At 42.5% G+C, this 72,089-nt stretch overlaps 2 protein-coding genes across 7 annotated transcripts; one reads left to right on the top strand and one right to left on the bottom strand.

The window, feature by feature from the left end:
• The first annotated feature begins 21,434 nt into the window (after positions 1-21,434).
• LOC140650458 (protein fem-1 homolog C-like) lies at positions 21,435-49,918 on the top strand. 6 transcript variants are annotated; one of them, XR_012042000.1, is made up of 4 exons: positions 21,526-21,659; positions 22,543-23,260; positions 41,138-48,112; positions 48,235-49,918. XR_012042000.1 is itself a non-coding variant. In XM_072858709.1 (3 exons), exons 2-3 carry the CDS (start codon positions 22,717-22,719, stop codon positions 42,445-42,447), a joined length of 1,854 nt encoding a protein of 617 aa, XP_072714810.1. In that variant the 5' UTR covers positions 21,435-21,510; positions 22,543-22,716; the 3' UTR covers positions 42,448-49,918. The 6 variants fall into 6 exon arrangements, 5 of the variants coding, with proteins under 5 accessions (XP_072714810.1, XP_072714807.1, XP_072714806.1 ...); XM_072858709.1 differs by lacking the exon at positions 21,526-21,659 and adding an exon at positions 21,435-21,510 and having other exon boundaries at positions 41,138-49,918; XM_072858706.1 differs by having other exon boundaries at positions 21,526-21,563; positions 41,138-49,918.
• On the bottom strand, positions 35,139-36,720 carry LOC140650707 (uncharacterized). The gene is given in 2 exon segments (XM_072859412.1): positions 35,139-35,720; positions 35,722-36,720. Coding segments are annotated over 2 exon segments (1,581 nt in total).
• Positions 49,919-72,089: the final 22,171 nt, after the last annotated feature.

Here is a 72,089-nt window from a genome sequence, read left to right as displayed (position 1 = left end):
TCCTCCTCCTTTCTCTTAGCTTTTATTGCTGAGCACGATATCATATGGTAGGAAATAGCCCTTTGGTCAGTTTGGGTCAGCTGTCCTGGCTATGTCCCCTCCCAACCTCTTGCCCACCCCCAGCCTACTGGCTTTTGGAGGTGGGGGCAGGGGGTGGTGGTTTGGAGAGACAGCCTTGATGCTGTGTGATCATTGCTCAGCAATATCCAAAACATTGGTGTGTTATCAACACCTTTCTAGCTACAAATACAAAGCACAGCACTATATGGGCTGCTATGGGGAAAATTAACTCCATCCCAGCCAGACCCAGTACAATAACATTGCAGACTTATGTCCAAATTTCTATCCATTAACTTTCATGGGTCTTTTCTGAGTTTATGTACTTGTATTCCTTTCCTTATTCTGTCTTATTAAAGCAGTTATCTTATTAAGCCATTTGTTGTCAGCCCTTTCTTACTGAGATCCAGAAAGAATCCTGCACCATTTCTCTCACTCACCCCTCCTCCCCACTTTCGCAGTGCAGAACTCTCGTGTCCACTCTCTGATACCACAGGGATCCTCAAAACCTCACAAACCTCAAAACCAATATCCTGAAGCCTAGAAGTACCTGCTGTCCCTTGGCAAGAGGGCAGGCATCCTTGCAGCACCCAAGACTGACACTTTCCAGCCCCGAGGAACCCTATTTCCCCCTTATCCCGGAGGTTTTTCCAGCAGAGCAGCTTTTTGCTGCCACCTCGCCTGCAGGACTTTGCCCAGCAGCTGATTTCAGGCAGTTCCCAGTTTGCACAAGACAACCAGGAAGATGTGGGGCCACCTCCCTCCTCCCTCCCATTTCACAGGCTAGAGGGAGCAAGTATGGGGGGCCGACAACCCTGCCTGCTCAGGGATTTTGTCCCAAGTGACAGGGACACCCTGCTAAAGCAAAGTTACAGAGGGATAGCTTGAGCTGTGAGTCTCCCGACAAAGCCATTGATTTTGTCCTGCTGCCTGTTCCTTGGAGAGGGACCAGGAATTTGTGTCTCCCCCAGGCGCATTCATCACCAGGCCTCCTCCTCTGCCAAAGAGCCTGGCGGCACACCAAGGGGCCTCACCGGGAAAGACTGGGAGGTACCGAAAGCTAAAAGTACCTTAATGGTCATGGCAATGACTTGTGAGACCTGGTGTGAGTATCAGTCCTGAAGGGGTCCACAGCAGAGAGGTTTGAACCTTGTGGCCCAGAGGAGTGCCCTGCCCATTGCACTGCCCTAAATATGCTCATGCATGAGAAAGGAGAAACATTTCTGTAAAACAAAACATTCTGTCTAGCACAGTACTTTTATCCACAAAACTATCTTGACCCATCTAATTTTAAGGTAACTTGCTGTCAGCAGTGCCACAGGTGTTTTTATTTTATGTAAATATACAAATTCCCTTTATCACTTTTAATTTATTTCACTTGAGCATTTAATTGCTGTTCTTTTATCATTGTCCCTTTTAGACTGAGTGATGGGTTATTATTCGGGAACTCACTGTTACATTCCCATCAGATGGAAGAGTTGGGTATTTCCACCCTACGCATTTCCAAACTCTTCTCTCCCAGATCATGCTAAGACTTGCCAGCGGGAGATGGCTTCCTAATGGGACCTCCATGTGTCCCCTTGCCAACCACATTGCTCCAAAACACCCCATTTTCCTGGCTTTTGCCCTGTGGTGGAGGCTGTTATGAAAATTCCCTTCCCTAACTATCATATCAACCAGTCTTTATAGTATGAAAGTGTATTAACTTTGTTAATATATATATTAGTTCGCGTTATACACTGTAATGTAATGAGGTAGTGGAATTTTACTGGTGATGTGTACCAAACGTGGCCACAGTCTGGTTCTTTTGATGATATTAAGCTGAGCTATTTATGCCAGCATTTGGAGGATTGGTTCCCATCACAAATGGACTATTGGTATATCTGGGATAATTACTGGACTATTGGTATCAAAACATATTTTCCTCTCTGGAACAGAGAATAAGTAACGATCTCTGAATGAACAGGGAAAAAAAAGAGCTCTTTACATTCTGGAATTTATAAATGTCAGAGAGAAGTTTCCCCTTTGGGCCGGAAATTAAATAAAATCTCCAGCCAAACAGGAAAATCAGGGACATTCCACATTCATCTCTACCTGTCTATCCTACTGCTCTTTTTTTCTGCTTTTACTCTGGTTTCTGCTCCAGCTATTGCTACTGCTTCTGGTTTGCAAGAACCTCTCTGACAAAAATTATAAGGCCAGGACTGGAACATGGCCAGCTTTCTGTGGGAACAGTCTACATGCCATTTGCACCCACTGATTTGGTTTTGGGGCAACAACAAATGCCCAGACTGTGAGATGATCCAGAGAAGGTGATACAAACTATATGCGGCATCTTCCGCGTTTATAACCCTATGTGAGCTGACGTGCAGCAACTATTTGAGACTGTCTTTACTCCTGATGAAAGAATTAAAATCTGGGAAACAAATCACAGATCAGCCGGGTAAGCACAGGGCAGAACCCCATGGCCAGCCAATGACCCAGATCGGTCCCCCAAATTTACCAGCAGATAGAAGTATGCTGCAAAGAGTGAGAGGGGGATTGTTAGAATCCTTAGAACTGGCAGGAAGGAAGACTGTAAATTGGGCTAAGGTCCGAGAATGCCAGCAAGAAAATGCTGAACATACCTCTGAATATTACGCCCGATTGGTTAAACAAGTGAGAATGTTCGAAGGGATCAACCTTAAAAATGAGGAAATTCAGACTCTAATGGTATCTTTCTTTGTAGATCAGTCAGCCCCAGATATTAAGAAATGTTTTTCTAAACATATGCCTGGATGACAGGGCAAAGGATTGGATGAAATAGTCAGCATTGCTATGTTTGTGTTTAATGAAAGTGATGAAGAAAAAAAAAAAAGAAAAGAACAGGAACAGAAAGCCAGTCTATTTGCAGCAGCATTAAATAATAATCCTAGATTAAGGGGACGAGGATGTGGAGATTTCCAAGGTAGGGGCAGAGAAGAAAATTTTAGAAGCAATGGATCTCAAAGAAGAGGAGACTGTTGCAATTATTGTGGACAACAAGGCCACCATTGGAAATGGGAGTGCCCAGTATGACAAAAAAAAGAAAAAAAGAAAAAAAAGAAAAAGCCTCCCAAAAGGACCTCTCAATCCTATGGTGCAGTCTTGCCCTGCTCTATGCAACAGGGGCAGCTAGATTTCACCCAGGATTGACAGTTAGCAGGGATCTATTGTGCAGTCACTACAGGAGCCTCTGAATACAAAATATTTTCTCCTTCTTCTTATGAGAATCTGGTCTTAAACCTTTTAATTAATGAACATAATTACCCCTGTCTAATACATACATGGGCAACTTTTTCATCCGGACTCTCAATACCTTTTTGCATTTACTTGCGGAAAGATACAGCTAACATAGACAAGGCTCCCTCAGGGCTTCACTGGGTCCTCCAATATTTTTCTAAAATTTTAGTAAAAGATTTTCAGGATGATGTGTTTAAAAAAATTGATCTGTTTTTGATACAATATGTTGATGATTTATTAATAGCCAAGGAATTTTGTATAGCTGACACCCATGCCTTACTGTTTGCCTTAGCTCAGAAGGGCCATAGGGCTTCTCCACATAAGTTACAATTTTTATAAGAGAAGTGTAAAATATCAGGGTTACATTCTCCAGCAAGAGGAGTGGCGTTTATCTGAAAACCATATTAAAGCCATTCAAAATCTTCCCCGACCAGTTACTAAAAACAAACGCGAGCCTTTCTAGGAGCTGTAGGATTCTGCCAATCCTGGATAGCTGCTTTCGAGGAAATGACAAAACCACTGATACAGATTACTGCTCAAGATGCTGGAGAACCCATTCACTGGACAACAGAGAAGGTAAAGACATTCAAGCTTTTGAAGCAAGCTGCACCTGCTCTGGGATTGCCAGACTACGGTAAGCCATATACCTTGTTGTACATGAAAGGAAAGGAATAGCCTCGGGGATGTTAACTAATACGCTGAACCCTGCTACTCTGTTCCCTTTACCTGGGGAAGGAACTCCACACCACAGCTGTGTAGTAACAACCCGTGAAGCTGAAAAGACTTGAGAAGATTTAACAGATGTGCCATTTCTAGATCCCAATCTGGAACTATTTGTTGACGGAACCTCATATTATCTGAACAGCAACTGGGTTATGGGTTATTCAATAACTACTGTGAATGAAGTAGTGGAGGCTTCACCACTCAGTCCGAAGCTGAGTGCACAGGCAGCAGAATTAACTGCATTAACAAAGGCCTGTCAGCTGGCCAAAGAAAAGACTGTAAATATTTATACTGATTCTCGATATGCATTTGGAGTATGCCACGCTACTGGGCATTTATGGAAGCTGCATGGGTTTATAACTTCTAGTGGAAGTAAAATATCAAATGCTCCGCAAATTACTGAACTATTAAAAGCTATACAATTGCCAGAGAAACTTGATGTCATTCATCAGCCAGCCCATGCTGGCGGAAGGACAAAAGAAGAGATAAGAAATAGTCTAACAGATATTGCCACTAAAGCCACAGCATGACAGCGGTACGAACCACTGGGCTTACAAGCAGTCCAACAGTCTGACCTGGTGTTGCCCGCTCCTGAAAAGATATGTTTGACTGTTCCTGCTGAAGAAATTGACTCTTGGAAGAGGTATGAGGTGATCAAAGACTCCCAGGGAATATGGAGAGCAGGTATGGAAAACCTTCCTATTTTACCTAAGCAACACCTTATTCCTATAGCAAATATGCATCACCATCTAGGGCATTTTGGGACTGCTGCACTAGCCCAGACAGTGCTGAAGGATTGGTTTGTGCCAGGAAATTATGCTACAGCCAAATAAGTAACCGTGTCTTGCACACACTACTTTTAGCCTTCATGAATATTTAGATTCGAAAGACTGATGCAACTCCCCGGAACTTATGTACCTGCTCGTGTAAGTTTATTAGCGGGAAATTAAAATGTGACCCAGTATATTTTACAGGTTCAGAAATTTTTAAAATACAGTTAGGCTCAGGCACAGCTAGTACAACCAGTACCTCTAGAAGGGGCTCTGCACCCCTTCAATCTAGGAAATTACAGAATCACAGAATCACAGAATCACAGAATCGTATAGGTTGGAAAAGACCTTTAAGATCATCAAGTCCAACCGTAAACCTAACACTACCAAGACCACCACTATACCATGTCCATAAGCACCTCATCCAAACGTCTTTTAAATACCTCCAGGGATGGCAACTCAATCACTTCCCTGGGCAGCCTTTTCCAATGCTTGATAACCCTTTCAGTGAAGTAAAATTTCCTAATATCCAGTCTAAACCTCCCCTGGTGCAACTTGAGGCCATTTCCTCTTGTCCTATCACTTGTTACTTGGGAGAAGAGACCGACCCCCACCTCTCTAACCTCTCTACAACCTCCTTTCAGGTAGTTGTAGAGAGCAATAAGGTCTCCCCTCAGCCTCCTTTTCTCCAGGCTTGTCCTGGTTTCAGCTGGGATAGAGTTGATTTCCTTCCTAGTCGCTGGTGTAGTACTGTGTTTTGGGTTTTAGTATGAGAATAATATTGACAACACGCTGATGTTTTGGCTGTTGCTGAGTGGTATTTACACTGGTCAAGGACTTTTTTCAGCTCCCCATGCTCTGCCAGGTGCACAAGAAGCTGGGAGGGGACACAGCCAGGATTGTTGATCCAAACTGACCAAAGGGCTATTCCATACCACATGACGTCATGCTCAGTATATAAAGCTGGGGAAGAAGAAGGAAGGGGGGGACATTCGGAGTGATGGCGTTCGTCTTCCCAAGCAACCATTACACGTGAGGGAGTCCTGCTTTCCTGGAGATGGCTGAACACCTGCCTGCCCATGGGAAGGAGGGAATGAATTCCTTGCTTTGCTTTGCTCGCACGCGCGGCTTTTGCTTTCCCTATTAAACTGTCCTTATCTCAACCCACGAGTGTTCTCACTTTTACTCTTCCGATTCTCTTCCCCATCCCACCACAAGGGCGGGGGGGTGGAGTGAGCAAGCGGCTGCGTGGTGCTTAGTTGCCGTCTGGGGCTAAACCACGACAGTTCTTTTTGGCGCCCAACGTGGGGCACGAAGGGTTTGAGATAACGGCAGATTTGATTGGAATGTGCTAGATGATAGAATTTATAGCTGTTATTGCTGTTTAGCTATTAATCAGCAGGCTTCTGTGCTTGTCATAAGGCTTGCTTTCCTTACTGTATATTAGAGTCTAGGGCTCGTTAGTGGCTGCTTTTTGCTTTCGCTGCTTGCCGTGCTGCTGTGCTGCTTATCACCTTATTCTGCTGTGCCTGGGAACATTTTGATAACAGCAATGGCCATGCGCCTCGGCTGGCAGATGGCCAGGACATCGCTGCTGTTTCTGTGCTCTGCTTTAATTGGTGATGTTTTGCCTGTGAAATTTGTTATTAAAACAGTGATCTTGGATTTATTTTGGTATTATCTAAGTGCTGTACTGAAACCGTTATTGTATGTCGGGTATTACCTTATGGAGGAAATGCAGAATTGTACCTTCACTACTTTCTTCTACAATGCTTCCTCCTTCATTACAATAACTTTTCAGTATCTTGAACATCCTTGGGTAGTTAAGATACTTCTATTGGTATTGCTTGGGAATATTGTTTCGATCTTGTCCAAGGTTAGTAAGCAATTTAAGAATATCATCCAGAGATCTGCCCCAAGGCTGGATAGTTATGAGTGGCAGGGTGTGTGGAATAGCATGGGCAAATGCCTAGGACGGTGGGCACCTCCAGTGTTTTGGAACTTCACCCCTGAACAAGTGCAGAATCCTGAAAAATTAGTGGAATATTTGGAAAAAGTATGCTGTCACCCTGGCAATTCTAGGGAGACACAAATCACTGCAATGTGCTGGGGTCTGGCCCATGCCTACCGAACCCGGTTCAACACTATTCAGAACCCTCAAGGATCTGGTGACAAAGTGACAGGCACTGAGGCTGCTCCAATTACCCCTGCAACAGGCACTGCGGCTGTTCCGATTACCCCTGCAACAGGCACTGCAGTTGCAGCTGCTCCGGACAACTCCGTTACAAGCATTGCGGTTCAGACAGGGAACCAACCCGTGTCAGTATCAGTCACCCCTATACATAAAAAGAAATCCTGGAAGCGAAAGTCAGCTCGTTTAGAAAGGGAAGATGAAGGAGCAGGGCCATCACAGAGAGAGGAAGAGGAAGAACTCGTAAATGAGACGGAAACCACCCGATCCCTATCCCTGAGTGAGCTGCGAGATATGCGAAAAGATTTCAGCTGTCGTCCAGGGGAGCACATTGTCACCTGGCTGCTCCAATGCTGGGATAGTGGGGCCAGTAGCCTGGAATTAGAGGCTAAGGAAGCCAAGCAGCTGGGATCCCTTTCTAGGGAAGGGGGCATTGACAAAGCGATTGGAAAAGGGGAACCAGCCCGCAGCCTCTGGAGGCGACTCCTGTCAGCTATAAAGGAAAGGTATCCCTTCAAGGAAGATGTTGTATACGGCCCCGGGAAATGGACCACCATAGAGAGAGGTATCCAGTACCTGAGGGAATTAGGCATGCTGGAGGTGATTTATGGTGATCTGGACGACGTGCGGTCACCCACAGATCCAGATGAGGTCCAGTGCACAAGACCTATGTGGCGGAAGTTGTTATGAAACGCACCACCGTCGTGTGCCAACTCATTGGCAATACTGACCTGGAGAGACGGAGATGGTCCAACAGTGAATGAAGCTGCTAGTAACCTCCGGGAATATGAAGAAAGTATCTCTTCCTCCCTTGTCTCAGCTGTGGAGAAACTGTCCCAGAAGGTCCAGCGACTCGAAGAAGATATGTCCTACTCCCCAACTATACGGACCAGTATCTCAGCTATTAGGAGTCAGCGTTCCTCTGCTCAAGGGAGAGGATATAGAGGGTACACACCACGGGGCACCCTATGGTTTTACTTGCGTGACCATGGAGAGGACATGAGGAAGTGGGATGGAAAACCTACCTCAACCCTAGAGGCATGGATACGTGAGTTGCAAGGAAAAACAATCACACAAGGGGGTTCTTCCAGGAAAATTGCTGCTCCGGTTTCCAGTGGGCAGTTCCCCAGGCAGAGTAAAAGGGCTGATCTTACTCCTGATTTTAATGAAGAAACTCCTGACTCGTATATACAAGAAATGGGTAATGAATATTGTGACCAGGATTAGGGGGGCCCTGCCTCCAGCCAGGTGGAGGAAAGGGACAACCGGGTTTACTGGACTGTATGGATTCGATGGCCTGGCACATCAGACCCACAGGAGTATAAAGCTCTTGTAGACACCGGTGCACAGTGTACCCTAATGCCATCAAGCTATATAGGGGCAGAACCCATCCGTATTTCTGGGGTGACAGGGGGATCCCAACAGCTGACTGTACTGGAGGCCGAAGTAAGCCTAACTGGGAATGAGTGGCAAAAGCACCCCATTATGACTGGCCCTGAGGCTCCGTGCATCCTTGGCATAGACTACCTCAGGAGAGGGTACTTCAAGGACCCAAAAGGGTACTGGTGGGCTTTTGGTATAGCTGCCTTGGAGACGGAGGAAATTAAACAGTTGTCCACCTTGCCCGGTCTCTCAGAGGACCCTTCTGTTGTGGGGTTGCTGAGGGTCAAAGAACAACAGGTGCCAATTGCTACCACAACGGTGCACCGGAGGCAATATCGCACCAACCGAGACTCCCTGATTCCTATCCATAAACTGATTCCTTGACTGGAGAGCCAAGGAGTGATCAGTAAGACTCGTTCACCTTTTAACAGTTCCATATGGCCAGTGCAAAAGTCTAATGGAGAGTGGAGACTAACAGTAGACTATCGTGGCTTGAATGAAGTCACGCCGCCCCTGAGTGCTGCCGTGCCGGACATGCTAGAACTTCAGTACGAACTGGAGTCAAAAGCAGCCAAATGGTATGCTACAATTGATATTGCTAATGCATTCTTCTCAATCCCTTTGGCAGCAGAGTGCAGGCCACAGTTTGCTTTCACTTGGAGGGGCGTTCAGTACACCTGGAATCGACTGCCCCAGGGGTGGAAACACAGCCCCACCATTTGCCATGGACTGATTCAGACTGCACTGGAACAGGGTGAAGCTCCAGAACATCTGCGATACATTGATGACATCATCGTATGGGGCAATACAGCAGAGGAAGTTTTTTAGAAAGGGAGAAAAATAGTCCAGATCCTCCTGAAAGCTGGTTTTGCCATAAAACAAAGTAAGGTCAAGGGACCTGCACAGGAGATCCAGTTTTTAGGAATAAAATGGCAAGATGGATGTCGTCAGATCCCAATGGATGTGATTAACAAAATAACAGCCATGTCTCCACCAACTAGCAAAAAGGAAACACAAGCTTTCTTAGGCGTTGTGGGTTTTTGGAGAATGCACATTCCAAATTACAGTTTGATCGTAAGTCCTCTCTATCAAGTGACCCGGAAGAAGAACGATTTCAAATGGGGCCCTGAGCAACGACAAGCCTTTGACCAAATTAAACAGGAGATAGTTCATGCAGTAGCCCTTGGGCCAGTCTGGGCAGGGCAAGACATAAAAAATGTGCTCTACACTGCAGCCAGGGAGAATAACCCTACCTGGAGCCTCTGGCAGAAAGCACCAGGGGAGACTCGAGGTCGACCCCTAGGGTTTTGGAGTCGGGGATACAGAGGATCTGAGGCCCGCTATACTCCAACTGAAAATGAGATATTGGCAGCATATGAAGGGGTTTGAGCTGCTTTGGAAGTGGTTGGTACTGAAGCACAGCTCCTCCTGGCACCCCGACTGCCGGTGCTGGGCTGGATGTTGAAAGGGAGGGTCCCCTCCACACATCATGCAACTGATGCTATGTGGAGTAAGTGGGTGGCACTGATCACACAACGGGCTCGGATAGGAAACCCCAATCGCCCAGGAATCTTGGAAGTAATTATGGACTGGCCAGAAGGCAAAGATTTCGGAATATCACCAGAGGAGGAGGTGACACGTGCTGAGGAGTCCCCACTGTACAATAAACTACCAGAAAATGAGAAGCAATATGCCCTGTTCACTGATGGGTCCTGTCGTATTGTAGGAAAGCATTGGAGATGGAAAGCTGCTGTATGGAGTCCTATATGACAAGTCGCAGAAACTGCTGAAGGAGATGGTGAATCGAGCCAATTTGCAGAAGTAAAAGCCATTCAGTTGGCTTTAGACATTGCTGAACGAGAAAAGTGGCCAGTGCTCTATCTCTATGCTGACTCATGGATGGTGGCAAATGCCCTGTGGGGGTGGTTACAGCAATGGAAACAGAACAATTGGCAGCGCAGAGGCAAACCCATCTGGGCTGCAGCATTGTGGCAAGATATTGCTGCCCGGGTAGAGAACCTGGTTGTAAAAGTACGTCACGTAGATGCTCACATACCCAAGAGTCGGGCCACTGAGGAACATCAAAACAACCAGCAGGTGGATCAGGCTGCTAAGATTGAAGTGGCCCAGGTGGATCTGGACTGGCAACATAAGGGTGAATTATTTATAGCTCGGTGGGCCCATGATCCCTCAGGCCATCAAGGAAGAGATGCAACATATAGATGGGCTCGTGATCGAAGGGTGGACTTGACCATGGACACTATTGCACAGGTTATCCATGAATGTGAAACATGCGCTGCAATCAAACAAGCCACGTGGTTAAAGCCTCTGTGGTATGGAGGGCGATGGCTGAAATATCAATATGGGGAGGCCTGGCAGATCTATTATATCACGCTCCCACAAACCCGCCAAGGCAAGTGCCATGTGTTTACAATGGTGGAAGCAACCACCGGATGGCTGGAAACATATCCTGTGCCCCATGCCACTGCCCGGAACACTCTCCTGGGCCTTGAAAAACAAGTCTTGTGGCGACATGGCACCCCAGAAAGCATTGAGTCAGACAACGGGACTCATTTTCGAAACAACCTCATAGACACGTGGGCCAAAGAGCATGGCATTGAGTGGGTATATCACATCCCCTATCATGCACCAGCCTCTGGGAAAATTGAGCGATACATTGGGCTGTTAAAGACTACACTGAGAGCAATGGGTGGTGGGACATTCGAACACTGGGATACACATTTAGCAAAGGCCACCTGGTTAGTCAACACTAGGGGATCTGCCAATCGAGCTGGCCCTGCCCAATCAAAACTTTTACACACTGTAGAAGGGGATAAGGTCCCTGTAGTACACATAAAAAACATGCTTGGGAAGACGGTCTGGGTTACTCCTGCCTCAGGCAAAGGCAAGCCCATTCGTGGGATTGCTTTTGCTCAAGGACCTGGGTGCATTTGGTGGGTAATGTGAGAGGATGGGGAAGTCCGCTGTGTACCTCAAGGGGATTTGATTTTGGGTGAGAATAGCCAATGAACTAAATGGTATAATGTCAGTTGCTATATAATACTGTGTGCCATCACTTTTTCAATAAGGATCACCCAGATTTATGAAGAATGAACTTCAATGAAAGCCAGCAAAGTGCAGCGGTGATGGAACCAGAACTGGCTTCAACATGCAACAATCCAACACCACAGACCATGTCTTCTGCCCTGAAGGACTATTATGACGGATGGAGCCCAAAGCCATGGACTAAATGAACTTAATTGTATTAGAAGGGGTAGAACCTGGGCATGACGTAAATGGTATAGAATAAGGGGTGGATACTGTTCTGGTTTCGGCTGGGATAGAGTTGATTTCCTTCCTAGTGGCTGGTGTAGTACTGTGTTTTGGGTTTTAGTATGAGAATAATATTGACAACACGCTGATGTTTTGGCTGTTGCTGAGCGGTATTTACACTGGTCAAGGACTTTTTTCAGCTCCCCATGCTCTGCCAGGTGCACAAGAAGCTGGGAGGGGGCACAGCCAGGATTGTTGATCCAAACTGACCAAAGGGCTATTCCATACCATATGACGTCATGCTCAGTATATAAAGCTGGGGAAGAAGAAGGAAGGGGGGGACATTCGGAGTGATGGCATTTGTCTTCCCAAGCAACCATTACGCGTGAGGGAGCCCTGCTTTCCTGGAGGTGGCTGAACACCTGCCTGCCCATGGGAAGTAGCGAAGGAATTCCTTGCTTCGCTTTGCTCGCGCGCACGGCTTTTGCTTTACCTATTAAACTGTCCTTATCTCAACCCACGAGTGTTCTCACTTTTACTCTTCCGATTCTCTTCCCCATCCCACCACGAGGGTGGGGGGGGGGAGTGAGTGAGCGGCTGTGTGGTGCTTAGTTGCCGTCTGGGGCTAAACCACGACAAGGCTAAACAACCCCAGTTCCCTCAGCCACTCCTCATAAGACTTGTGCTCTAGACCCTTCACCAGCTGCGTTGCCCTTCTCTGGACACGCTCCAGCACCTCAATGTCTCTCTTGTAGTGAGGGGCCCAAAACTGAACATAGTATTCAAGGTGCGGCCTCACCAGTGCCAAGTACAGGGGCACGATCACTTCCCTAGTCCTGCTGGCCACGCTATTTCTGATACAAGCCAGGATGCCATTGGCTTTCTTGGCCACCTGGGCACACTGCTGGCTCATATTCAGGCGGCTGTCAACCAACACTCCCAGGTCGTTTTCTGCCAGGCAGCTTTCCAGCCACTCTTCCCCAAGCCTGTAGCATTGCATGGGGTTGTTGTGGCCCAAGTGCAGGACCCGGCACTTAGCCTTGTTGAACCTCATACAATTGGCCCCAGCCCATCGATCCAGCCTGTCCAGGTCCCTCTGTATAGCCTTCCTACCCTATTACGTTTGGGTAGAAGCACACAAAAGAAAGGACAACTTATCTCCTTGGTGGGAGAGACCATTTCTGGTATTGCTAAGCTTTCTCAGCAGTAAAGGTGGAAGAAAAATCGACTTGGATCCATTAATCCCACCTCAAAGCTGCGACCAGTCTAGAATTGGAACCAGGAAACCCTCCTGCCACCAAGAGAACATCCAGCACTGCAGAGGCAAAATTACCCGTGGCTGGGAATTTACACAGAGCTAGTGGATCGGCTGTGGACTTGCTAACCTTGCTTAATATTCGACAACAAGAAAGTGGAAAGTAATCTGGCACTTATGAATTGCACATGGACTGAACTATATCCTTACTTAAAATTAGAGTGTAATCAAGAGATAATTGTCTTTGTTATAATATGCTGTTTGTTTTTTTCTTACTAATAATAGTTTAAAAAACCCTTACATGAAACCTATTATAATGAGACATCACATTGTAGATTTGTTCTGGGATGGAGTTTTTTGGGCTCTGCAAACTCCGAAACAATGCGCATATTCACAGATAGATTAACTTGGTATTCTGTAGGAAGCCATAATCAAACTAAAGATAATTGTAAAATTTTGGTTTCCACTATGGGCCTATGAGATCCTGATTGCTCCGAGTCATCTAATCTAGGTCCGAGCCTTACTGATTTACCTAAACAACCAGACCTGGCACATGCTAACCCTTCTGCACGAAATAGTTTACATGATTAAGATTTATTTGAGGATTATACTACCCTATTTACACAACTACCAGGGTGTCATGGTTTAGCCCCAGCCGGCAACTAAGCACCACGCAGCCGCTCGCTCACTCCCCCCCGGTGGGATGGGGGAGAGAATCAGAAGAGCAAAAGTAAGAAAACTCGAGGGTTGAGATAAAGACAGTTTAATAGGTAAAGCAAAAGCTGCGCACGCAAGCGAAGCAAAGCAAGGAATTCCTTCACTCCTTCCCATGGGCAGGCAGGTGTTCAGCCATCTCCAGGAAAGCAGGGCTCCATCACACGTAATGGTTACTTGGGAAGACAAACGCCATCACTCCAAATGTCCCCCCCTTCCTTCTTCTTCCCCAGCTTTATATACTGAGCATGACGTCATGTGGTATGGAATAGCCCTTTGGTCAGTTTGGATCAACTATCCTGGCTGTGTCCCCTCCCAGCTTCTTGGGCACCTGGCAGAGCATGGGAAGCTGAAAAGTCCTTGACTGGTGCAGCAACAACTAAAACATCTCTGTATTATCAACACTGTTTTCAGCACAAATCCAAAACATAGCCCCATACCAGCCACTATAAAGAAAATTAACTCAATCTCAGCTGAAACCAGGACACAGGGCAATATTGGATACGTGGAGAAAGGGCATTTAAGTATTTACCCTCAGCCTGGGATGAGAAGTGTATTCTAGATGCATTAATGAAACAGCAGATAATATTGTAGCCCTGCAGAAAAAATCAAATTATTGTCAGAAATGGTAATACAGAATCGATTAGCCTTAGACTACCTATTAGCAGCACAGGATGGGATATGTGCATTATTGAATAATAGCTGCTGGTTTTATGTAAATCAAGACAAGAAAATTTAAACTAATATAAACAAGATAAAACTCATTTAAAAGTCTTACATGAAGTAAGACAGGAATCTCCCCTAAATCTATTCGGGTGGTGTGTGAGCCGGCACAGGCAGGGCGCAGGAACAACCACAAAACCACGGATGAAATGCAAAGAGTAAATTTATTTTCATTACCTCACCCACCAGGGGATCCCCGAAGCAGCATCCGGGCAGAGGCACACAAGCGGGGACGCAGGCACCACTGAGCTCAGTCCATGCTAGAGGATCGCCAACCCTGCTGTTTTCACCTGTTTATCAGGGATTTGCGCAGGCGTAGTTTACCACTGTGCTTTGATCTTTCCCGCAGCAGGGCAGGAATCTCAAGCATGTTCGACAGGGTGCCTCTAAGTCTATCACAGGCCTATGTTACCTAAACACAGATGTTCTACTTGTCCAACACACAAGGCTAAACAATGATTAGTATTATATATGTGTTTTTCGACACCCCAGCTGCAAGTCACTTGAGCATGTTTACAGTCCTCCTCGGCAATCTTCCCTTATTTTCCCACAGGTGGTTCACCTCTTGGCTCCCAGACTTAAGTATAGGACTGTGAACTAAAAGGATTTTGGCTGTTGTATTCGGTATCTTATTTTGCTTTGTAATTATATATGTGTATTTGCAGTGTTGTATTACCTTATGTACTCGACTTACTACTAAAATAATAGATAATATAATGTGACCCTGATGGTCAAAAGAAAAGGAAGGACTGTTATGAAAATTCCCTTCCCTAACTATTATATCAACCAGTCTTTATAGTATGAAAGTATATGTCGTGGTTTAACCCCAGCCGGCAACTAAGCACCACACAGCCGCTCACTCACTCCCCACCCAGTGGAATGGGGGAGAGAATCGGAAGAGCAAAAGTAAGAAAACTCGTGGGTTGAGATAAAGACAGTTTAATAGGGAAAGCAAAAGCCACGCATGCAAGCAAAGCAAAACAAGGAATTCATTCACTACTTCCCATGGGCAGGCAGGTGTTCAGCCATCTCCAGGAAAGCAGGGCTCCATCACGCATAACAGTTACTTGGGAAGACAAACACCATCACTCCAAACATCCCCCCCTTCCTTCTTCTTCCCCCAGTTTTATATGCTGAGCATGATGTCATATGGCTCGCGTTCGCGCAGGCAGGGCGCATAGGGAAGGCGAAGTCACCCTACCAGCTCAAGAGGTGAGTTAATTCGGTAGTCCTCATCCTTTCAGAAGAAACTTAGCTATGGTATTCACTCGTCAGAAAGCGATGCCCTCTGTGCTCACCAGAGTGGATGTGGCTACCCAGACGGAGCTCCCACAAAAACATGCAGCCACCCAGGTCTCAGGCTGCAGGGAGTGTCAGGGCCTCCCACTGTTCACGCATGGCAGATGTGAGGACAGCTGTGTGAGGTGCGACCAGGTGGATGATTTGCTCTGCATGGTGGCAGAGCTACAGGAGGAGGTAGAAAGGTTAAGGAGCATCAGGGAGGCTGAGAAAGAGATAGACTGGACTGAGACAGGAACAGGAGCAGCAGCAGCCACCAGTAAGAACCCACGATCAAGGGGATCCTGTATCCCCTCCACACCGGGCTGAAGGCAGCAGCTCAAAGGAAAAGAGTGAATGCAGGCAAGTCCACGCTCATGGCGGCAGGTGAACGCCCTCCTTGCCCACCTCGCCTCCCCAGGTGCCTCTGTACAACAGGTATGAGGCCCTGGAGGTGGAAGGCCAGTCAACGGAGGATGGGGATGACAGTCCATCTACACCAGAGGTGTCGCCTAGGTCAGAAAAGCATACCTCTCGTATCAACACCACCTCCACAAGGAAGAGAAGACGGGTTATAGTTGTGGGCGACTCCCTTCTGAGGGGAACCAAGGGTCCGCTATGCCGGACGGACCCTCCTCTTAGGGAAGTCTGCTGCCTCCCTGGGGCCTGGGTGAAGGATATCACTAGGATACTCCCTAGCCTGGTACGGCCCTCGGACTATTACCCCCTACTGCTCTTCCATGTGGGGGGCGATGAAGCTGCAACACGAAGTCCTAGGGCAATCAAAAGAGACTTCAGGGCCTTGGCACGGCTAGTAAGGGACTCTGCAGCACAGGTTATTTTCTCCTCTCTCCTTCCAGTTGTGGGCAGTGACACTAGAAGGAACAGAGGCACTCAATCTATTAACTCGTGGCTCCGTGGCTGGTGTCATCGCCACGGATTTGTTTTTTTTGATAACGGGATGGCCTACACAGCACCGGGTTTGCTGGCGTCTGATGGGATTCATCTTTCTCAAAGGGGAAAGAGAATCTTTGCTCAGGAGCTTGCAGGGCTCATCGACAGAGCTTTAAACTAGACTTGAAGGGGGAGGGGGATAATATCAGGCTTGCCCGAGAGAAGCTGAGGGATGACGTGCCACGGTTAGAGGGAGCGGGTGCCAGTGAGGGCACTCAGCCTGTGTCTCTGAGATGTGCGGGGTACACTGGGGCACAGCTGAAGTCGAACAGAGTTGAGCTAGGGGATACTGAGGCAATAGGAGCCAAGAGGGAAATGCCAGTGAAACACCTCAAAGCACACAAGGGGTGTTCCTCTATGAAGACGACACGGACGACAGCCCAGCTGAAGTGCCTCTACACCAATGCACGCAGCATGGGCAACAAGCAGGAGGAGCTGGAAGCCATTGTACATCAGGAAAACTATGATATGGTTGCCATCACGGAAACATGGTGGGATGACTCGCGCAACTGGAGTGCGGCGATGGATGGCTATAAACTCTTCAGGAGGGATAGGCGAGGCAGGAGAGGTGGTGGGGTAGCCCTATACATTAGGGAGTGTCTGGATAGTTTAGAGCTTAATGATGGTGACGATAGGGTTGAGTGTCTATGGGTAAGAATCAGGGGGAAGGCCAACAAGGCAGATATTGTGGTGGGAGTCTGTTACAGACCACCCAACCAGGATGAGGAGGCAGATGAAATATTCTATAAGCAGCTGGGAGAAGCATCACGATCACTAGCCCTTGTTCTTGTGGGGGACTTCAACTTACCAGATGTCTGCTGGAAATACAACACAGCAGAGAGGAAACAGTCTAGGAGGTTCCTGGAGTGTGTGGCAGATAACTTCCTGACACAGCTGGTGAGTGAGCCAACTAGGGAAGGTGCCCCACTGGACCTCTTGTTCACGAACAGAGAAGGACTTGTGAGCCATGTGATGGTTGGAAGCTGTCTTGGGCAGAGTGATCATGAAATGATAGAGTTTTTGATACTTGGAGAAGCAGCGAGGGGGGTCAGCAAAACTGCCACCTTGGACTTCCGGAGGGCAGACTTTGGCCTGTTTAGGAGACTGGTTGACAGAGGCCCTGGGAGGCAGCCCTAAAGGGCAAAGGAGTCCAGGAAGGCTGGACATTCTTTAAGGAGGAAGTCCTAAAGGCACAAGAGCAGGCTGTCCCCAGGTGTCGAAAGATGAGCTGGCAGGGAAGAAGACCAGCCTGGCTGAATAGAGAGATTTGGCTAGAACTCAGGAAAAAGAGGAGAGTCTATGACCTCTGGAAGAAGGGGCAGGCAACTCAGGAGGACTACAAAGGTGTAGCGAGGCTGTGCAGGGAGAAAATTAGAAGGGCCAAAGCCGAGCTAGAGCTCAATCTGGCTACTGCTGTAAAAGACAATAAAAAATACTTCTTCAAATACATTAGCAGCAAAAGGAAAGCTAAGGAGAATCTCCAACCCCTAGTAGATGGGGGAGGGAACACAGTAACAAAGGATGAGGAAAAGGCTGAGGTACTTAATGCCTTCTTTGCCTCAGTCATTAATAGTAGGGCCAATTGTTCTCTGGGTACCCAGCCCCCTGAGTCAGAAGATAGGGATGGGGACCAGAATGGAGCCCCCATAATCCAGGGGGAAATGGTTAGTGACCTGCTGTACCACTTAGACACTCACAAGTCTATGGGGCCTGATGAGATCCACCCGAGAGTACTGAAGGAACTGGCAAAAGTGCTCACCAAGCCCCTTTCCATCATTTACCAGCAGTCCTGGCTAAGTGGGGAGGTCCCAGTTGACTGGAGATTAGTGAATGTGACGCCCATCTTCAAGAAGGGCCAGAAGGAGGACCCGGGGAACTACAGGCCTGTCAACCTGACCTCAGTACCGGGGAAGCTGATGGAGCAGATCATCCTGAGCGCCATCACACGGCATGTAGAAAATAACCAAGGGATCAAGCCCAGCCAGCATGGGTTCAGGAAAGGCAGGTCCTGCTTGACCAACCTGATCTCCTTCTATGACAAGGTGACCCACCTAGTGGATGAGGGAAAGGCTGTGGATGTTGTCTATCTAGACTTTAGTAAAGCCTTTGACACGGTTTCCCACAGCATTCTCCTGGGGAAACTGGCTGCTCATGGCTTGGACGGGTGTACTCTTTGCTGGGTAAAGAACTGGCTGGATGGCCGGGCCCAAAGAGTTGTGGTGAATAGAGTTTACTCCAGTTGGCGGCCAGTCACAAGTGGTGTTCCCCAGGGCTCTGTGTTGGGGCCAGTTCTGTTTAATATCTTTATCAATGATCTGGATGAAGGGATCGAGTGCACCCTCAGTAAGTTTGCAGATGACACCAAGTTGTGCGGGAGTGTTGATCTGCTTGAGGGGAGGAAGGCTCTACAGAGGGACCTGGACAGGCTGGATCAATGGGCTGGGGCCAATTGTATGAGGCTCAACAAGGCTAAGTGCCAGGTCCTGCACGTGGGCCACAACAAACCCATGCAATGCTACAGGCTTGGGGAAGAGTGGCTGGAAAGCTGCCTGGCAGAAAAGGACCTGGGGGTGTTGGTTGACAGCCAGCTGCATATGAGCCAGCAGTGTGCCCGGGTGGCCAAGAAAGCCAATGGCATCCTGGCTTGTATCAAAAATAGTCTGGCCAGCAGGACTAGGGAAGTGATTGTGCCCCTGTACTCGGCACCGGTGAGGCCGCACCTCAAATACTGTGTTGAGTTTTGGGCCCCTCACTACAAGAGAGACATTGAGGTGCTGGAGCGCGTCCAGAGAAGGGCAACGCAGCTGGTGAAGGGTCTAGAGCACAAGTCTTATGAGGAGTGGCTGAGGGAACTGGGGTTGTTTAGCCTGGAGAAAAGGAGGCTGAGGGGAGACCTTATTGCTCTCTACAACTACCTGAAAGGAGGTTGCAGAGAGGTGGGGGTCGGTCTCTTCTCCCAAGTAACAAGTGATAGGACAAGAGGAAATGGCCTCAAGTTGTGCTAGGGGAGGTTTAGACTGGATATTAGGAAATTTTACTTCACTGAAAGGGTTGTCAAGCATTGGAACAGGCTGCCCAGGGAAGTGGTTGAGTCGTCATCCCTGGAGGTATTTAAAAGACATTTGGATGAGGTGCTTATGGACATGGTGTAGTGGTGGTCTTGGTAGTGTTAGGTTTACGGTTGGACTCGATGATCTTAAAGGTCTTTTCCAATCTGTGCGATTCTGTGAATATCCCTTTGGTCAGTTGGGGTCAGCTGTCCCAGCTGTGTCCCCTCCCAACTTCTTGTGCACCCCCAGCCTACTCGCTGGTGGGGTGGTGTGAAAAGTAGAAAAGGCCTTGACTCTGTGTAAGCACTGCTCAGCAATAACTAAAACATCTCTGTATTATCAACACTGTTTTCACCACAAATCCAAAACATAGCCCCATACTAGTTACTATGAAGAAAATTAACTCTATCCCAGCCAAAACCAGCACAGTGTATTAACTTTGTTAATATATATTGGTTCACATTATACACTGTAATGCAATGAGGTAGTGGAATTTTACTGGAGACTTTGGTATTGTTCATGCTTAAGTAAAACAAACTAAAGGACAGCCCAGCCCTGGAAATAAGGACTTTGCTTCTTGGAAGCTTAGAGCTGTCCATGAAGGATAAAGGATACCCCTGGACAATCAAGATAATGCCAGCATCCTAGCCCCTCTAACACATCTTTGAAACCCTCCCAGCGTTGTCTGGCATCATAACTAAGTAACTATAGCAAGACTGACTCCAGGGACATCTGGATCAACAGCCAAGCAGCCAGAATGCTGCAAAAATATAGTTGCTTTGCAAAATTTTACTATGATTAGTAATGGGTAGCGTGTGTGTTAGTGATTAGTCAAATTGTGTTGTACCTGAACGTTTGAAGGGTATAAGAACCCTGTGTAAAACCACATTTGGGGTGCTCCAATTTGGCTGGGACACCTCACACGCATGAATAAATATTTACCCTTGTAATTCTATACTTTGCATCCTGGCCTCTCTCCTCAGTGGGCACGGGCCAGTTGCAAATTTTCGTGACAAGGGCGTTGGGGCTCCCATCCCTCCCCACAGGTACAGCAAGGCACTGGAGTCCCCACACCAGCCCCTCACCCTGGCCTACATCAGGGGTGGGCAGGAAAGGTCTGCCTACGAGCTGCAGGTGCTGCAAGGCCTTCATGGCCGCCTCTCCCACTAAATGAAGGAGCATCTAATTACTCCCTTCGATTCAGCAGTAAACAGATCTATTTCTGAGGAGGAAACACCCACTTTTCTTTCTCCAGACTGGGCAGTTTTTGCATCCCTCTGCAAGGGATGGGTTTATTGCCCGGAGTTGCTGAGCAGATCCACACATGACCGGCCGTGAGGGTTTTCCTCCTGCAGCCCTACGGGGTTTTGCTGCTCTCCATGGAAGCGCCCCTTCCCCGGTACCGTGCGCTCCCGCTGTCCCCTCACCCCTGCGACATCCCTCCCCGCCGGTGCACGCTCCGCTGTAGCGCTGCTCCGCCCTTTGTTTTATTCTAGAGAAAGGAAAATAAGGCACGGGCTGGGGAAAAGGAAACCCCCTACCTGGTCCCCACATACCACAGCTAACCAAAACCTACCTCCCCGCTGCGTTCTAGCAGCCCATCCGCGCTATAGCGAAGGGCGGGGCGAGGCGGGGGGGGGGGGGGAGCTCGCCCTCTCCTCTAGCGGATAGCTACCGCATCGCCACCGCATCGCCACCGCCCGCCAGCACCGCCCCACTCTTAGCGTAGCTTGAGCGGCGGCGTAGCCCCACCCCCCGCCGTAGCTCTCTCAGCGTAGCTTGAGCGGCGGCGTAGTCCCACCCTCCGCCCTGCTCCGAGTGGCTGGCGGCGCTCAGGCGTGTTTCTCATTGGGTCTGGCGGCGGCTGGGATATGCTTGGTAGGTTCCGCTGTGCCTGGATGTAGAGCTGGTGGCCGAGGCTAGTCTCTGTGGTCTGTCATGGAGGAGCTGGACGGAGTGCGGGAGGTGGTGGGCGCTTCCGTGTGAGGGTGGCTTCGGTGGGAGAGAGCCGGTGGCGTTCTGGGAAGGTAGCCCGCACCCTCGGGTCCTCCCTCACCGATATGTTTTCTGTGGACGGCGGGGGTGCGGGTGCTGCTTGCCCCTGCTGCTGTCGCCTCCTCTCCGGCTTCGGGCAGGCGGTGGAGGCCGCCCTGTCGCAGCGGTCGTGTGGGGAGCGGCTCTGAGGGAGCTGGGAAGGGGTTTTGGGGACCCTGGGGTGGTATGGGGGTTGCCTAGAGGTGGGGGGCGGGTGGTTGTTGGACTAGGGGTGGAAAAGAGGGGGGCGATCTGAAGGGAGACATCGGGGGTAATCCTGGGGGGATAGGCGGCTTTGGGGTGGGAGGCAGATATAGTGTGGTCTTGAAGGAGGAGATTTGTAGGTTGGGGGGGCCTTTGGGCGGGCTGAGGGTGGTTGTGGTGGAAGGGCAAGTTCAGGGTTTCGGCGGTGTCTGATACTAAATCAAACGACTGTGGCAAGGACGTGTTTTGTCTTTCTGGTCAGGCTCTGAATTTGCTCCCTTGCCAGTAGGGTGGAGGTAGCACCGGGGCGCGTGTGTCTGTGAGCATGGGGCTCTGCAGAGGACCTGAGGGGATGGGGGAACCTAATGGTTTTTTGCTTAGGCTGTGCTTAAAAGCAGAAGTTGATACAAGTGTACGGTTTGTTATGTCGTGAGGGGAAAGTGTTTTCCTGCAAATGGTATGGATAACGCACTGCTAGGATCAGGCTTCCTGCTCAACGTCTTTCCTTAAGGGAGGGGTACTGTGCAGTCCGGGGAAGTCCCATGGAAGGCAGCTGGATGTTGGTGCACCACAGCCAGTGGTTTGTTTGAGTATAGCTGTAGAAAAATGGAATTGTATATACTTATTGGAGAAGTAGAAGGTAAAAACATTCAGATTTCTTTTCTTTTGCAGTTATCAAGTACAGCCTGTGCTTTGTCAGGACCTCGTTCAGAGTCTCCATGTTGTCCCATCTGCCTGATCTGACAAAAAGTTGGGGGCGCTCTGTTTGGGCTGTGTGTTTCTAATAAGCTTTTGTGGCTGAAAAAGGCAGGTGTGTATTCCTCAAGAAATAGAGGTACAGACTAAATGGATCTGAAGACAGCAGTGTTCAATGCAGCTCGTGATGGCAAGCTGCGGCTCCTTTCCAAGTTACTGGCAAGCAAAACCAGAGAAGAGGTGGCCTTACTAATGTCAGAAAAAACCAATGGTGCCACACCACTTTTGATGGCAGCCCGTTATGGGCATGTTGACATGGTGGAATACTTGTTGGACTGTTGCTCTGCTTCTATAGAAATTGGTGGTTCAGTTAATTTTGATGGTGAGACTATTGAGGGAGCTCCGCCATTATGGGCAGCATCAGCCGCTGGCCACTTGAAGGTGGTTCAGTGTCTGTTAGATCACGGTGCATCTGTCAACAACACAACTCTAACAAATTCAACTCCGCTTAGAGCTGCCTGTTTTGATGGTCACCTGGAAATAGTGAAATATCTTGTGGAGCACAAAGCAGACTTGGAAGTATCAAACCGTCATGGGCATACGTGCTTGATGATCTCGTGTTACAAAGGCCACAAAGAAATTGCTCAGTATTTACTTGAAAAAGGAGCTGATGTTAACAGAAAAAGCGTTAAAGGTAAGTTCATAGTTTCATTTTTCCTTGTAGTAGATAGGGGTGAATTTACTTATGTGTTCTTTAGGAGACTGACATCCAAAAATATTCCTCTAGTCTCATAATGTGAATGTTTTTTCTAGTAAGAGATGAAGTGTATTTAGCTATGTTTTTACAAGTTTTTTCAGCATACTCATTTAATACTGGCTATAAAATGTAATTCTAAATTGATACATTTTAATCTAAAGACTTTGAATTTATGCACGTGCAAAAAGCTAATTGACTTTTGCTGAGAACTCCTATTTGTAGCAGATTTGTGTAGTAATAAATATATGAGCATATATTTATTGTGTATATTGTGTAAAATTTAGGATGTTTTTCATACATTTTCTTAACAAACCAAATATGCTGTACATAAAATTTGCCTGTGCCACTAAGATTAGAATAGGGAAAGATGCATAAAGGAGAAGAATTCTTTTCTACATTGGAAATGAATAATCACTTTGCTCTTTACTCCTCCTCTCCCTCAAATTCTTGAATCCTTTTGGACCTTTTTTTCAATGTTAATAAACAAAAATGTATCTTAGAATTAAGGAAATGAAGCTTCATGTGACTGTGATCACAACAGAAAGACTTCCAGTGGTGTACAGATCATGAAGAACATCTGTTTGCCTCTGTTTACAATTATCCTGACACATTGTTCAAAGTGAAGACTTATGTCCTTTTTGCTGTGATCATAATTATGTGGACCTCTTATTCTAATTGCTGGCTTTTGTTACATCTCAAACTTGTATGTGAATATGATATTGGCCTAAAAAGCATATTGATTATTGCAGGTTATGGTTAACTTTTTAGCTCATTGAGCCAGGATTGTGTCTCAGCAGCTTATTTTTTAATATATATGTTTATTAATAATAAATCTGCTAATAAATCTTTCTGTAGCATAATACTTCGGTTGCCCTTTTCTGGCTAATTAAAATTTTAACAGTATAATATACTTCAAGTATATTTTGACAGAAAAACCTGTAGTGCCTAGCTTACTGCACAGTATTGTTAAATGCCAAATATGAGAGTAATCTCTTTGAAAAAGCTGTTCAGTTAAATATGTCTTTTTTTTTTTCTGCAAGTCATGGAGTTACGTGGGTTTAGTATAAAGAAAGCTAAACTAAAAATTTGTCATAGAGGTGGGCAGAGCGAAAGAAATCTTTCTTTGTAAGGATTTAAGGTTGCCTCTGAATCATGGACTTGTGATAGGATAAAAATGTCATGTTTCTAGACTAGGTTCTTGGAATAACAAGCTAAATATAAAATATACATTATTTTTAGTTTAAAAGTCATCCCTTTATATGGTAGGTATGAACAGAGCAGAGCTGCTAAATATCTGATGTAACAGGAAAAAAAATATCTGTGGATCTCTTATTCCTCATTTTTGTGTCAGTGGAGTAGGCTTTAGTTTACTCATCCTTATTATTCACTTTACTAGTGCATTAATTTTATTTTTATTTATTGTTTAAATGACTGGCAGCTGTGCACTCCTGAGGATTTTCTCACTGCTCTCAGTTTTTTTTATTATCTTAATTCCTTCCTCTCTCTGCTTCCTTCAGTTTGTGTGACTTACAACTTAGGCACATGAGCAAAACTTCCTAAGATATTAACTGATCCTTATTTTTTAAATAATAATTTAAAAAAAAAAAGTTGGATTGGATATGTTTTAGTTCATAAAAATTCATTTTATCTTTTGGGCTACAGTGTGTACAAATGCATGCGTGTACGTATATCTATTGGTCAAGTATGGACTGCCTTTTTGTGTTTGGAAACAAATGCTCCTCTCTGATACAACATGAGCATATTTTTTTGGCATCATGAAGCAGTCTGGTCTCTGAAGTTATTTAATAAGCAGTGACAAACTAAAGGAAGAGAGAAAGAAAGTGCTATAAACCCTGAAAGTCAGCTGTGGAAAGGCAGAAGAACTGAGTGAAACTGGTAGCCTTAAATATTACAACAGTATGGGTGTTGGAATGGCTGAGGCTCAACAACTAACCTTCTGAACTTTGTTTTGCAAGAATGCTCACTAGCTATTAATTTCAAAATGAATGTTTCCAATAGGATTCATTCTACATTGTTATATTCTACCTCAAAGTCTCTGTCTATTACTTTCAGTTTCTACTCCCCCCTGTTGTCTAACAACTCTCTTGACAGAGAGTAGGGGTGCTTGTGGTAGGGAGATGAAGAGAACTTAACTACTCGAACAGAGCACTCTAAAGTTGTTGCTATCCTTGTATCTAAACTAGACCCCTTTCTGGGCCATTTATGGAGAAGCCTACTGCTCTGTGAAAGATGCAAAAGCTTTAGCTACTGTCAATTTTGCTGCATTTTAGAATATAAAGCTTCTTATAAGAACAAAACTAATGTAATTTTACTATGTTTAGAAAAATGCTCTCTTCCAGGTATTCTTGAAACCAGGGAAAGAGTGAGAGGGTAAAATTACTCAAACTATCCCTTAGGCTTTTCCAGTAGATTTTCTTGTTGTAAGATAGGACTTTATTCACATTTAAAAAATGGGAAGAATTCTAGAGCTGGGAAAAATGTGAAAATATGTCTTCAAGTGTTGACAGTTCCAGGGAAAGATCCAAATACTTGGAGATGACAAAATAGGTAAGTTCACAGAGATCTAAAAGCCAGGATGACAGTTGAGGCAGGGGTATAAAAGAGTAGTTTAAAAACATGCAATTAAGTCCTGCTTCTAAAATACAGACCTAATCCAGCAACTGTGTTTTGGACTACTAAAATTCAGAATGCAGATGTTTTGGAAGGAGAGTTGTGGAAGTGCAAAAGTACAGCTAGGATATGATTTCTGAGTCTGATTCAGGTAGGATACTACGCTGAGGTAAAGTATAGGTCTAGCACCATCTAACAGGAGATGATGGTGAAGAAGGAGGTAACAAGATGTTTGGGGTTAGACAAGTGCTATGCTGCAAAAGATGGTCAATAGTTCTGAATTTAAAATATGAGCGTTTAGTTGTCTTTGTTCTTGCCACTGTTTTACAGATCTGACTTTTACAGTTTCCCCGAACTTTTATGAAGAGCATATGAGCCACAGAAATGGAAACAAAGGATTTTCTTAATACTTTGTCACATGAACAGTGCAAGTGAGGAAAAAAAAAAGTGATAAACAGGATAAGAAAACTCTTCTTTTTTTCTTTTAGAATTGTGGAAAACAGCAAAGATACCTGTAGAATTAAAGACATTTTTAGAAAAGCAGAAAGTAGCTAAAGCAATGCTTCCAATGTGAGTTAATTTGGCATTGTCTTCCTAATTCAGAGGCTTTTCCAGTACATTACTCCTGGTTTGAGAAGCTGCAGGTTAAAACTAACAGGGCTTGATATATTTCACTGGTATGAAACAGAGGTCTCGAACAGCAAATTAGTTTGTGTCTTGGTTGTTTTTTGGGGTTGGTTGTTTGTTTTAATTTTTTTAAAAAAAAGCTTTTTTATTTTGCATATAGTATGGATAATACTGTAGTAGCAGAAACCTGAGTTTTTTTCATGAGGATGAAGAACCCTAGAACTAAACTCTGAATGAGGTACAGACCACCTACCCATGTGCTCGCATCGGGAGGAACATTCTGCATTTTGGCTGCATGCAGTTTTCTGTTCTGCTGCATTGTGAAGCCTGCCAGTGATCTGTAGTTAAAGGATAGTGCTCCCTTACAGTGTTAATAGACTTCTGGAGTCTTGATCAGTGTTTTGCTGATGTGTTTGTGCAGTCTTCTTTTGGCTAGTCAGTGTTTGTGTGGGGGTGGGGGAGATGCTTGCTCTTGTAACTCAAGTGATAGCAGTCTTTGCTGGGCCTCGAAATTATGGATTTGGGCTTTGTTGGTGATCTACCTGGGGCTGTGTGTGTTGGAATTGGATTTTCTATTTAAAATTCATTTAATTTCCACAACAGAGATCTCACGTGCAAACCATTTTAAAGGGATGTTACACTTCTACTCTAACTCCAGACAGAATACTTGGATCTTGCACTTTGAGAAATTGCGATGCATGTTTTGATACTTTGCATTATGCTTTATCCCTTCTCCATCAGACCTGCTCTAATAATGGAGGTTCATTCCATTCCTTTCTGCAATTAAAAAGTTAAACTATAGATAAAGTACATAAGCTCTGATAGCCAGGATGGTGTATACATAATGGCGCAGGGAATAAGGACTCTTTTTCCAAAAATAATTACTTGAAAGGCAGATTTTTTTTTTTTCTGAATGTGGCTTGTAACTCTTTCCATCACTGAGTTGCTTGGAATGTGGTCTCTTTCTCATCAAGATTATATTCCTGGGTTTCATTGATGGTCTTTACTACCTCTGGCTCCCTTCAGTTGTTAACAGACACGTCTGCTAGCCAAAAGACTAATATTTTTCCCCCTTCTAAGTATTAGAAAATTTAAGAACTGCCGGATTAGGCATTCATTTAGGTATCTCTTGAGATCTGCACAGGAACATTTGGTTGGAAACCCTATTTTTTGCTGTCTATCATATTCCATGCTACCATAAAAGTTAGAGGGAATCATGTATTTTGAAAATGCAAAATAATGCTATGATTTGAAGTCTTGCTGTTCTTAAATACCATTAGCTATGGTGCAGTATTTGATTATAATGGCTTTGTAAAATAATGTGGAGGATGAGGCTCGTTCAGTTTACTTGCTCATTTTGGAAAGTTTAGAAGTATACAGACCTCAGTCTCTATGAATACCTTATCAAGGTTATACATACAGTAGTACTATATCAAGGACTAGCACTATTTCAGTGTTGTTATTTATGTGGGAGACTGAAAAGCATAATACTCAAATGGGGGGGATTTTTTTTTTTTTTTACAGACTTGGCAGACCCAGAAGTAGGGGGATTATACGGATGCACACTCTTTGCTATATGACCAGTGTGGTTTAGTATACATGAAAAATAATTAATCTTCCCTTGCAGTAAACATCAAGGAATCTGCCAGATTTGTTCTATTCTGAGGGGGGTTTTTTTTGTCTTCTCTGCTTGCCAAGATTCATTTTGGAAAAAAAACAGGCCAAAAAAAAAAAAATTTAAAAAACCCTTCCAAATGCTTTTTTTTTTCCCTTGTGAATAAAGGCCTTGTTCTAAGTGTTCTGTGTCTGTTTTGTTTGGTTTATTTCCCTTTTTTGGATGATATTACATAATGCTCTGGACTGCAATTTGTAGATATTTTGTGTGTGATGCTATGTGAAACTGAACTTCAGTACGAATGTCTATAAATAAAATAACAAAAGGTACAGTTTAAACGAATATATTATTGAGTTTCAGATGCAAAAAATAGTTGCTGTTGAAATTAAATTATTCACAACAGTTTATACATTATTGCCACTTTGTATTATTAATCTTGATAATACGAGTTATCATTAAGTACTTTTGTTTCCAAGGGAACAATTATTCCGTTACAGAACATGGAACAACTTGTTGAGGTTAACAGTTCTCTGCAGTTTTTACTTAATTTATTTTTAAAAGGAAGGCATACCTTTAATTTTCCTTTGTCATGTATATTAAGCGTAGAGATGTAAACCAGTTTTATTTTGCACTGCCTATATTTGTATGTATGTATCAATAAATTATTTTCAAAAATCAGTAAAGCTGCTAGAGGATTTATTTCCTTCAAGTGCTCTGCTTAAAAAAAAAATTAATCACCTTCATAAAGTGAAGTTGTTCATAAAACACTGAATTTTTAATTTAATCTGTGAGGCTGCAAAAATATATACATGTAGCTTATTTTAAACATATGAAGAAAAAATGATTTAATTTGAAGGATTGACCACTGTGTAAAGTTCAGCAGCTGAGTGTGTATTTTCAGGAAGAGATCTTTGGTGTGATATCACACTGCTATCATATTTTAAAAATCAAATTTTAAATTTAAAAAGTTTTGCTATCCAGAAATTTGATTAAGCATTTTGCAAATTTTAGGAAGTGGATGTAGCTAATATTGGTTGCAAATCAAGCCAAATCACTTTGTGTCACTGCTTCACTTTTTTTCCCCATGTCACAAGCTACCAGCCTATTTTGAGAATAATTTGCTTCTGACATAAAAAGACACAACCTCATTATAAGTTTGAATGTCCCTAGATGAGCTGCTGCTTGTTGTTGTTGTAAGACTGGATAGTTAGGGAATTAGTTCTGTGATACATGAAGCATTTGTGTAATGTTCATACTACCTCTGTTAAAGTAGGACTATAATGAAAGAATGAAACATGAAACTATGACATCACTTTAACATTTTTATTTTCCCTAATGTGTCTTTATGAGATTTGGATTATTCCATTTTGTTCTTGTTTTTAATTAGAGAACGCTATTGGGTAGTACGAATAGTAGAGTTTTATAGAGTTAGAAAACAGTATTAACAATGCAATATACTGCAATATAACAGTACCTACTTCTCTAGCAGAGAAGTGCTATGACTAGCATAATATTTCCAGTCCAATTTTGTTCTTGTACAAGAATGAGAAGTTTCTCATGCTGTTGTAATATTAGCTAGCCTCTACATGTGATCAAATTCCAGCAGATCACTTAAGAATTAGAAATGGATTAAGAAAATTTAATGAAGTCTGCTTTGAAGTAATTATCCTTAACCAACATCTCTGTATATGTTTCTCTTAGCTGCTTATCAGAGAATGACTTTCAAAGGATGTTTGCTTCTTTTCAGCCTATTTCCTCTTTAATACAGCAGTAGATATAATGTTGATTTTAATTTTTTACTAAAGAAATAATTTGTTACAAAAATTGGATTGACTTAACTGCAGAATTGCATAGATAGTGTTCAGGCACTGTTTATTCCTGTCACTATAGACAGTATAGTATTTTTGAAGTGGATAATAGTTGATTTGCCGTCCTTATATTTGAACAGTTGAATTTACGGGTAACGTGGAACATATCCTTGATATCTAACTCAAGGTCTAACTGCCATGTCCTTCTAAATTATTCCTCAGATTTAACACTTGATAATCGCTAGGTAGATGGCTGGAATTCTTGTTATTTCTTAAGGTTGGGTTTTATGTGTGTGCGTGTTTTGTTGGGTGGTGGGGGTTTTTTTGTTTGTTTTAAGTTGGCAGCTCTATCCATCTATCTGCCCATGTCCACTTTTAGTTTATGGAAGCTTGTATTCTTATAATATCTCCTTCCTGCTTCTGTTCCATCCAGTCGAATTGAAGTGAGGTGCAGCCACTAAAAATTAGTGGTGATTGCTTTCCTTTATTAGTTTGTGCATTGCTTGAAATAATTGTGGTCTCCAAGGCCTACTACGATATAAGTAGCTAAAATATTACCCTGATTCTGATATGCTGTTAGTAACCACTGTTTGAGTAAATAATTATAATACTAAAAAGCAAATCTCTTAATGAAGGAGATCCAGGTGGAGAGAGTACTGAAAATCCTTGGTGGTTTAGGAATATTTCCACGCGTTCTGCATAGCTGCATTGTAAATTAATGACATATAAACTGTTGGTTTGTACCTGAATTTATGCAGACAATGGCTAAGCTTAATTTGTGAATTTTTGCACTATCAATGTGTCATAGCATCCATGCCTGGTAACTGATAAGAATGTAAAGGGCAACATTATGTGGTGATGGATCTACAGTGTGTAATATGAATAGCTGCCATTGATCCTATTGTCAAAGCTAGAAAGATGTATATCAATAGTTGTGAAGGAACTGTAAGAACTTTGGTGTTACTAGTGCATTTTGATTTGTTTGTCTTTAATATGCTTTTATGTTATGACTTTTTAAATATCTCAAAAATATGGATTTGAAGGTAGAAAATAGAGGATTGTGAATGATAGCATGTAAAGATGAAACAGTTGTGACCTAAGGGTGACTCTAGTATTTTAACAAGTACAGTATGGTCTGTAATCAAACATTTTTGAGAGGGTTTTTTATTTTTTAAATCAACTAACACCTCAAATATAAGTTAAAATATGTACACTAATATTTTGAAATTTAAATGTTATAGTTAAATTTGCCCAGCTAACACAAGATTCTGACATACATTGGTGCAAACACTTGTAGTTCTGAATCTTTTTCATCCCAGGCCATGTCTAGATTGGCATTGGAATTGGCACCCTCCAAAAGACTCTTAGTGTTTCAGAGCTCTGCTGTGAGTGAGGTGGTATGGACTTGAATACACCCTAAACTGACTACGTTAACTGGTGGCTCAGCCTACACCCAGATGAATCTGGTTTTGGCTTCATCACTGAGTGTTCCAGAAGTGCAGATGGCCTGAGGAGCCAGTCAGTATTTACTTCTGGTTTGACAGCTATAGTTAAGTTTTAACTAGACTTTCTCCAGCACAGCAAGATGACTTTTATAATGTGTCTGTGTATTGGCAAGCTGGTTTTGTGTATTTGTCTGCCTTTGATCTCTTTCCATCTTAGGAATTTAAAGATCTCATGCTTGTCAATCTTGTCTCATGCTTGTCAATTGAACATGCTTGTTCAATAGTTGAACAGTTTTCCATAATAAAGAAAGAAGGAATTATAGTTAATAAACTACAGTTGACAAACCAAACTTTTAATCCACCTAAATTTGGAAAAATATCTGTACCTGTGATTGGAAATTTTGTTGGTCTCAGTAGTAACTGTAGTGTGACCAGACCAGTTTATAGGTGAAGCTCCTGTCACTGACTTAACACTCCATTAGTGACAAAGATTGCCTAGGGTATTTGAGACTGAAAATCACTTCCTATTAAGACCTGGTTTTAGTTTCATGAGTCTTGATCTAACAGATAATTTTGGGTGCCACTTTGTGTGGAGTGTCTTCCTCAGCTTACTTTTTTTGTAAGTGATAGTAAAATAGTTGGCCACTATTCAGAAATGTATTGGAAAAAGAACATTTAGCAAGTTAAGCTCACTGTATGTTAATAAACAATCATTAGATTGTTTTTTGGGTTGGGTTTTTTTTTTTAAATGTTTGGAATTTGCACTTAAATTGTTTGAGGGGACAAAATGTGATCGCAGCTCCTGTTCTACTATAATTGTAAAAACCTGTTAACCTTTAGTCATAATCTTTTGAAAATAGCTTTTTGCACACCTTTGGTACGAATTTGATTAGTGTGGTAGTTAAATTCTTATTATCTAGTGTGCTTGGATTGAGACTTGGTTTGTCTTGAATAACTACTGTTCTTCCTTACCACTGTCTTTCTGGTTACTGGAATTGAGAGCGATAAGCAAGTCTTGAAATGTGCTGTCAATTCTTCCTCTGATGGTCCACAAGCAAGTTTGAGGAAGAAGCAGCAGATTAATTTACATGTAAAGTTTCAGGAAGTGAAAGATTAGAAGAAAAAGTGAGGAGAGGATGGTTGGAATACTAGCAGGAGAACAGAGGCAAAATGTTCTGTGCCCATTAGAATGCTTTCATCTAAATAGACCTTGAGTTTCTACATCCTTCTGCTGTATACTAAAACTCGCAAAACTCTTGGATACGCTTGTTCTCATCCTAGTGGTTTATCTACAGAAGATAAAAGCAAGCTACTACTTGATAATCTAACTCAAAAGATAGGATAGAGGTTTGCATTGTGGATCTAAAGCATCTTGTTCTGCTGGTGACAAGTAGGTATTGAATTTAGAGGACAGTCATAATGGTTTCACCAGATATTTCTGAATTTCGCTTTTTTTTCTTCAAACTTTGACTTCATATCCCCTTACCAAGTTTCTCATTAAAAAGGAAATAAGAATGCTGTGAAGTCAAAAGCTAGAAGATAACAAGATTATTTACATAAACTTAATTCAGATTCTTATAATTGGAATGAGAACAAAGAACAAAATTTTCTATTTCTGAAATGTATTTAACAAATACGAGTCTTTTTTTTTTTTTTGTAGATAGGTATATACATGTACCAACTTCAAATATTTTTGCATTTGAATTTAACCTATTTAAGACAGCATGAACAATACATTCTGAGCAAAAAGAATTTGTTACTGAAAAGCCTTTACCTCCATCTTATTTTCAGTTTATTTCAATGCAGCGTTCAGCTTTTAAGACAAATCTCAGGCATGCTTTAGGGACTGATTTGAGTTTTACTGGTGAAACACTCTAAAGAGTGAACTGCACATTCTAGAGATCAGAGCCTGGGGGAGGGGGGGGGTGCATTAAGAAAATATACGAAGGTAGATCTAAGCTGTTGAGATCAGGAGGCTGTATACCTACAAAAATGCACTTTTCCCAAACATCAGCTGAAGATTTCAAGACTACTGCTTTGTTTCCCTACCTACTTCAGTTCTATTATAGATCTAGAAATACAACAGCAAAGCCCACTACAAATCAGTGTCTTGTTGGCATAGAAAAAAGCCTGCCAAAAATGCAAATGAGGAAGTTTTAGGAAACTTTCTCTCTGAACTTTTAAAAAGCCAAATCAGTACAGAATGTACAGAATACTTGGAAAAGGAGGTCTCACTTGAGAATGTGGAAACTTGCTGGTAGTGTAACAGGTACTGATGATCTGATGGCCAGTAAACCAGAATTTGCAAGGCTAGTGGTATAAGACATTTTAATTGGGGGGTTGGGGGGGTAGAATCCTAACATGAAAATAATTAACAGCACACCCATGTAAATGTAGTGGGAGGCTGAAAAGTTGGTATGCCTGAATCTGTAGTATATTTGAAAAAGAAACTAGGTTTAAATTGTGTAGTTTTAAAAGCAATCAACCACACAAGAGGCTTTATTATGTTGGGGGGAGGGGGGGAGTTACTGGTTGTCCATCTTCCTGTCTTCCCCAGTGAAGTACTCAATATATGATATTAAGCAAATCTTTCTTCTACTTGAAGCATAGTAGTTAAATATTTAAATGTGCTGTCCAATGTTTTCTTTTTAATTTGCTGCAAATATGTTTTTCAGTCGGGTGACACTAACGCTTGGTGGAAATCTCACCACATAGTGTGAGTGCCATCTGAATGCCTTTAGCATGACATTACACGTTCTCTTAATGGGAAATAATCTTACTGTAAATGATAAGACTTATAAGACAAATGGCTGCATGTTGTGTGTTGAAGGCATTGTTTGTTTGGCTTTGGTTTTTTGGTGGTCGTGTGGTTTTGTTGTGTTTTTTGGTTTGTTTCAGGTTGTGTTTTGTTTTTTTTTAATCCTGAGCAGAGGGGTTAATGTGGTGTTGCGTTAATAGTTACTGTCGCATACAAATAGGAGTCGGGGGGGGGAACCCTCCTGTTGAGTCACGAGGTTCAGACAGGACCCCCTTGCTTTCTAAACTCCTCCTCAGAGAGGAGGTGTAAAGTTTTCTCGCTTTGCTTTTAAAGGTATAAGCTAGGAAAAATTCAAAGCACAAGCTCAGTGAGGGGTGGTCGCACCTTGGAGGCGGGTAGCTTTTGGGATGGAGGTGTGTTTTGGTATTATAATGATGTTATAATGAGCACAGTTCACCAAAAGGACAGCATTTTGTCAAAAATGTGACAGGCTGTTGGCCCAGGGTAGCAAATATGCAGCTTATCAGTTCCATGATGCCTTCAAGTTCCCATATAATCGCAGAGCCTGGCCACGATATCTGCACACCACTCCACCCTCCGAGCAGTTCCTCTTAGAGTCAGCACACCAAGTTCCCCTGGCGTTACCGACATCTAAGGTTGCAGGCCTAGGGAACTTCCATGGAATGGATTCCTTGCATGTCAGCCGCATTCCACCTGGGGAGCTTCTTCAATGCTGTGCCTTACCTAAAAGTGTGAATATAAGTTTAATTTCTAAGTCACCTCAGCAATTATTCCACATAATCCACCCCGTGACTATAGTCACTCAAGCTTCATGATATTTGGAATGCCTTGGATGTGTCACATACATTCCCGTGGTGAGGATTATCGAGTATGTATACATCTTGTAGGGATATTTGATGAGACAAACGCTTCACCATAGTCCAGAGTCTAACATACAGCGCGATGTTAGAATGAAGCATAACACAGTGAGCACTAGCAGAACAACAACTGGATGAAGCATCTTATTGAGAATTCTGGTTGCGGTCAGCGACCATCCTAGCAAAGTGTCCCACCAACGGTGTCCTCCATCCTGCTTCACTTGTTCCAAGACGTGATGTATCTCTTCCGCGTCATGGTGGACGGTGACTAATGTCTTATGTCCATTATTTTGGACGTGTTCCAGCAGTTGATTCAGGTCATCGTGTTGTAGTAGTTTTCTCACCAATGTGAGGTTCAGTCCAATAGGGGCTGGTAATAAGTCTTGATACAGTGTATAGTCAGCTTGCAGCAGTTGGTGGGTTGTGACAGGAGCTGAATAGTTGAAGTCACATCCCATAATTTTGGAAAAGTTACAAACACAAACATTTGAGTGATTACCTATATCTACAGTAGTGTTACCTACAAATATAAAATCACAAAAGGTTCTCATGCCAACGCATCCTTTTCCAATATAGACAAGTACAGTTTCAGGGGCTTCATCTGGTCGTATTTCAAAATGACAAACATTTTTGTTCAGTGTCAAGACAAATGTCTTGGGCTTTGATGGTGTTACTCTCGCAAATAAATCCTTGTTGTTCCCGTACAATGCACGCATTCACATCAATAGTTCGCCATTTGTTCCCATTTTGTTGGGCCCATACTCTATGTTCTAATGGATAGATTATAGTTCCATTGTGATTCAACCCCAGCGCAATGATTGGGTATATGGTGTATACCGAAGCATTGCGTATTGTTAAGACAAAAGCTGTGGCTTTGCCGTCAGTAGGGTCGTAGGTGAAATCAACTGGATACCACCAGGACTGGAATTCTTTCTCAAATTCAGTTGCATTATCCCAAATTACCTTTTGAATTTCAGTGGGCAGGGTGCCTTCCTCACCTTCCTGTATAATTGCAGCTACTATAGATTGCATCCACAGTTGAGCTTGGATACAACTAAGAGCTAAAGAAACATTGTTTTGGGTCACACCAAGTGCATCCACAATCAACTGGTGGTCCTTCTCATTTACCTTTCCCCACTGAGGCAACATATCCGATAAGAGCCATTGGTTAGCTCCCAGAGCTGAAAGAGAAGATTGGAAAGGGTGTTTCAGGGCACTTAAGTCATTGGTTACTGTGGCTAATTTATTAGCAAGTACTTCAGCATCTATGCTGTTTAAGACTCCCAGTCCCGTTCCTAAGACACCAGTCACATCTCTCTCTGATCGTTTTGGAGCGATGAGAGTCCATTTATGTAACCATGCTGACCACCCTGCGTAAGAAGTACTCAGGAATGGTGAACAGGTAGGTTTAATTGCAGAGATATTAGTCTGCATTGCTAATTCCACCCGTTTGAGGGAGTATGACGGATTAAACAGCACTTGTTGCTGACCTGTATTTTTAATTATGTAAGGGCCTGTGTTGAAGATGAAAGGAGTTAGATTAATGGGAGGCCGAGTCGGTACATTTTCAGACATTTGTGGGAGCAGAGGTTCCTTATCCTTTGCAACTGGCACAGATGTTGCTGTATCAATCATAAATTCAAATAGTAATTAATTCGGTGCCTCTGTAACCCCAAAGACAGTACACAATTATAGGTTTGGTAAAGGTAAGATTGTACCAGCAATCTGAATTTGGTTCAGTTTGTTTTGATTTACTCAGCAGCTAATCTGTATTGTCTGCCCTGGAATGGCTTGAAGTCTGGCCATCTGAAGAAAGTCATTCCAACTCCATTCATCTTTTGAGTATACTTCATTTCCATGCATAACTAGAACAGAGAGACTTAAGTTCCTTCTGTTTTGTAGTGTTCCAATGCTTGCACTATATCGTGACAATGCATGGTCCCAAGGGTCGTTGTGAGATACCATGGTGAAAATGGGTACATTCCTAACTCCATATTGCAGTGTGTCAAGTGGAGTGGGTGAGGTTAGGTATACCAACAATCCCACTCATCAGTGACACAAGACTTTGGTGCTATTGGATTTCTGGAAATGCTGGATATTGTCATGGATGTGACCTTTTAATGGGTTGATCCATTGATCGTTCTACGCCCTACCTGGATTTCTTCTGCTTTTCCCTTCAGGAGTGGAAGCCATCCATTATCCCAGCTCCACTCGTGTCTTGAGGACACCTCGACTCCATGCATGACTACAGTAGCCAAATTTAGCCTTTCCTTGATGACACATGTTCCCATAATTCTATTGTATTTAATGTGGGCTTGGGACCACGGCCATTCTGGGTCTTTCTGGCTACACATCAAAGGAGTTGTCTGCAAAATGCTGCCGAATTTAAAGTATACTTTGATTCCAATACAACTCCCCTTGCCGCATTTTGCAGACATCTACTTCAATCGGAGTCGTCTTCTTTCAGGATTCCTGTGAACACAAAAAGGAAACAAACGTGCTCGGTTGTATTTAACCGGCAGGGTTAAAAAGAGGGTGAGATCCACCGGGTGCTAATCCGGTGTACTTTTCCTGCCAAGGCAGCCATCCAGGGATGGGCAGCTCCCTGTATCAGTGTCACTATTTCTGTCATGTTTGGAACTGCGGCAGTCAAAGGTCAGTCTGTTAGCGTTTAACTGTCGGTAATCCACTGTAAAACGCCATTGCCCGGTTGGTTTCTTTACTGGCCACACTGGTGAATTATGGGGCGAATTAGTCCTTTTAATGATGCCTCTTTTTTCCAATTCCGTTACTACCCCGTCAATCCCCATAAGCGCTGCTGCTGGAGATGGATATTGCCAAACATTAGTGATTTTAGAGGGGGGTAAGGGTATAGGTGTTTGTAACAGACTCAATTTCACTATGCCTGATTCCTTTTTACCTCTTGCAGAACTCCACACAGTTCCATCTGGGAGTTTCCACATTTGCCCACGCAGTATGTCAAATCCTAGAATGTTAGTATATGCAGCACCAGCTAATACCTCTGTCCTGGTTAATCTTCGTTCTTCTGGCAACCAGGGTGAATTTTTTTCGGTGGCGCATTCCTTTTCAATTCCTGTGAGTTTAACCCTGCGTCGGCCAGGTTTTATGCCCAGGGCTTGTGCTGTTTTGTGGATAATTACTGACATTTGGACCCTGGTGTCAATGAGGAAGTTTACCAGTATTTTTCGGGGTCCAATGGGAATGGCAATGATAGGGTCAGAGTATTCATCAGAGAGCCATTGAATTGCTAATACCTGCCGAGCAGGGTGGCACACTGCCCTCCCCGGGGGTGGAAGATTTTTTTGTTGAGATTCCACCTCATCAATTAGTCCTGGTGCAGAAGGTGCACTTTCCTTGTGGGTTTTGGGTTTTCCAGCTAGGCAATTCTCCCCAGCTGGGTTATTCTTTTACCCAGAGATTGGACCAACGGTGACCATGGAATTGTTCGCACAGTAGTGCAGATTTCAACAGCGGTCTCAGTTTTAACCAAAGGTTGTAAGGAAATCAATTGAGGCTCGGAATCAGAGGTCCCTTCGACCTCATCGTTATTACTGTCAAACCAAAGATCACCATCCCCAATCTCAGGGTTTGCACCACGCATTAATCTACGAATCTGCTTAACTGGAGCAGAAGGTTGCATTTTATCTAGCAGCCGATTAACCCTTTCCAGCAATTGTTTAAGATGATTATTCTCACTCACGAGTCTGTTATTCTCACTCACACGTTTATTGTTCTCACTCACAAGTTTATCGTTTTCATTCACAAGTTTGTCAACTTGGGTTCTTAGCGTTTTTCCTGTCTCTCTCTCAAAGGCCAATGATGACGTCAATACCTCATTTTCCAATTCTAAAATTGAATATTCCACATTGGAAATTAGTTTGGGAGCAGGGGTTCTCTTAGCTTCTTGCTGAGCGCAAGACCAACAGGCTCCTAACACCACACCAATTACCCTTTTACCTTTTTTTGCTACTAGCCATTGCGCAGCCTGACACTGCTTAATGCGTTCTACCACTTTCTCTTCATCCTTCCAGAATTTTTGACCCCACTCCTTCCCAGCCTGGGAAGGGGCACATTTGTGTATTTGCAGCAGTTTATCCATGGTAATCCTGCCGAGTACGCCAATTTTCTGTTGCGTTAAGAGTTACTTTTGTGTAGGAGTCTGAGGAGTGGCTGAGGTGGGGGGAACCCTCCCGTTGAGTCACGAGGTTCAGACAGGACCCCCTTGCTTTCTAAACTCTTTCTCAGAGAAGAGTCTAGGTGCGGCTAAGTCCAGTCTTAGTCTCAGACTTGGTCAACGGTTATTTTCTAAGGACTGTATATGCAGCCATTCATCAGAGTAAAGGCGACAGCGTTAATTTAAACACGCTGCACCCCCAGTCTAGTCGTGTTGCATGAACTATCACGGGCACACTTAAAGAGTCTGGTTGTGTTCAATAACTACCACGGCTAGATTAATAAAGAGTGCAGTTTATTAGAGCAACAGATACACAGATTCTTTGGATTACCGGTGATAAATTTACTGTCTGCAAAGCACGTGCAAATACCAAGACTATGAGTGACACTGCTGGCTATAAACGCGTTAAAGATGATAAAGCAACTCTAGAGAGATTTCTAAGTTTCCCAGGGAGGCACTTGGAATAACCAAGTGTTTGACTCTTACCCAAAGGTGTCCCGATGGGGGGGAAGAGAGGCTCAGCCTGTCAACTGATCCCAAACATCAGAGTGGTACATGATGGTGTCTTCCCTAACATTCTCTCTCTCTTAAGCCATTTTATACTATCTTTCACCTTTCAGGTGGAGCTGGAGTGACTCTAGTCATACATACCTTTGTTTAGGATTGGTGTAAAGTTTTCTCGCTTCGCTTTTAAAGGTATAAGCTAGGAAAATTCAAAGCACAAGCTCAGTAAGGGGTGGTCACACCTTGGAGGTGGGTAGCTTTTGGGATGGAGGTGTGTTTTGGTATTATAATGATGTTATAATGAGCAAAGTTCATCAAAGGACAGCATTTTGTCAGAAACATGACAGGCTGTTGGCCCAGGATAGCAAATGTGCAGCTTACTGGTCACACACAATACCTTTGAGTTCCCATTTAATTGCGGAGCCTGGCCGCGGTATCTCCATACCGCTCCACCCTCCGGGCAGTACCTCTTAGAGTCAGTACACCAAGTTCCCCTGGCGTCACCAACATCTAAGGTTACAGGCCTAGGGAACTTCCATGGAATGGATTCCTTGCATGTCAGCCGCATTCCACCTGGGGAGCTTCTTCAATGCTGTGCCTTACCTAAAAGTGTGAATATAAGTTTAATTTCTAAGTCACCTCAGCAATTATCCCACATGTGGGACTTCAGGATAAAGATTTAATAAAGTACTAAGAATAGTTTGTCTCTGTGTATACATAGGCTTGACAAAATAAGCGGGTCCCTCAGAATATTCTGGCAGTCTCTGAGGCCCCAGCTGAGATAAAGGGCCTGTTGTGATGAGTCGTATTTGCCTTTGTGTACAGTTATTACCTTGTAACATTGTAATCAAAGGCTTTGGATGAAAGAGAGAGGAAGAGGTACAGTATAGAGGTGAGCAAGGCCAATGTTGAGTTAGCACAGCTTTAATTTTTATACAGGTCTTATTGGTTTTTTTTATCGTGGATGGAGATAGGAAGGAAGGAAATTTGACAAGCGAAGAAGGAAAAATATAACCACTTAAGATGGCAAGCTTAGGTTTCTGTTTTATACTTGAAAGCAGATACAAAATTGCTCATGTAGTAGAGAATTCTGGTTTAAGTTTTGAATAATGAGACATAAGCGTCCTTAAAATCTGTTTAATTCTTTTGGGTAATAATGTCAAGCATTTTGATTTGTATAACTGCCTGGTAGCCTTGATGTTTTAATCAGGTCTTGAATGTTTTAACTTGTCATTTAAGCCTTTCATAATCTGTAGATGTCAAAACAGATTTTATTTTTTTAACTATTAGTGTGGTGATATTTGGACTATAATTTGATTATGACTTATGTAATTGTTTTTCTTCTTTGGCTAGGAAACACTGCATTACATGACTGTGCAGAATCTGGAAGTTTAGAGATCATGAAGATGCTTCTCAAGTATTGTGCTAAGATGGAAAAGGATGGCTATGGAATGACTCCCCTTCTGTCAGCCAGTGTGACAGGCCACACAAATATTGTGGACTTTCTGACCCAACATGAACAGACCAGTAAGATAGAATGTATAAATGCTCTGGAACTTCTAGGAGCAACATTCGTGGACAAAAAGAGAGATCTGCTTGGTGCTTTGAAATACTGGAAGCAAGCTATGGAAATGAGATACAGTGATAGAACTAGTATCCTGAACAAACCTGTGCCACAAATACTAATTATGGCCTATGATTATGCTAAAGAGGTAAACAGCTCAGAAGAGCTAGAAAATCTTATTGCAGACCCTGATGAGATGAGAATGCAAGCACTATTAATTAGAGAACGTATTCTTGGTCCTTCTCACCCAGATACATCCTACTATATTAGATATAGAGGTGCTGTCTATGCAGATTCTGGAAACTTTAAGCGATGTATCAACTTATGGAAATATGCTTTGGACATGCAGCAGAGCAATCTAGATCCACTGAGCCCGATGACAGCCAGCAGTTTACTATCATTTGCTGAACTCTTCTCCTTCATGCTGCAGGACAGGGCAAAAGGCCTGCTAGGCACTACTGTTACATTTGATGATCTCATGGGTATACTGTGCAAAAGTGTTCTCGAAATAGAGCGGGCCATGAAACAAATCCAGTGCCCTTCTGATCCAATACAGCTGAACAAAGCCCTTTCTATCATTTTGCATTTAATTTGCTTGTTGGAAAAAGTACCTTGCAGCTCAGAACAGGAGCATTTTAAGAAACAGACTATTTATAAGTTTCTTAAGCTTCAGCCTAGAGGGAAGAATAACTTCAGTCCACTTCACCTTGCTGTTGACAAGAATACTACATGTGTGGGTCGCTACCCAGTTTGTAAATTCCCCTCTCTACAAGTTACTGCTATCCTGGTGGAATGTGGTGCTAATATAAATGTCAGAGACTCTGATAACAACAGCCCTTTACATATTGCTGCACTGAACAACCATCCAGGCATCATGAATTTTCTTATCAAGTCAGGTTCACACTTTGATGCCACAAACTCACATAAACAAACGGCTAGTGATTTGCTGGATGAGAAGAAAATAGCAAAAAACTTAATCCAGCCTATAAATCATACTACGTTGCAGTGTCTTGCTGCTCGTGTTATAGTGAATCATAACATATGCTATGCAGGGCACATCCCTGAAAAACTAGAGAAATTTGTTTTGCTCCATAGATGATAGTGTACAGTCCCAGAGTGCTGTTGTTGAAGCGTGACTTGGTGATGATGTTTTTCTTGAGCACTGTTGTGATATACCAATATTCCCTTAGTTTGCTCCAGCTTGCTCTCATTGGCTAAAGCGTTGTTAGCATTGCATCTGCAGAATTGGTTAACCAATATTTGAATACGCCATATATTATATTTTGTGGATTAATTAGAAATGTAGTGCCATGTTTAGACTCTTAAAATTGTTTGCCAAAGGCTATTCTGGTCTTATTTGCCTGTTGGGTGTTTAGGACTGAGTTGAATATTTTCCACTGATGTCTTTTTACTACAACTGTTGTGTGGATTTTATACAGTTGGAGGGTCGTCGTTTTTGATTTTTGCTTGAGCATTTCTACTCTTACTCTCTTTTTTTATGGACTTGTTAAACTGTGCAAGTTGTATAGACTTGTTAACATTTGCAACTACCATAAGTGCTTTTTATCTTCTCTATGCACTGACTTAAATGTGACTGTTGTGTGTGAACATATTTCTATGCAGCAGTTGGCCAATTTAAACTTAAATGCCCATTTTGATTTGCAGTTTTGTTTGGAGCTCTTTTTGAGAATGCTGCCTTCATAGCATGACAAATTTTGGAGCTACATATCACCTTTCTGAACTGGGGTTTAACTTTTTTATTCTAGCTATAACTGAGGTTGCTTTCCTCTTGATCCTCTGGAAATCTGTGCTAAATTTGAGAGAAGAAAATCTCTCTTGTTCTCATGGTAATCCACTTGAATTTTTAATCTGATAATTGTTTTCTCACATCATGCAGTTAGGGGAAGAGTCCTCATCATGTACAACTGACAGCTTCCCTTTTGCACTAATGTCTTGCTTGTGTTGGTTATGTGACTAGATGTAAAGTTTGTTCAAAGTTGAACCTCAAACTTAATGATACACTCTAATGAGAAATAGATGAAATGTATGCCATAGTTTAAATTTACAAATCAACTTCTTTATCTACAAAAGAAACTAAAGCACGTTGGTGGTGTGATGCTTATCAGTCCAGAAATATAGGCATCATCTCATATCATTATAACATAGTAAATGGCTGTATGCCAGAGTAATAGAAATTCTATAACAGTGTCTCCTCTTCTTCATTTTAAATATCTTTATAAATGCATGGGTTTTTTCCATCTCTATTATCTGTCAGCTGTACTTAAAGAAAAAGCAGAAGTTCTTGTATGTATGTATACCTCCTAATTAAACTTACCTATTTTTATAATATTTGCATAATAGCTTAACTTTTACAACAGAAAGGGCTCTTTTGACTTGATAAGAAATCTATAAAAGAATTTCATAAAGGAGAGTGAGATTCAGGTACTTAATATAATTCAGCACTTTACTGTTGATTAATAATAGAATTTATTATGGCAAATTAGCTCTGCAAATGTCTAAGTGAAATTAATTTGTGTCGAGTAGAATATAGTTTACCTGCAAATTTAGTATTCTAGCATATTGGATATTGTTGACTTGATGTTTCATTTCAGTGATGGGCAGTAAATGGGTTTCTTGCTCCAGAAACTCAACAAGTTGATTTAGGCTTTTGTTGGTGATAGAGATATTTAAAAGCCAAATTAAGTAGATAAAGGAAAAAAATTATTTAGGAGGGTTTTTTAAAATTTGATGTTGGAGTATTTTTCTTTTGTGAATTAAGTTGATGAAGAATGTCTTGAGAGTATAAAAGAGTATATATAAAAAAAAAGTTCATCCTTGCTTCTTGGCTGTTTCAGGTTTTCTCTTAGTGTACAGTGTGGAGCCAACAAGCTTAGCCATTCTTGGGGAAAATATTGGGATACTTTTAAACAAAGATATGTTGAAAGTAGTGCTGTTTGTATATTGACACTTTCAAACTCTTATTTTGAAACAACTTTCACTTGTTTGTCCCATGGCATACCTATATTGTATGAAATTCTGAGTATAAGGAAATCCTATCTGTTTCTCTTGCAAATGTGCAGCAGTAAACTTCTATTAAATTGGCTGATTTTTTTTCTGATTTGTAATGATTAAACTACATGCCACCCAAGTTGTCAGTTGTGAGAAGAAGTAGTTTGATTTTGTATTTCTTATTTTTGATATGCTTCTCTATTACTCTGTAAGTTGGTGTAATCAACAAATCATACCACACTAGAAACGATCCACATTATACTTCAAGCTATAAAAAGCATTATACTTCAAGTAATAAAAAAATAGTCATCTTTCTATAGGTCACAGAGAAAGGGACTTTTAGATCACTGTTTTATACTCTGGAATCTGTACTGCTCTTTAGTGTTTGCAATTTGAATTTGTCTTTATAACTGTATAATATCCTGTTTGAAATTAGTTATGTAGAGATTATTAGTCCAGAAATAGAACTAAAAAATTATGGTAGTATGTGCTGCTATTGTTAGCAAAGTTTTGAATGGAAAACACCCCAGAAGAGAAAGCATATCACTATCTAATATGTGTAACTCTAGTGAAAATTGCCAGGCCTTACAGGGCTTATTGTTAGCTACTTGGGTTTTGGGGTTTTCTGTTTTTAACTTATGAAGTACTGATTTACTGTATGTAATTCTCTCTAAATATCTACCAATACACATCAATCCTAAAGATTATCACCTATATTCAGAATTTAATTTTGCAAGGTCATGAGTCTATCTGCTGAATTCTTAACTGTGATGATGTCAGATATTCAAGCTTAGGTGACCAGATGGATAAGTTAATGCATTTAATTCCACTTTCTATTTAACCTTGTATGTGTATGTTACCCCCATTTAATTTTTGCTTCATTTTAAAAGAAATGGGTACAGAGCCTATATTGGATAATGTGTTAGGGATTAGTTAAGGATTTACTGATTGGGAAGGAGGGTAAGGACAGTAGGCCCTGTCTGAGATGTCTGTGCCACTATGGCCAGTGCTAATGGGTAGTAGCAGTTTTGCCCCCTCAGTGCCCTAATTCAAACCAAGAATGTCTCCGTTTAAGTATAGATACCAACTTTCTGGACCAGGGGGCTTTTGGGGGTTTTGTTTGTTTGTTTGTTTGGGGTTGTGGTTTTTTTGGTTGGTTTTGAGGTTTTTTTGTTTTGTTTTGTTTTAATTCTTAATTTTATTACCCATTCAGAGATGGGAATAAGATTATTTTACTGAAACATGTTGATGCTAAATGCAATAGTGTTGCTAGCTGAACACAAACTATAGTAAGGACAAGGAACTAAAGAGCATTCAGAACACACAGAACTGTTATCCTTTTTTTTCATATTATTAACTCATTCTTTTTCTGTTCTTATCTTCCCATTTGTGTTTTTCTGATTAAAAGTACTTTTTCAGAGCTGCCAACCCATAAAGATATTGAGAACATTGAGGAAAAAATTGTATGCCCTGTGGGGGTTAAATAGATTTTTAAATTGATTAAATAATTTGCAGGTATGTATTTTTAAAGACAGGGATACTGATACCCCCTTGCTTGTTGAGACTTCTGAAGTTGGATTTATTTTTTTTAATAAATACTCAAAGCACTCTTTCTTCTAATCTTCTTGGGCTTCCACTGAAATACTTCAGCCAGGAAGATGAAAAGTATTGTGGGAGTTTAAAAAAAAAAAAGTTCTTGCCAAATTCTAAAATTAGATTCCTATTTTTATAACACTTATGTCAGTAACAAGATTCCAGCTGTCTGTGGTGTCTCTGAGGTTCTGATTGTTAAGCACATGGTATAAAGGCACTTTTTAAAATGCAAGACAATAGTGTGGTTATTTTTTTCCATGTATACTCTGCAACAGTCCTTGGATAGGAGGTATTTTTTATATATTACCTAAATACCAAAATTTCTCTTTTAACAACTGTTTTGAAACTGGTTGAAATTAAACTCTTTCCACTTTTATAAAACACTATCTTATAGAAGGAATGGAATGCTATAGCAAAATTTTTACTAAAGGATTAAAAAAGGATAAAAGCCTTAACAGGAAAGACATGTGCCTCTTCTCAGTTTTACATCAACTGCAAGTTAATAGTGGCAGGATATGACTACTCTGGAAATAGCTTCCTCGTGCTTTGAATTATAGAGTGGAATGCCTGCTGTACTCTAAAATATTGACAAATGTGAGTGCAAAGACAACACTAATTTCTGTGTTCTGTGACTACAATGAAGTGAAGTGGTATTTAATGCTTCAAGTAACTTTGAGGAATAGGATGGAGACATACTAGACTTAAATATAGTTTGTTTTACATTGTTGAAATCTCTTTGCTTTGGGTATGAAAGTAACTGTTGAACCCTCAGTGAGCAGAATGAAAAGTTATTGTTCATTTGGTTTTAACTAACTCTGTATTTGTGTTCCATTCTATCACAAAGACTTCCTGTGCAGGGAAATTCCATGTAACTGAAATATTTCAATTATAAATTTGAATATATCAATTCCATGTATTGAAATACTGCATTTTCTTTTTTAATTTAGCTTCAATGATAATGTAAAAAAAGGAACAACAAATATATTTCTCTGCTCTTACTCTTTCTCTCTTTCTCTTTAGGCTCCAAATGCAGATTACATTAAAAATATGTTTTGGATAACACCTATCTGAGTCTATATATCTGTTTTCTTTAGGGTTACTCTAATACCAGTTGCTAAACCTCTTTTTCAGTTGAGTATGAATAGTTAAATATGAATGCTGCAGCTTTAGACTTTGATCTTGTTGTTAATTATTATAACTTAAACAGACTTATCATGTTTCATTCTCTTACTATGAAATGGTGGTCCAGCCAAACCTTTGAATTCTGGTGATGGGCAGTAGTAAGGAAAAGGCTTAAACTGGAGGATACAGGAGACACTTTCACAGTTTTTCTAGAAAATGCAGTTGGTCATGCTATTAACTGTTAAAACATAGTAGTGTTTGTTTATAGCATAAACAAAAATAACTAGCAAGATCTTGTAATAAATAAGCAACAGACACTTTTCCAAGAAAGTTGCACAAATTAATTTTTTTTATAGCTTTTGAAGTCTCTTCCCTATTGCTTCCATAATTTAAAAAGAGGAAAAATAAATACTCCAAGGATGAGAGAATTATGGCAAGATCCTTATTAAAGAGGTCTTCAAAAGTCTTCTGTTTTGTAGAACATTACCATCAGAATTTTGAGATCTTTATAGTTACACACAGTAGTCATACTTAAAAGGCAGTGTACACTTCATTTCAGAGTTTAGATTTATTCTTAATTGGTAACAAACAGCATCAAGAAAATGAGGAAAATTGGTCCAGAGCTTTCACAGTAAGATAATTGTTACATAGATGACTTAATCAAGTATAGATTCTCTTAATTAGGAAACAAAGAACTGGAAAGAATCACAACATTATTAATCTCTCTGCAGTTGCAGATGATGATAGATGTTTAGTCCAGAAGTGTCTGCTGGCTATCTAAACTATGCCTATGCAAAATCTGTCATCTCTGTCCATGCCTGGGATTAATCTTCCAACTCTCTCTGATTCTCTTTGTGCAGAAGTGTTTCTCCAGCTGTGATGACTTGCCTTCACCCTCACTGAACTCAGCTGTCCACTCTGCCTCTCCCATCTGCCCTTGTGTTGCATTGCTAGTTGGAATCAGCTGCCAAACAAGTCAGCCCCTTTCTGCTGGTGATGTGCAGTTCTTTGTGAAAGTCTGGTGCAGAGGATGAGGAATGGTGGCTATTCAAACAAAAACCTATGAGTTCAAATTTCCCTCCACCTCTGACCCTTTTCTAGCCATTTCATTGTTATTTCACATTGTGTTCTCTGTCTCTTTACTGTTCCAAATTGCTCCCAGGTGTTTCCTGTTTCCCAATCTTCCTCTGCCACAGCTGTGGCTGACTCCAAGCCCATGTTGAAATGGGAAGCACGGGGGAGAAGACTTAGCCCTTGCCATGTCTTAAGCAGTTTGTGCTGTTTCTAAATGGTATTAGTTAGGAAGTGAGTGGATTGGAAGAAATGCAGGGTTTAGTTTGCTTGTCTATTATTCATCTGCCTGATTCTTCAAACAAGGTAAGGGTGCTTATGTTGTTGCTTAGTCTCCTTGTTAATGTGAAATTTAGGCTTTCCTATTCACTCTGTGCAATGTATTTTGTCTTAGGTGAGGTTGTGGATGAGTACATGCAGTTGGTGGTGGTGTAAGCTGTTATAAGTCTAAGCAAATCTTGTCATAGAATCAGTAACACTAGATTTCCTCCCACGCAGAAGGTACTTAAAAACTTTGCACTTGTTTAAGTGCATTTTCATATGCTTTGGTTCTTTCAAACATGCTGATTTTGCAGTTTGTGGCTTCTGAAAAATCTGCCTTTAATGTGTCACTTCCCCAGTGTGTTCCCAAGTTCCCCTAGTTTATCCACCAGGTTGCTGTTTCATGCTGCTGCTAGAAGGCACATTCCTTCCCCTGTACACAGCAGCTATCACCCTCGTGCGCACCTTGAGCCTTCTGTCAGTAGTATCAATAAGGGCAGGGGGCAGTGAATGTGGCGAGCAAGCTATATAGAATGCAATAGGTGCTCCTGTTCTCCAGAAGCGAAAAGCAGTGTGTTGATCTAGGCAGCTGTCTACTTTGAGTTGGGCTATGATCAGGGGCTAGGATGAGCACCAGTCTAGGTGCCTGAATGAATTGTTCTAATCGGAAATGGTACAGAGACAAGCTGGTGGGGTGCCACTTTTTCTTAATAACTCCTTGAACCCTGCTCCATTTAGTCTTCAACAGTGTGATGTTTTTCTACACTGGCAGAAAATAGCCAGGGAGAGAAGTTCTCAGTGATGAAAGAAGGGCATGCTGCTATTGCAAAACCAGGCTCATTTACAAGGCAATGGTAAATTTTATTTGGGGGGTGATGGTGGTGGTAAGAAGATGTTAGAAGAATACTTAGTGGGAAAACGAAGTAGCCTTTTGCTGTATTGGTGGCAAAAAGCAGTGCAAGGCAACTACTATAGATAAAGCATCAGTGTCTGTACTCTCATATCATAAACTCAGGTTGGAAAAGAAATCTGAAATAACACTTCAGTAATGTTAGCAAACTTCAACCCCAGGAAAAGAAACAAAAGTAGAGGTGATAGCTTTGTGTCTTCCTAGTAGTTAAGAATTTATGCATAGTTATTGAATTATTCTCTGACATGGTACTAAACATTTCTGTGATCTTCTGTGCTTGATGTGAAGTCACTGAAGTGTCTTCTATAAGAGGCTTCTCGGTACAAACTTCTAGGCAGAGTTAATCTGCACTGTCTGCTCTTCAGCAATCTACTTGGATAAAAGAGAACTCTTGAAGTGAGGAAATACTCCAGCAGGGACAGAAACAAACAAAAAAATGTTCTAGGCATTGTGCAACAATATTGGAAAACTAAAGAGCAACTTGATGCTGAATAAATTCTCGTTCAAGAAAGTAATTTCAGAAACTGGGAAGGAATGCACATCCTTTTCTTAACTCAGGAATTCTTTCTTGACAGCTGAAACAACCCATTTCCTTTATCTGTAAAAAAATTGAATAAAGACCTCAAGAAGAAAAGGTTAAGTGACATTGTCCAGATCTTTTATTATTATTATATGTTTTTGAAAGATGGCTGATGATGCTTCTTCCAATAAAGGATTTCTTAGCTCACAGTGAAAGGCAATTCAATAATTGTTCAGATGGCTGAGTTCTGGGAATGTTGCTGTTACTATTCAAATTGAGGAAATTAGCTGCTTTTGGATGGAGGTGGGTATTTTATTAATTGAGGATAAAAAAAAAAAAACACAAACCAACAACCTTAAAACCCAAAAACCTTCCTAGAATTTGTAGTCTGTCTCCTGCCCAAGCACTTAAATAGTACAGACTACTGAAAGGTATCCTCTTGGACTTAGCAGCTAAAGTAGAACACATGTTGGGTACCAAACAACAACTTAAGAGGCTTAAGACATTTCACTGCAGTTAACAAGGCAGGGCCCAGCAAGTGTGCCTGTATTAAATCAAAATATGTGTGTATATAGTTCACTGCATAAATATATATATGTGTGTATGCATACACATACTTACAGGGAAATAACACTGTTTGTTGCAAGAGCTGTGAACCATCTTTAGTAATTAACTGTGCTCTCAAAGTCTGTTCTTTTTTTCATTTGCCTCAAGTAGCAGAGGCAAAGCAGAGTGACTGAAAGTGACAAAGAAGCTACTTCAGAGATATCAAGGCACTAAGAGAAGCAGAAGTATTAAACATCAGTGTTTTATTATTTGTCTGGCTATTGGATATTGGCTGCAGGAGAAAACTGTGCACTTGAACAGAGATATTCACTAAGCAGAAAACTTCATAAAAAATATTGGGTTTTGTATATTCAGTGGCATATGGTGCAACTGCATATCTGGGTAAGTAGACACTTTTTTGGTCTGGCACAATTATATAAATGTGTGACAACCTAATATAGCAGGGAAAAGAAATCTAAACCTACCTTTGTTTCCTTTCCTGCTGTGAGTGTTTTACAATCTGATTGCAAGTCACCTCATGTACTTTGGCCCTGCAGTTATCTCTTGGATGAAATCTGATAGATATGTACAGAACACTGCCATTGAGGCAGCTCATTAAGTGGAAAGAGAAAGAAGAGTGTGTTCCAATATTGATAAAATGTGACTTTTTGAAGAGGAACACCTAGAGATCTTAGGTTCTGTAGACTCTGGGTTTTTTAAATTATTTTTCTATTTTTTTTATAAACTCATTTGGTTTTGGAATAACTGCATATAAAAGAGAACTGTAACAAAATTACTTTCTCTTTTTATCTGAAAATTATCATTGTCGTGGTTCAGCTTCAGTTGGCAACTAAGCACTGTACAGCCGCTCACTCACCCTCCCCTCCCGGTGGGATGGGGGGGAGAATCGGAAGAGCAAAAGTAAGAAAACTCGTGGGTTGAGATAAAGACAGGTTAATAGGGAAAAAGAAAAAAAAAAAAAGTAATGAAAAGGAAAACAACAAAAGAGGGAGAGAGAGGAACAAAACCCAGGAGAAAAAAACCCAAGTGATGCAACCGCTCACCGCCCACTGACCAATGCCCAGCCAGTCCCTGAGCAGTGATCGCTACCCCCTGGCCAACTCCCCCAGTTTATCTACTGAGCATGGCATCATATGGTATGGAATAGCCCTTTGGCCAGTTTGGATCAACTATCCTGGCTGTGCCCCCTCCCAGCTTCTTCTGCACCTGGCAGAGCATGGGAAGCTGAAAAGTCCTTGACTAGTGTGAACATTACTTAGCAACAACTAAAACATCAGTGTGTTATCAATATTATTCTCATACTAAAATCCAAAACATGGCACAATATTAGCTACTAGGAAGAAAATTAACTCTATCCCAGCCGAAACCAGGACAATCATACTACCTGCAAAGTAGGAGTGTGGTTTGATTAAATAGCTCACTGGCAAAACAACTTAACTGAGAACTTTGCCAGTCTTCATTTCTGTGAAAAAATAGGAATCTCTTTGGTTTATCTCCAGTGTCTGAGAAAGTTTACAGTAATTCTACATCATGCTCAGTGAAAAGTGTAGTTTAGTTAGTGGGCACATCAGTATGTGATTACTATTACTAAAATATGTCATTAGATATGGTTTATGCTGGAGAACATGTACTGGTAAGAGATGCCTCTGAAGTGGGGGAAAATACAGGTGTGAGTATTAACAATAGGAAGGAACAGAGACAGTGGCTTGCAGAACATCTTTCCTTTGAACTGTTCCCTAATTTTAGACTCCTGTTTTATAAAAGGAAATGAAGACTCTAATGTTTATGGCTGTAATATTAATGTTCAGAAGTGAACCAGTGGTAAACTAGAGATCTCGCGTTTGCTGACAGCCTGAAGGTTTGGCATTCACAAGTGAATTTTCCAATCATCCATTCATTAAGGATAATGATGGTGAAAGCTCACAATGCTGTGACAATATTTAAATGCCACCTAAAACTTCTACAAAGGGCAAAGAAATATCAGGATTACTAATATTGTTATATTGGCTTCCAGGACTGAGTGAAATTTAGGAGAGTGCAACTGCATTTGTTTGTTTTGTATCCAAATGCAGTTCCACTAAGAATCTATGTTTGGCTTATGTACTCCCTCTACAGCACTCCTGTGGGCTTCTTTTAGCTTGCACCACTAAAGATGAACTGTGTGCGGAAATCCTCCTTTGGCAAAGTACCTGTGCTGCTTTCTTCTTCCCTCTTACAGAAATCACTGATTCACTGGTGGCAATGTGCTCTTCCAGCTAAAATAGCAATTTAACTGTCCTCTGAGGTCATGACTTTTCTCTGGAAGGAAGACTGCGTTATGTAAGGACTTGCCAACACAGGAAAGTTCAGTGGTAGGCTACTTGGGATTTCCCCTGTCCTCCAGGAATTCAAGATATTTCTTAATGTTTCAGAGTACTCTGGAGTCAAGTTCATTAGACTTTTCCCAACTACAGTATGGATAACATACAAAACCATAAGAACATATTCAAATTGGTGAAGGACACAGGGAGGAAAGAGATGCAGTGGCTCAGCTGTAGGTTATGCTTCTGTCTTCCATCAGTGGAATTAAGGCTTCATAAAATGGGGAGGGAACATCACACCAGCAGTTTGGTGGAGCTCCCCTGGAAAGATGAAAAATATCTGAAGTTAAGAGAGCTGGAAGCAGATGAATTACTTTTTTTTTTTTTTTTAATTATTTATCCATCCCCCCCTCCCCCCAATATAGCCTTGGCAATTCATGTATGAGGAAGGTGCACAGCAAAAGGGGAGAGCCAGTAATATGCATCACTGTGGACGTGGAAAATGGGGGAAATGTTTCTGAGGAGGGCTGCTTCCTGTAGTGGCTTGCATGTTCCCCAGTCCTGAAGGATGTTCTTGTGAAGTGTGCAGGGGTGAGGATGTGGGATTTTGAGTATACTGATGGATGAAAAACTGGACGTGAGCTGGCAGTGTGCGCTTGCCACCCAGAAAGCCAATCGTATCCTGGGCTGCATCAAAAGAAGCGTGGCCAGCAGGGTGAGGGAGGCGATTCTCCCCCTCTACTCTGCTCTTGTGAGACCCCACCTGGAGTACTGCGTCCAGCTCTGGGGTCCCCAGCACAAGACAAACATGGACCTGTTGGAGTGGGTGCAGAGGAGGGCCACAAAAATGGTCAGAGGGCTGGAACACTCCTCCTGTGAGGAAAGGCTGAGAGAGTTGGGGTTGTTCCAGCCTGGAGAAGAGAAGGCTCTGGGGAGACCTTATTGCAGCCTTTGTCCTCAATAAACCTACCTATTGAAGGTAGGTTTAGATTGGACATAAGGAAGAAATTTTTTACGATGAGGGTGGTGAGACACTGGATGGAACAGGTTGCCCAGAGAAGTTATGGATGCTTCATCATTGGAAGTGTTCAAAACCAGGTTGGATGGGACTTTGAGCAACCTGTTTTCTAGTGAAAGATGTCCCTGCCCACAGTGGGGGGGTTATACTACATGATCTTTAAAGGTCCTTTCCAACCCAAACTATTATATGATTATCTTGTATCCAATCCCTTGGGGGGATTTTGGTACTGAAAGTGAGGTTCTGAATTGTTGGTGTGCTCACTTCTTATCAAGCCACAATGTGTTAAAATAGGATTAAATAATCCATATTGGAGATAAGAATGCACTGTGTGCAGTGATGTGAAGTGGAATTTTGTCAGGCATGGACATGTTAAGCCATTTAATAGTATAAGATCTAGGCTGTCACAGATTACAGGGAACTTGTGATTAAACGAACTGTAGTTGTGTTTTCAAAAGCCTTTCAAAATTTATTTGCAATATGACTGTTCTAAAATTGCCTTGGCAGATTCCTGGTTTTGATGGTCTCAGGCTTTTCAGATTGCTTTAATGCCTGCTGTTAAGGGAGACTGGAAATGTATGTTGTGTGCAAGTATTGCAGGATCTGACTGTCAGCCTGTCGCAGATGGAGTGGGAGTGCACTTCACTCTTAAGAGAGAAGCAAAAATATACTTTATTGATATAGAATAGGGAGTTAACAAAGTTCAATTGTAAATGTGACAGTGTTTTAACAAGATTCAATGGCAAGGTACACTTGATTATTTACTGCATAGAGGACAGGGTCAGACAGAACTGTCAGGGAGACCCTCCCGCTGAGTCATGAGGTTCGGAAAAGGATCCCCTTGCTTTCTAAACTCCTTCTCAGAGAGGAGTCTAGGTGCGGCTAGATCCAGTCCTAGTCCCAGACTTGGTCAACGGTTTATATCTAAAGGATTATATATGTGCAATCAATCCTTTATATCACTTAGCTAAGGTTTCAGAGTTTAGCATGCTATTAGTCACTTACTGAGGATCTGTTGCAGCAAGGAATCTCTCAACCTCGAGGAGTAACCTTGAGAGGCATCCCTACTCAAGGGGAGATCCTGGTGTGCAGCCCGCTGCCGTGCAGGAGAGCTCAAAGGGCTCTTGGGCTGCTCACTATTGATGGGGGTAAGATGATTGACTCATAGTCATATTTGCATACTGACCACAGATTTTAGTTTCTTTGCTGTGGTTAGGTGGGCGCATTGTCATAAATTAGCCCTAGGCTATTGTGGTGTTATCTGTCTCCTGAATCCACTTTGAGCCAGATGCAGCCATCATGACCAGATGCATCCATTATGACCATCACTGGTGGTTATCACCTGAGCAGGGTTGCAGGAGATAAAGGGCAGGGGAAGCACGCCATCACACAGCCAATTAAAAAGTGAGACACTGCATGTTTTCTAGCTGTTGGTTTCAGTAGTCAGACCTTAATACGATAATTCAGGTTGGAAGGGACCTCAAGAGGTCTCTAGTCCAACCTCTAGCTATGAACTCAGATCAGGTTGCCTCGAGGCTTTATCCAGTTAGGTCTTGAAAATCTTGGTGGTACATGTTTCTTACAGAATTGTCTAAATTCTTTGTTGAATAATTGGAAAGAAAAAATTTCTCTTTTCTTTTCTTCAGTGTAGAATTGTTTGTGTGTTTTACCAGAGTCAGACTGTGGTTATGTGACACTTGCTTTTTGTTTTGGCTTGCTCAATGCATCAACTGTTAGAGGAAAACATATCATGCTGGATCCAGTAGCCTGAGAGAGGTGAGGCTACTGCTGCTCCGTGTCTCCAGATCCACCCAGTAGTGAGACTGAAGGTGTATTTCCAGCAGGTATGCACACACGTATACACTGCATATGTACATGGCTGGCCATACAGATCACAGAATGGTTGAGGTTGGAAGGGACCTCTGGAGATCATCTTGTCCAGCTCCCCTGCTCAAGCAAGGCCACCTAGAGCTGGTTGCCCAGGACCATGTCCAGATGGCTTTTGAATATCTCCAAGGAGGGAGACTCCACAACCCTTCTGGACAACACCTTCTAGTGCTCAGTCACCCTCACAGGAAAACTGTTTCCTGATGTTCAGATGGAACCTCCTGTATTTCAGTTTGTGTCCGTTGCCTCTTGTCCTATCAGTGGGCACCACTGAAGAGAGCCTGTCTCCGTTGTCTTTACAGTCTCCCTTCAGGTGTTAAGATGCCTCCTGAGCCTTCTCTTCTCTAGGCTAAACAGCTCTGTCTCTCTCAGCCTTTCCTCATAGGAGAGATGCTCCAGTCCCTTAATCATCTTTGTGGCCCTTTGCTGGACTCTCTCCAGTATGTCTATGTCTCTTTTGTACTGGGGAGCCCAGAACTGGACACAGGACTGCATGTGTGGCCTCACCAGTGCTGAGTAGAGGGGAAGGCTCGCATCCCCTGTGATCTGTCTCATCACAGACACTCGGAGCACTCGCACAAACACAGATAGCACTCTGAGCAGGATGGAGGTCTGCAAATGAGAATATACACATACACACACGCTCACATTCAAGGTAGATCCCTCCAGCAGCCCTCAGGCACTCAGTCTGCCCAGTAGCTGCGTCACTGAAATTGGGAATCGATGTACCATTAAGAAGCATGTATTCTTTATTATGGCACTGGATGCATGGGGGATCGTTCCTCCTAGTGTGCATACTGCAGGTTACATCAGCCAAAGCTTATATTGTCTGATTACATACATATGCATCAAATTTCCCAGAATGATCATACATATTCATTCTATTTCCCAGAACTAATTGTCATATTTGCATGGTCATTACACATGCATCCTTGAACTCTGAGGGGTTTCCGTGAGGGTTGCTGGTGGTCCTTGGTGGTCGTACAGGTGTGTCCTTTAGTTGACCCCTTCTTCTGGGCATGCACAATATCACCTTGCTTATGTAACTTGCTCCCCTTCTTCATGGTGCATGGTCCTTAACAATGATTTGGCACCCTTATTCCTATTCTAACACAAACCAATTATTCTAACCACCCTCGACTCATTGTCAAGATGGGCTGGAGCTGTACTGGGAACATAGCAGCATGTCCGTACTACTCCTTGTCCAATTGTCTTTGGGCACAATAGCATATCCATAGCCATAGATGTACAAACACAACATTAAAGCATTGTCTACCCTGCTCCTATCTCTATGTTGCTTAGTTACAAAAGAATGAACTAATCACTTTGGGTACTTTTGGTTACAGCTGGCCCTGGATCTCAGTCTCCCCTGTTGCTGGCACCTGGCTGTACGAGCCCCTGGGGCCCCAGCCTCGCTCCACACACAGCTGGCCAGGACTTCTCTAGTCCCATAGCTGACCCTGTGCCTGCCCCCCATGCTCTCGTCCTTAGAAGATGCACAGGTGCTCTCACACCCAGAGCTGGTCCTTAGAGACCCACTTACCCCCTTGTTCACAGGCTGCTTTGCTTATTCATTGGCTAGTCTGGCTTGTTATTAGTGATCATGCTTGCTCACACACCTGCACTTGCTCCAGTTGCCAGCACTAGGGAAATGTGGGCCCTCCGACCTGTGGTCTAACTCCAGTTGGTGGCACTCAGACCCCCATGTGCACACAAAATAGAGCGCCCTCCCTTACCCAGGAAAAGAGTTAGAAAGAAATGTAATAAGAAGATAGGACAGACTGTGCTGATCAGGCACAGGGCATAGCCAGACAAGCATACTGACCAGCCAACTGTTTACATTCAACTGGCCCTTTTTATCCCCTTACCCCTCTATTTTCCCACTCTCGTTCCTCCCCAGATCGCCTAAACCCCCCCCTTTTCCCACCTTTGGTTCTTCCCCTAAATGTCCTGTGTGATCCCAAACTGCTTTTCCCCTCCATCCCATAGTGTGTCCCACACCCCTAGGCAGTGACCCCCTTAGTTCAAAAGGTGATCCAGAGAGCTGCTCCTGATGACTCATGGTGATGGGTTTCACGTCTGGACTGTAGGGCTGATGGCTCTGCTGGGCCAGCCCTGGGAGGAGCCTGGACAAGGTGTTTGTTCCTTGGGAGTCCTTGATTTGGGTTCCTGCTGGCCAGTGTGCCCCTGTGTTCCTCTGGGCTTCTGGAGATGGGCCTGTGATGGGCTGATGGCCACCTGGGAGGAGCCTGGGAGTGTGTTATTTGTGTTCCCCTTCTTGCCATTGTCTCTGTGAGCTCCTTTGTGGGTGTGCAGATGACCTTTAATCACAAAACCTAATAGTGGTATAATTACTAGTTATGCTGGGGTTTCTGCACATGTGAATTGGTTGTGTGTTGCATGCAGAGCAGGAAGTTAAATCAATTAATTTTTCAAATTTGTCTAGCACTGAGAGTGCCTGCAAAAATCTGAATGTATAATGTTATCATTCTGCACAGAAAGAGCAAATATGTTTCAATTACAAATCTGTTGGCTGAAGATTTGGCTGGGAAATCAAAATCTATGTTAGACACTTATACTGACAGCTGAGTGGTAAAAGTATTACAGGGCTAGAGCAGATCCACTGTCCTTTCTGTGCTCTGCCATGGACTTGGGATAGATGTGTCATCTTTTAGTGCCTCATTTTCCTATTTGTAAAATGAGGATCACCTTTCACTTGCTGTTTATTTAGATTTTAAGGCCTTTGTGACAGTGTCTGTAGCTTACTATGAGGTCTGTACAGAGTCTCAGTATAAGGTCTGTGATCTCAAGTTTAGATCCTACTCTGGTCCTCCCTTGGTGAGTGCAGCTCAGCATAGCTACAGGCATATAAAGAGGTTGGGTTTATACAAAAGGAGGGCAGTAACTAAATTCAGGATGACCTCCTTAGACCAAGCGTACTGGGTTACTAGATACTAATGAAATTCAATGTAAGGAGCTATGAAGCAGTAAGGAAAGGAAATTACAGCAACCTGAGGAGGGGTCACCTTCAGTTATATATTACAGAGCAAGCATGTTAATGGAGAATGATTTGGAAATTTAAGTAATTGAAATAGTAAATAAGCATTCTGCATGATATTTCAAATCAGTGCATCAGAGGATTATGCCTGCCTTTAAAAAATCTCTCAGTAAAAGTGCTGAATAAAAGGCAGGGGAAAACCTTCCTTGCCTAGTTCAATAGAAGGCTCTTCCCCCTGCCCCCCATTTCAAGGTGTCTATCTGCAGAATTGAAGCACCACTCAGAATTGTGAAGGAGTCCAAGACAAAACGGAGGGTTTTTTAATGTGTTCCCCATTAATAATGTGTATGTAGCTCTGCAGGGGATTTTACTGAGTATCGTTTAGCTTTATTGAAGGGGCATGTGTTTCGCTTTGATGTGATGACAACCGTACTGGGACAGAAACAGGTCTTCCTTGGAAGAAAATCCAAAGTTTGGATTCTGTTCCTGGGAGAACTTCTTGTTCAGCCCTTTGAAAGCTTAAATTTGGGTATTTGTAGGCATGTAGTCCCTGGCAAGAGCTGCTGTAAAGAGATGAGTTTGACCTCAAGTAAGTGATATCTTAAGGCACTGAGAGCTTTGCAGATGAGGACCTTGATTCATTTTATGAAGTGAATAGGTAGGTGATGAGAGCCTGCAGTGCAGAGGGTGATTTATAGTGATAGGAGGGTCTGCTAGCATGGAACCTGGAATATGCAGAGTCCTGAAGCTACTAGGTTGGTTGCTATAAAAAAGTTCTTGCTACAGAATGGAAGTGTAGCGACTGGGCGGTAACAGGGTGACATGGATTATCATGAAGGGTTTTTTAAGTAGCAGATCTGATCAACTCATTTTTTCCCCAAGTTAATTTAAAAGAGGGGGCAGGAGGAGAAGAAATTGCTATTAATATCTTAATTTCCAAGTTTGAGATCAACAGCTCCTGGGGTGGATAGAGCCTACCTCTCAGTAGAGGAGGCTCTTGGCCTTGAACAGGTTCTTGCATCCTAGGAGCAGTAGTACACACCTCACAGAGCACTGCTAAGTCTTTGGCCTGCTGTAAATATATGGGACTTACAAAACAAACAAACAAAACAAACCCCAAACTAAAGAGCCTCATCAAAATAAATGAATCATTAATAGACAGGGAGTGATATATACTCAAAGCTTTGTGTGTGCCCTAGCAGTCTATTTCTAGTCTCTTGGTTACCATCTATAAAATTTAGGTTAACTAGAAAGAACTCAAACTGAAACATGGCTGTCTCCTGGCTATGTGCCTTTGCTTCTCTTCAAAGACATTTTTTTGCTGAGAAAATAAACACCTGTTCTTTTTATGTAAGCCAGTACTTGTTAGGACTGTCTTTGGTAGTCAATACAGGGAATTTTGGTCATTCCTTCCTAATCTCTAACATCATCAACTTTAAATGGAAGACACATCAAGAACAGCATTCAGTATGCACATTACAATTATTCATAGCAATGCAAGTTGTGTAACCTGTTTGTTGGTACTGGGGGCACAACTTTTGATCTCAACTTTTTATTTTTCAGGTATAGATCTACGCATGCAATGGTGAACCTGATAAATGTCAGATGAGTCATTGTACCCATGTATTGACCATGGGCCAAAAGCAGCTTTGGGCCTCCTTACCTCCACGTTAGTACCAGCCAGTGTGGCATGTATGTTCTATGTCACTGCATGTGGGGGCACTGCTTTGTTTGGCACTAAGACCAGAGCTGCGCTATCAAGGTTTATCAAGTTACAATTCTATAGCAACTCATACAAAGCAGCACATTTAGAAGAATATATACGACACTGGGTACAGAGCTATTAATGATGTTTATTTAAATGCTTCCAACTTAGATGCAGTAAATTCTCCCTCCTGTCCCTGTGACACACACTTCTCTCCATGACTGGATCATGTTTTAAGGGAGAGGGTGTAAATACTTCCATGTGATTTGTGCTGAATAACATGCTAATGGTGAAGTCTGTCCTAGAGTAAACATTGGTGGATATTTTCTTTCTGTCAATATCTATATTGTATAAGGCCATGTGTCTGAAGAAAATGATTCACGCAGCTTGTAAGATAAATACTGCTGGTCTAGTTTTCTTTCCAACAGGGAATGCATGAAGAGGAAAACTTCCCAGTAGCACAAAATCATGCTAAGTTATGGATGGGGAAATTTAAAAAGGAGTGCAAAGAACATCGGGCAAGGTCACTGCACAGTTCCTTCTGCTCTGTTTAATGGTATCTTGCTGTTATAACCAATGTCAACATGTTGCTAACTCCAACTTCTGGAGTGTGCAATTTGCCATCCCAAATAAAGTTACTCATAAATAAAGGCATGTTGCCCCTTCTGAATACTAAAATTTAGTATTTTCCCTGTCCCTTTCATGGAAATTAAAAAATGAAAATGACCAAAACATTTTTTGAGAGCTGTGGTCTGTATAAGACCTTCTCTAACATGGTCTTCAATGAGGCTACCTCAATGAGAGACTGTAAAAATCATTCTATCCTTGTGCTGAGCCTCCCTGCAATGTTGTTTGTACTGTGATTCTCAGCTCCACTGAACTATCTAATTGCTTCCATTTATAAGAAGCAGTCTGCTGCATCTTGAGTTATTTCATGTAGATACACTGCTGCACTTCAAACAATATGACTGCACTGTTACTTTGCAAACAGCACATCCATGTTTAACAGTTTGGGGTGGAATTTAATGGAGTGGATCTTAAAGCAGGCTAATTTTTACCCAAAGTTAGACTTTCTCAAAATGCAAGGTCCTACTTGTTGGTCAGATACATCTCCAAAATGTTTCTTCTAATGGAAGGGACAAATATATGCCCCTCCTATCTAGAATATGATTATACATTAGCTTAAAATTTTTTTCCTTGTCTTCATGCACAATAAAGTATGTTAAAACTACTCATCCATACAGAATGCAAAAGATTCTTGGGCATGGATTTGCATTTGTTGTTGAAGCTAATGTATCATTTAATGACTAGCATGAGTATACTCGCACATAGGTGGTTATGTATAGTTAATACTCCAATATAGAAGGGCTATTCCAGCAGGTACTGCAAGGACTTGTTATACACTTTTGACCTCTGTCCACCTGTCCCTCTCTAAGGAGCCTATAGAAATTAATAAAATATTGTCTTTAAACCCTAACAAACCAGAGATTAATAAAACAACCAAAACCAGCTGGAGAAATGTCATTAATTTCTCCTTCAAACTGCTATACTTCTGTGTATTTGCTGTGATACCCAGACTCCTTAGCAATAGGCAAGGACACCCCCCCCCCCCCCCCCCCCATGGGATATTATTCCTGGGCTACTTACGGTTGAGGAGGTTGTGTGGTCAAAGTAATAGGGAGCACAGACTCACCTCTATGACAGTGCTGTTGACCCTGAGATCACTGGTGCCTGGGGCACTGACAGTGGAATTTTACCCCTCTCGTAGAGGAGAGGGCCCAGGCCCTCTGTAAGAGTCAAAACTTTCTTCAGCTATAGCAGATGATGTTGCCATGGCATCCTGGGTCCAGGAAAGCCTGTTAAAAGTCCTCTTGCCCCTCTTAAACTCCAGCTTTAAAATCAAAGTCTCAAAGTATGTCTTCATTTCTCCCCCTCCTCCCCCAAGAACTTGGGTGTGTTTCTCTAGCTGTTGTTATTTTATGGTTGACTTTTTGCTCTGGTTTCTTATTGTCTGAAGTTAATACAGAGTTTTATGTCTTTCAGTAGTTTTCCTGGGAGAGGGATTAATGGTTAGAAGACAGCTGATGTGATCAACAAGTAAAAAGTCTTTTGTATAGGTGACTAACAGGATACACAGTGGTGGGTGTGTGAAATTTTTTTTTCTATTTAGGGTCTGAACAAAGTGATTATCTCAAACATATGCAATGGGAAATCTGGGCCATAGTATATTTGTATTGTGAGTGTATGTGAATATAACAAGATAGATATACATGCATGCATATGTACATGCAATACTTTATACAAAAGAAAAAAATGAGCTTTACTGAAGTCATTGAAATTACAAAAAGTGAACTTCCTTTTTGTATGTAATATCAGTTGTGTTAAGAACTGCATCTTAAAAAGGTTGTTTACACTGCTATGAAACTGTTACAGAGAGCATTTTACCTCAAGGAAGAGACGTTTCCTACAAGGGGGTTTGTAGGCAATGAGACAAAAAAATAGCACTAGAAAGTTGGGTATTTTGTTCTGTAGTTTCACGTAATAGCATGGTAAGAGGTTTTTCATGGCAAGCAACAGTAAAGGACTTCAAGAAATCAGTCATGGTGGGTTCATTTTATTGAATAATAAATAATGCTCTTTTTATTAGCATTTTTGTTCACAAATTAATTCCTCCCAAATAAAAGAACTGTGCATGTGTTGGAGAGGAAAAAGTAATGGAATAATAGGAGGATGGATAAAATGGACTGGTATTGTTAAGCTAACATCAAATGTGCTTCTTTTCTTTTTTTTATTAATTAGCTGATCCAGTGTCAAAAGCCTAAACAATCAAAACTTAGAACAATTTCAGTAATAGACTTCATATTTGAAGTAGCACAACTTGTACTGCAGCTGTTCCAGGGTTACTTAATATATCTTAATGAACAGATATTAAAGAGCAATTGTAAAGAGCATGAACATGAAATAGCACTATTGCTTGTGGAGCACATGGGAGTAGTGGAAGTTCCAGAAGCTGGAATTTGGGTTCCAAGACTTTTACCTCTATGTCACTACCTTAATTCTGCTATGATTAATATTAATGAGTGCTTTATCCCTTTCAAAGGACAGTTCGAGATTTCTGTGAAATTACTCAGTTGCTAATGAGAGAGATGATTTAATGATGGGTCAACTTAAGCTCCAACAAAGTACTTGCCATTTCATGTCATAAGCTGCCATAACTGTCACTCTGGCTTGTCACTTCAGCAAAAAGGTTGCATGCTGAGTAGAGGAGAAGGCTGAACAACACTTTAAACCCTTCTCTATCAGCCCTGCACAGCACAGAGCTAGGAGGAGTATGGAGTTGACTATATTGCATTATTGATGTCATTTGTCTCTTCTAGAATGGAGTAGGAAGTTTTGTCTGGAAGTTTCAAAGTTTCATCTGGCAAACTTCATATTTTAGGCAGCTTTTGGGAGCCATTTCTGAGTGTTCACCTCTCCTGCAGTGGCTGGATGAGGAGGCTAGCTCCTCCAGGTACAGAAGTGGCAGGGCAGCAACAACCAGTTTGGTGAAGCTGGCATCCACCAAAGCCCATCAGTGATGGGTGAAGGGGAAATTCAAATTGTAACTGCTCAGCAGTGGTAATTCCTGACCAAGGAATGATCTGGCATGGAGGGCAAGAAGGCCCAACTGCAGAAGTGGTTAAACTGGCTGGAAGCAGGAATGCCAGAGACAGAATGACTCCCTGTAAGGGAGTGAAGTTTCCCTGGGTGAGATAAGAAACAGCCTCAGCATTGTCTTGTAGCCATCCTGGAATGAAAGTGCTAGGGGCCACCTTTGGGCAGCAGAGCTGGGCTGGGGGATGGACCTGGGCTGAGGTGCCCCATGCAACTGCTCACAGGATTGGTGCTGGTGCAAGTGTATATATGGAATCAGCTCATGACGCATCTTTGCAGACTCCTTGTAGAACCGCTTATGGTGGTAGGACTCTGCCCAATGCATTGTTCATTAATTATTTTTTTTATATTTAAGCACAAATGTGTGTTTAATTCACCTTGAGGGGTACCATGAAAATTCCCTAACATGGGCGAGGGGAGACAATGCTTGCTCTGTTCCCTTCTTGGGAGCCTGCCATGCTCTGTGCAGAGCTGTCGCCAACAGCTGAGTGCTAACAAGCGTGTGAAGAAAGAGAGGGCATAATACATTCAGTTCTTTCTAATTTGTGTTGTGGAGCTGGCTGGTCAGTGTGGGATTCAGAGGCTTGTAGAACTGGCCCAGCTCTGAGGACTCTTGTCAAACAAGCCTTAAAAGGTTTAAAATCTTATCAGTACAAACTCAAATGTAATCTTTGTGGCCATGTGAGAGGCACAACTTCAGCCAAGTGTATGTAAGCAGCCTGAGTCAACAGTAGGCTAGCCTAGCCTCTGTCTGGGACAGGGTGATGGCAGGGATGGCAGAGCACTGACAAATCAGGCCATCGCCTGTCATGAGGTGCAGGGATACCCAAGTTCTGTATTCACACCCATATTAACATTAAACCTCCCTTTAGGAAGGAGACTGCCCTGGCACTTCTATCTTCTGGTCTGTGCAAAATGTATGGTTTTTAGTTGCATGGCTTGATTTGTTTGTTACCTTACTGCCTAGTGCAGAAACTTCTTTCTGCTGATTTACGTAATCCTCTGATGTGGACGCTGCAAATGTCACCGAAATCAGGAATCAAACTCCTTAACACCGATGTAGTATTAAGAAGCAGGCATTCTTTATTACAGCACTGGATGCATGGGGGATCGTTCCACCTAGCGTGCATACCGCAGGTTACATCAACCAAAACTTATATTGTCCAGTTACATACATATGCATCAAATTTCCCAGAATGATCATACATATTCATTCTATTTCCCAGAACTAATTGTCATATTTGCATGGTCATTACACATGCATCCTTGAGCTCCGAGGGGTTTCCGTGGGGGTCTCTGGTGGTCCTTGGTGGTCGTACAGGTGTGTCCTTTAGTTGACCCCTTCTTCTGGGCATGCGCAATATCACCTTGCTTATGTAACTTGCTTCCCTTCTTCATGGTGCATGGTCCTTAACAATGATTTGGCACCCTTAACACAAACCAATTATTCTAACCACCCTCGACTCGTTGTCAAGATGGGCTGGGGCTGTACTGGGAACATAGCAGCATGTCCGTACTACTCCTCGTCCAATTGTCTTTGGGCATGGCAGCATATCCATAGCCATAGATGTACAAACACAACATTAAAGCATTGTCTAACCTGCTCCTATCTCTATGTTGCTTAGTTACAAAAGAACAAACTACTCATTTTGGTTACATCTGGTTACACAAAGGTCCCCTATTCAGATCACACAAGCCACCCTAGCAGGTAGCACTGGGTTTGCTTTAGGTTAACACTGACTCATCCATGGCCAACAGCTGAACTGTGCTGATCTGTTGTGAGCAAAGCATGTTGACAGGACAAGCTGGAGAAGTCTGATCTGATGCAGCCTGCACAAAAGCCCAGCTAGCAGTGAACCTCTGCTCGAGCTGATGACAATCTAGTTCCTTTAGTGCTCTTTAATGTAGTTTAAAGTAGTTAAAACAAATCTACTTTACAAAACCCAGCAAAAAAACAGTTTCTCTTCAGTCACTTAATTGCTAAATTAAAGCAACAAGGGCTGGTTATAATTAGTTATTTCAGTAAGTAATGAAAGCATCTGAGAGAGAGTGCTGATCATTAAGAGTCCGATAAAACTTATGGTCAAAGCCAGGACAACCTGTTCTCTTCCCTGAAGCAGTAGCTGATTGCTGCAGAGAATTTCAGCTTTCCAGAGTTGCTAGCTGCCAGTATACAGCATGTGCTGATACAAAGCTTTTTACAAACTCATGTGACTAAAATAGCATGGGATATGTTCTGCATATATCACAGATTCGGAGTGGGAGTGCACTTCACTCTTAAGAGAGAAGTAAAAATATACTTTATTGATATAGAATAGGGAGTTAACAAAGTTCAATTGTAAATGTGACAGTGGTTTAACAAGATTCGATGGCAAGGTACGCTTGATTATTTACTGCATAGAGGACAGGGTCAGACAGAACTGTCAGGGAGACCCTCCCGTTGAGTCATGAGGTTCAGAAAGGATCCCCTTGCTTTCTAAACTCCTTCTCAGAGAGGAGTCTAGGTGCGGCTAGATCCAGTCCTAGTCCCAGACTTGGTCAACGGTTTATGTCTAAAGGATTATATGCGCGCAATCAATCCTTTATATCACTTAGCTAAGATTTCAGAGTTTAGCATGCTATTAGTCACTTACTGAGGATCTGTTGCAGCAAGGAATCTCTCAACCTCGAGGAGTAACCTTGAGAGGCATCCCTGCTCAAGGGGAGATCCTGGTGTGCAGCCTGCTGCCATGCAGGAGAGCTCAAAGGGCTCTTGGGCTGCTCACTATTGATGGGGGTAAGATGATTGACTCATAGTCATATTTGCATACTGACCACAGATTTTAGTTTCTTTGCTGTGGTTAGGTGGGCGCATTGCCATAAATTAGCCCTAGGCTATTGTGGTGTTATCTGTCTCCTGAATCCACTTTGAGCCAGATGCAGCCATCATGACCAGATGCATCCATTATGACCATCACTGGTGGTTATCACCTGAGCAGGGTTGCAGGAGATAAAGGCTGGGGGCAGGGGAAGCACATTGTCACAGCATGGAGAAAGCACACTGCAAGGACATAATAGCAGTGCACAGCATTCGTATTTACAATAGCAACCTTGCTGTCGTGGTTTAACTCCAGCCAGCAACTAAGCACCATAGAGCTGCTCGCTCACTCCCCCCTGGTAGGATGGGGGAGAGAATTGGAAGAGTAAAAGTGAGAAAACTCGTGGGTTGAGATAAAGACAGTTTAATAGGTAAAGCAAAAGCCATGCATGCAAGCAAAGCAAAACAAGGAATTCATTCACTACTTCCCATGGGCAGGCAGGTGTTCAGCCATCTCCAGGAAAGCAGGGCTCCATCATGCATAACGGTTCCTTGGGAAGACAAACGCCATCACTCCAAATGTCCCCCCCTTCCTTCTTCTTCCCCAGCTTTATATGCTGAGCGTGATGTCATATAGTATGGAATAGCCCTTTGGTCAGTTGGGGTCAGCTGTCCCAGCCGTGTCCTCTCCCAACTTCTTGTGTATCCCCAGCCTACTCCCTGGCAGGCCAGTATGAGAAGCTGAAAAGTCCTTGACTTCTTAGTAGCAACTAAAACATCAGTATGTTAGTAACATTATTCTCATCCTAAATCCAAAACATAGCCCCATACTAGCTACTATAAAGAAAATTAACTCTACGCCACCCAAAACGAGTACACTTGCCCATTTGTTCACTTGCTTGTTCTTCTCCCTCCTGGTCAGAATCTGTGAAACTGGGTTTACACAGTCTGTGCTGCCCTTGTGAGCACAGGTGGTGGTATGGTGCTGCAAGAGGGGAAACTGAGTGTCTAGAGCTTGTGTGGATGTCAGGTGCCTGAGACACCCCTTCTGCTGCATAGGTAGCACTGGCGATAAGAGGAAGAGCACCTAATGTGTTTGTTTACTGCATCTATGCTGCTATTTCCAACTGAATGATTCCTCCTGTGTTTCTGAGGGAGATCAAGGCTGCCCTTCTTTCTGCAAATCATTAACTGAGATAATCTTTAGTCTAAGCTAATAAGCTTATTTACTAAAGCTAATAAGCTTTAGTATTTACATTTCAGCAGGGCTGAATCCCATCATACAAGTAGGTCTATAATCAGCATTGTGATGGCTGCCATCTCAGCAAGTATGCCAGTGGCTGTGCTGGGGACTGCTGCAGCCAAAACCATGTTTCTTTCCAGCCCAAGTTATAAAACAAAAGTTTGCTGCTGACAGTTGCTTCTTCTCTGGACTGTCACCAAAGGGAATGGTGTCCTTTGTCCTAAGAGGGTGAGCTTTCTGAGTATCTGAGGACCCTGAAGGTTAAATCCCAGAAGGACTCATGCATGTCTGATAGCTGTCCTCTTTGCCAGCTGACTGTTTTAAATCGAGGATCGCCAGAGCTTTAAGCAAAGGTTCCCCTATGTGATGATATTGCAAGGCACACATGAAAGGCTTGGTGACATCCCAGAAAGGCGCAGGGGCTGCAGGGAGAGGTATCCTGGCAGATGGGCAAAGACAGCGAGATTCAAGCGTCAGCTGCCTTGGGAAGCGTGGCTGAGAGAGGGCAGGGGCAAGGGCCAGGGCGCTTGCCAGGAAATCTCCTGCTGCCTCCATGCTCATCTGAGCCCAAGTCTCTGCATGGAGGCGCTGAGCCAACCCAAGGCCTCATCTTTGGGCCATCTTGGAAGATCCTGTGATCAGCATGCAGCCATCTTATGGCAAGTCCTCTTGCTAAGGACCACTGATGGATTCACATCTAAGCAGCTTGTAATGCTGTCCTGGGAATGCCCCGGCCTCTTCTTCAGGGGAGTAAGGGGGAATGACTGCATGGACGGTGGTGCTTTCATTGAGGTGACGTGTGAAATGGAAGCTGCTGGTACCTATCCAGCTGGAAAGTTGTTTTTGTTTTGTTTTGTTTTTAAAATCTTTTAAATATATATATAAGCATAGGGGATGACCTTAGGGCCACTTCAGTAAATTGGATTCTAATGTCCAAGGTTGTGTGTGAGCAATTGTTAAGTGCATAACTGCTGTGTTTGCTTATGGAGTCTCTGTGCTGCCAGAATATGACTCTCATTGCTTTTGAAGGCTCTTTGAAAAGAGCATTTGCCCAGGGCCCACCACCCAGCATAGTGACTGAAATTCTGGTCAACTTAATTTGTGCTCTGGGCCTGATTTGGGTCCCTTAACCAAGCAAAACTCCATAAAAATGTGAAAAGGGCCACTATGAAAAATGCTAGGAATCTTAGTTTTTTCAACTCCTACTAAGCAAACATAAAGAGAACATGCGTCTATACTATTTCCACTCAGCCTTAATAGGGAGCCTTATTTGTTCTTTCAAAACTATATTATAGAATACTCTAAGAAGGCTATTGTCCTCTACTACGTTTTTATCTATGTATTTTTATAATTTATAAAGAAGTGGTTATATTCTAGGCTTTTTCTTTTATCATACTACACTTTTTTTCAGTGAAAAAACACTCAAACCTTGTATTTAAGGCTCTATTTAGGATTTGGGTAATCAAGGTTAAAACTACCTGCTATCTCAGACTGATCCAGGACAATGGCTCTTGTGCCACTCAGTAGTATGTTATGGTGAGAGGATAGGCTGGAAAACTGTTCTTGCGCAAGGGTGTCAGGAGCAGAGCCACATTAAAGGCGCTGCCTCCAATGACCAGCTTGAAAAGAAATGGGAAAAACTGAACTGAAACAGAAGTTTGTGTTTTCTTGTTTGTTGTCATGTATGGTGGTTGGGTTTTGTTTTGTTTTTTTTTTTTTTTTACAAAATAAAAAAATTTAAGAAGTACACTTTTGATTTCATATGCTAGTCTTGGCAGACAGGTTTTGTATCATGCTCTGGCAATCCTCCTGTTTCGTTCCTGAAAAGGAACAAAACCAAGATCATCTTGTGTGATTAGAGAAATATGCTTGCTAATCCAGGTTGGTTTTGACCTGGATGGCAAGCTCCTGCCTACCTGTCTGCCCTTGTTTCTATCTCATGTCTCTCTGAGCAAGCTGCCCATGGAGGCAGCTGCCCTAACCTCCTCCCTGTTTGAGTGTTTCCCTTTGGTTGGATTCTGGCTTTCAGAGGGCCTTGCACACTTAGGTGGAAACTAGGTCAGCTGAACTTGGGCAGAAAAGTAAAAACTTTTATCTAAAAAAAAAAAAAGAGGAAATACTGCATTTCAAAATTAAATTTATCTGTTTAAAAAGTGCCTGTTCTGATGCTTTTATTGAGGAGGGGCCAAAATGGCTTCTCAAATTTGCAGGTTGTTTGAATTTCTCAGTCTCTGTTTGTTGGGAATTTACTAAACAGTTTTGCCAAGCTCTATCCACAAGGTCCAAATGTGATTTCATCCAAAGCTGAAAAGTGACAGCTTAGATGTTGTTTATGCCTATTAAACATTTATTTTCCTGGTGCTTTGCTTTCACATTTCCAGGATTCAGTTCACAGTTAGAGATTTTGAGAAGATAAGGCTCGTGGACAGTCCTTCAAAGAAGAAATGCACAAGGTGCTCTTTCACAGACTTGACTTCTGGGATTATTTTTTTTTAATTGCCTTACATAGATGAGGCAAAAAAAGCATTTACCACTAATGCTTGATATATTTGCCTTAGTATAGAAAAAGAATACCATTAACACTTCACATGGGCCACGTTTATTTGTTGCTCTGAGTGTTTTGTAAATAGTAATGCTAGTTTTATAAAAGTGCAGGAGAAGCATTCTGTCTGTACCAGGTATGTTCCAATGATGCTAAAATAGAAAACAAAGAGGATTTCAGTGGACTCACTGTCCCAGCATCTTGACATAATTTAACCAATAGGTTATGATAAGAAGACCCAGATGGCTTTTTCCAGTATACAGGATCTCTAAGCCTGCAGCCAATTTGTGTAAACAGTTATTTTCTCACTAATCTCTTATATGAAGAGACTTCCTGTGAATTGTATAATTTCAAGTAGAAAAAATACGGTGAGCAAATATATCACTGGGAGAGCCCAGACCATGAAAGGAAAACAATAGGTGTTTTTCTCTCTTCTTATTACTAGCATCGATATATATATATTCTGAACATGTATCACACAGTTTGGTCTGCCAAGGGAATGACTGCAAATTCAATTGCTTCCACCATTGCTATCTCCAAGATTAATATCTCCCCCCCCCCCCCTACTAATTCAGTATGAGGTATACACAGAAACTGGGACAGGTGACTGGAAAAAGAGACAGTGACAACCAATAGGGATGGATCTTTTAACTTTTGACATTTCTGAGTGGTACAGAAAGCTTGAAAGTGAAAGGGGAGAAAAAGTGGAAGAAAAAACAACAAACAGCAAAAGCATGGGGAGAAAATTGGATGAGGAATCAATGGCAAAGACTGAAGAGGTAGGAAGTATGGCACCTCAGTAAGGGGTGAAGTATTTTAGTAGTTGATGTTACAGTGGAATGAGGGGTGTTGGTTCCTTAAATGGGAAGATTATTTTTTTCTGCATGTGTATACATTCAGTTGATCTCGGACATCAAGGGGAAAAAAAAGTTTCTGTCGTATTATGACCCAAATCCTTTCATTTCTATAGAGGTGTACTCGGCCTGGCTGGGATGGAGTTAACTTTCTTCAAAGCAGCTCTTACGGTGCTGTTTTAGATTTGTGACCAAAACAGTACTGAGAACACACTAATGTTCTAGCTATTGCTGAACAGTGTTTGCACAGCATCAAGGCCTTTGTTTCTCACTCTGCTCCCCCAGTGAATAGATTAGGGGTGCACAAGAGGTTGGGAGGGCACACAACCAGGCAGATGACCCGAACTAACCAAAGAGATATTCCATGCCTTATAACGTCATGCTCAGCAATAAAAAGGGAAAAGAGAGGGTTTTAGGGAAGTTAGCCATCATTTGCTTGGGAACTGGCTGGGCATCGGTCTACACATGGGAGGTGGTGAGTGATTGCCTTTGCATCACTTGTTTTGTTTTCTTTCTCTCTTCTTCCACTTATCCTTCACTTATTAAACTTTTTTTTTTTAATCTTGACCCCCAAGTTTTCTTTCTTTTACTCTTCCTTTCCTCTTCCCCTGTCCCACTGGGAGTGTGTGAGGGAAATGAGTGAGCAGCTGTGTGGTGCTTAGCTGCCCACCAGGGTTAACCCACAACAAG

The sequence above is a fragment of the Ciconia boyciana genome, chromosome 4 (assembly GCF_034638445.1).
Source record: "Ciconia boyciana chromosome 4, ASM3463844v1, whole genome shotgun sequence".
Lineage (NCBI taxonomy): Eukaryota > Metazoa > Chordata > Aves > Ciconiiformes > Ciconiidae > Ciconia > Ciconia boyciana.
This window is presented reverse-complemented; position numbering and strand designations above follow the sequence as displayed.

Bases quoted from the DNA above. Each gene is read 5' to 3' on its own strand.
- LOC140650458 (XM_072858709.1), top strand. From the start codon at position 22,717: ATGGATCTGAAGACAGCAGTGTTCAATGCAGCTCGTGATGGCAAGCTG. The intron at 23,261-41,137 runs GTAAGTTCATAG...TTCTTTGGCTAG, and splicing joins TAACAGAAAAAGCGTTAAAG to GAAACACTGCATTACATGAC.